At 35.2% G+C, this 72,089-nt stretch overlaps 2 protein-coding genes across 2 annotated transcripts; both read left to right on the forward strand.

Annotated features, from left to right (window-relative positions):
* The first annotated feature begins 22,214 nt into the window (after positions 1 to 22,214).
* Positions 22,215 to 24,320, forward strand: LOC124942610 (stemmadenine O-acetyltransferase-like). The gene is made up of 3 exons (XM_047483146.1): positions 22,215 to 22,412; positions 22,511 to 22,573; positions 23,844 to 24,320. The coding sequence occupies exons 1-3, from the start codon at positions 22,215 to 22,217 to the stop codon at positions 24,318 to 24,320; spliced, it is 738 nt and encodes a 245-aa protein (XP_047339102.1).
* Positions 24,321 to 29,807: 5,487 nt separating this feature from the next.
* On the forward strand, positions 29,808 to 47,251 carry LOC124942619 (calponin homology domain-containing protein DDB_G0272472-like). Its single transcript, XM_047483158.1, has 8 exons — positions 29,808 to 29,897; positions 30,391 to 30,450; positions 37,864 to 38,260; positions 41,070 to 41,335; positions 41,429 to 42,424; positions 42,482 to 42,648; positions 45,322 to 45,409; positions 46,928 to 47,251. The coding sequence occupies exons 1-8, from the start codon at positions 29,808 to 29,810 to the stop codon at positions 47,249 to 47,251; spliced, it is 2,388 nt and encodes a 795-aa protein (XP_047339114.1).
* Positions 47,252 to 72,089: the final 24,838 nt, after the last annotated feature.

Consider the following 72,089-nt stretch of genomic DNA (forward strand, 5'->3'; position numbering starts at 1 on the left):
CCGTTTATTGAGGGGAACCCTCTAAAGTAACTTAGTAGCTCTCAGCCCCTGTTTCCAAGAAGGCATCTGAAGCAGATGTTGATCAACTGTCTTCTTCTTCGTCCGAAGAGCAAGCGTCCAAGGTCGTTGTGCAGATCTCATCAGACGAGGAGACATCTGAAGAGAAGTCATCCTACAACAAGTCCAAACATTCCTCACCTTCATCATCCAAGAAGTCTCTTCCTGATAAAACCCTCAGCTCTAAAGATGTATCAGAATTTATCAAGGATTTGCGCGACGAAATCGAAGGGGCAGGCGGTGAATCTCGGGCAATGGTCAATGTGCATCGAGTCTCATATCTTGATAAAGAACTTGAGCGATCAAAATGGTCCCTAGAAATGTTGTAACGTCTAAAAATGGTCAACAACTTAAAGCGTTATTTTGACTTAATAGTTTTAGCCTCATAACTTACATTCTTATCGAATTTCGAATGGATGAGAAATGAAAATGATAGGATAAACTAGAGTCTAACTTAATGTCGATTTTATTCAATCTCGTGGATTACCTTTTTCTCGATCCTCGTAAAACGAAATGAGATTACGACTTTCTTAGAAGTCGTCTAGTATAAAATGAAGTGAGGAATCGAAATATGATTTAATGATATCAATTAGACTAGCTTTAACTTTTTAGAGTCGTCACACAATTTTTTCTTTAAGAAATTGGTAAAAGAAAATATTTGTGCATTCTCGAACGCGAATAACAGAGATTTTTATTAAGGTTTGGGCCTGGCTACACATGAGAAAGTACAACAACTATGTGTCTCTTATGCCCATCAAATAATGGTTTCTATTATAAACTCTTGGCCACTTTATACAAAATATTTCTTTTACACTTCGTTTATTTAATTCACTCTAGTACATACTTTTAAGGATGAATCAAAACATAATCATGCAACTAAAGAACTGTATCAATTTGTTCTTAGGAGATGCATCTAGGTTAGTGTCATGGAACAAGAAATAAATTGGTAATATCGATATGAATACTTGTAGATGAGGGCGTGATGTTAATGGTACCTGAATAATAAAATAAAAATCAAAGTTAGAAAATAAAATATAATTCAAACAAAACTTAGGGAAATCATTTTTTTATTTTTGTTGGAAGATATTTAATTAACTATTTTTTATTATTTGATTTTTTGATTTTTTTAAAATGTATTCATAGCCTTAAAACGGTTAAAAACAAGAAATTTACTAAACTGTTTGTTTAAAAACAAACGGGTTCTAACCTCATGGGCCAGGTTTAAAAATGGGTCAGATTAATGATGTAAGCAATTTTTATTGGAGCAATAAATCAATTCGAGGATGGAGCTGGACTTCTGATCAGACACATAGGAATTTCCCAACAAAGGTATGGTTCATAGACGGGTAACATCACCACTTATACAAGGATGAGGTCTCAATTATAATGTCCGGAGATTGGCTGCTTGTATTTTTTTTACTCAACTTATTTAAATAATAGTAACAACAGTAATATAACATACATCAAACATTATTATTTTTTATAACAAACTCACTAATTAAACCACCCAGATTTCAAATAACTGAACCAAGCTCTATAAACTTTTGATCAAAGGCTCTACACACTTATGGATCACATACAAATAAACTACATATTCTTAATAGTAATGTAGGTGACAACAAAAATGATTTTCTCTTTTCTGCTGCCGAATACAACCTCAAAAAACGTTTTTACCGAAACTTTAGCATGTTTTTAGAAATCACACAAGTATCATCGTACTTCATCACAAATGATTCTAACACATTCTAGACATCACAATGAACAATTATATATCAACATCTTCAAATATAATCATGAAACTCTCGATTTCAAAATTTGAATGTTTTAACCCAAATGGGCTTTTTTTTTATTCGTGGTGAAATAATTAGATTTGTTTCAACTAAAAGCTCCACAAACGTAGATAAAAAAATTCTCAATCCAAATATCAACACATTACATAAAAATTAAAGTCACATTTTCTCAATATCATAAAATAAATTTTTCATTCATAAATGAAGTTATGCAAAGAATGACAACATACCAACCATTAACTCACACCCTTATGATCCTTTGGAGCTAATGGAAGCAACCTTACCTTTTAAAACAACTCTACTCGATTCTCCTAAATTTCTTGAGAGCTTACAAAAGCTTAAATGATAAAATCTCATTTTCAGCCTACTCCAATCATTGGCGGAAAATTGGGCATCAACCCACCTCCTAAAGTAGATTTTGCAAAATTAAATTTTTTCAAATAATTCTGACCATTTTACCCTTACTTTTTTTTCCGTTTCTTTCTCTTTATCCCTCATTTTCTCATTTATTATTTTTTTCTTCTCTTCCGGGCGAACGTTGCTCTCCATTTCCCGCTTCCCTCCCCTCGCTCCCCCGGTTTCCTCCCTGAATCCCCTACTCCCCGACGATCGCCAAGCAACGCCGGAGGACATTTTTCCGCGAGCCCCAACTCCAGCAGTTTACCGGACCACGAGACCATGCATGCAACTACAGCAAGGCGGCTGTAGTAAGGCGACTGTAGCAGCTGATGAAAAAGATGTGTTACATAAGCCGTGTGGAGGACCATAGCGTTGAACATGTCACTTCACTTGACTTATTCTCATACTAGAAGGTAATGCAGCAGTTGAGGTAATTTCAGTTGAAGTGAACGGATTAATTTCAGGAAATGGGACAGAATCCCTGCTATAAAAGTCAGTTTGTGTCAGCGCAAGATGCGGTTTGCGTCGGCGGTTTGCGTTCGGCGCAACATTCCTGACATTGACAAGAAAATGATAGTTGTTTGCTTAGATTATTATCATTCTATTGTATAATGTTCTCAGATGAAATTGTGGCTCGATGGTTGAGTTTGTTCAAATCACGTGTTCAATACTTGGTATTATTCCATTTGAGCAAGTTTATTATTCGATTTGTATAGGTACTTGGTTCATGCAGATCTTAATGTTGATCAATTTGTGTATGTGGTGTGGAAGAGAATCAAATAGAGCCCTGAAAAGGCTATCTTCATTTTTGTCAAGAATATTCTGTCACCCACAAGTCAGTTATGAACTTGCGATTGATAACTACTATAATGAGTTCTATTGAATCTTTAAATAAGTTATTGTTGAATTATTGTATTGTGGTGCAGCTGTTATGATGTTTGCGGTTTTTGAGGAAAATAGTGACGAAGATGGATTTCTTTACATGACTTACAGTGGCGAGAACACCTTTGGGTTGTTTTAGAACTAAAATGAAGAAGAGATAAATTGTGAAAATATTATTACTCATTTGAAATGCTTTGTTTTCAGTCTATTTTAATTTGCTTCCTGTGAAGATGAGATTTGTTGATATGATATAGAGAAGAGTATTTATGAAACTTCTTCAATCTTGTTTTCTGACCAATGATATTCTTGACTAATGATTTTTTTACTTTCCTCTCTCATATCAATTACAAATTAAGGGTTTGTTTGATATTGGTTAATTAGATTAAATCTAAATAAAAAAATTTCCAAATAACTTGAATCTAATAGGAAAAAAGAATTTGGACATAAACTTTTTATTCATTGAATAAAATGCAAAAAATGGAAATTATATTGAATTCCAGTATCAATCAATATATGACTCGGTCAGTCTCACCAAACCAACCGATTCTCTTTTTATGGTCCTCTTTTATATGCACTTAGTTTAGCTAGTCACCCAACCCACTCTTCCATGTTCACTTAGAATTCTCGAAAAAATGTCTCCAGTCAAATAAATCTTTAAATCCGATGCAAGTAAAAAAAGGAATGTATTATTAAAAAACTATAAATCATGAAAAGATTACACCAACCATATCACATATCTACATTCTAAATTGTTTGACTATCATCTTAAGAGTAGACATTATCAAAGAAAACGAATATATTATCAAAGAACAATACATCCAGAGGGGAACATCCAATGTGGTTTGGCATTAGATTAAGAACCTTTTATAACCATATTCACTTTATAATCCCACAACAAAAGTGAAAACAAAGGAGAAACAAGCCTCTAAACTTACAACTTCCTGATGAATTGCCAAACTAAATTTTGATTCCAGTTATTCTCCCATCTCAAGAAATAATTAAGCTGCCATGTTACTTTTCTTCATGATGAAAGTCAACCTTACTAAAACATAATTGATAAGTTCAATTTTGATTTTATCTTGGAACAAGATAGTAGTTACATAATAAAGGCCTAATACTTATATAAGGAATTAATCAAATCAAATTTCAGCAGATCAATTCTGGATAAACTTCACTAAACCTCACGAAAATACAAGAGAAACAAACATCTGTGTTAAATCCTTAGTTAATAAACAGAAAAATCGACATGGAAAAAGATATACAAAATATAATAATCGCATTCACAACTTATGAGTAAACTATATCATACATGGACATAAACAATGAAAACTGAACAATAAATGTCATATTCATGCGAATAACAAGTTTTCTAGATGAAATAAACCATTAAAGACCTCAAAATTAAGAAGACTAATCCTAGTTCTACCAAATATAGCTACAGAATGTCAGAAATCGTCGAGATCAAGATAGAACATGAAGCAGTGGCCAAAGAATAAGAAATCATGACATGTATTTGTAAGCCTAAAACCATACTTTTACTATGTAGTACTTTTACTATGCAGTTTGCATCGGTGCAAACAATCTTTTCATTTCTCCTGATCCCAAAAGACCAGTCATACAAAAATTTAACACCTCCAACATTCATTAAGAATCAATTTTGTTCCTATACAAAACAAAATGCGAATAGTTACCTTTAGAGAGAATAGATGTTTGTCCACTCAGTTGCTCCAACACCTGTAGAGAATAAAAATGGAATCAATTATAAAATCGACTGACGAAAAAAGAGAAAAAGAAGTTGAATGGAGAATTAACACTTTGCGTCGGTGCAAACAACACTTATGCAAACTGTGCACTTTGTGTCGACGCAAAGTACAGTTTGCGAATGTAATATACATATTCAGTCACATTTAGAATGGACGCAATTAATTTTCGTCCCACGAAGAATGCAATTTGCGTGGGATGTAATATATAGAAAGATTATCACACATTCAGTCAGAATAATAACCTTTCATACTCATTCAAACCACATTCAAACAATTTAGAAAAACATTCACCTAAAACCCTAAAACCCTAAAACCTATCATACTCAGCATGCAAGAGGGAATAAATAAACACTTACCTGAATATGCAAGCGGTGAATGGTGAATGATGATGTGGGGAAGCGTCTGGCGTTGCTTGGCGATCGTCGGGGAATGATGGACGTTAGTAGCGGGGGAGAGAAGTAGGAGCGCAACGGTCGAGAAGAGGGAAAGAATAGAAGATAAAAAGAGGGGGAAAAGAAAAAGAAATGGAAATAAAAAAATATATATTAAGGGTAAAATAGTCAATTTTTTTGAAAAAATATTAGTTTTGCAAATTGTTTTGGAGCTAGGTTATTTTTTAAATAAGACCCCTTTTCAGGATATTTAATCAAATTTCCCGTATAAGAATATTTTAGAATTAATTTTGTTAGTTCGTGATTATTTAAAATTGTAAATTGGGAGGTTAAAATGAGTGTCTACGCGTATATCCATTTCACTATACACTATACTATGCATTTATTTCTTGGATTGGAGGCCTTGTTGTGGAGCACTATTGGCTTTAAATGGGTCACCTGAACATAAAACGGATGTGTTAATTAGATGAAACAAAGAAGAATAATGTTTAATTCCTTTAATCTTATGCTTAAAATAAACATATTTACTGAGATTCAAGAGGTCCTCTATTAAGTGCCCCTACAAAAAGAAAAATAAATTAAAATTAAAGAATTGCAACTTCTTTCTGCAATGAAAACAAAATAATACAAAAGTTTTGGTTTACAACTTAATGAGCTATTTAAAACAAAATATTTGACATTCTTTAACAAATTTATCAACAAAATTTATGCCGTTCTAAAAATTAATACATTTTAATCTTCCTAATAAGGTTACTAAAATTTGGAAATTAATTTATGTAAAACATTGAAAAACTATCATATTTTTTTCCTTTTACTAACTTTTGAACTCATTGATGTTTTTTTGTGTGTTTTTTTCATGGTTGTGTTCAAAAGATCATTTATCACATTTTTTGTGTAATAAATATAAGTGTGTATGTCGGGCTACACTTAAAAAGATTTGTTTTTTTTGGAAAACTATATTTAAAAATAACTTTTGAAAACAATACTTTGATTTTAACTCTCTCTTGATAAACACATAGTAAAACAAGAAAGCAGTTCTCTCAAAATAACAGTTTGAATATTCGCATATGATTCTCAATGTTCAGTAAATTATGAGTCAACGTTCTAGCGACAAGTCTAATAATCTCAGGTGAGCATACTTTCCAATCATACTAAGTATATCTAAAATGTGAAATCATACCAGGCATGGCTCAAAGCATTATGCGTGATTTAAACATGAACATAGTTAAATAAATATATAAAAATCAATACATAATGAAAAAAAATAGTTTTAGAATTTTTAGAACCCTAAAATACAAAAATACAAAAAAAAATGTGGCCAAACAAACCCTTATTAGAAACAAAAAAAATCTTTGTTTCATAAAAAATAAATCATTTTCTTAGTAGTTTAATTTTTAAGACATTTTAATTATTATTTAATCAGAAAAAAAAATGAAATAGAGAAAGATTCAAAAGAAGACAAACATTTTAGATCTTAGGCCTTTGGTCTAGGAATAGAGCTGGGGTGGTTTGAGCCCGTTTAGGACATGGGCCTGTAGACAAAAAAAAAATGGGCTGCTGATGAACTTGTCGGTCTTGGCTTAAAGAATGGGTCGTAGGCGAGTGGGTGCGGGTTGTAAGATCCTTCAAGTGAATAAATGGAAAGAATCCTTCAACGTATAGGGGTGTTCAATAGGGCTCAAAGCATTATGCGTGATTTAAAACATTAAGATAGTTAAATAAATATAGAAAAATCAATACATAATGAAAAAAAATAGTTTTAGAATTTTTAGAACCCTAAAATACAAAAATAAAAAATAAATATGGCCAAACAAACCCTTATCAGAAACAAAAAGAAAAAAACCAAATCTTTGTTTCATAAAAAAAATCATTTACTTAGTAGTTTCATTTTTAAGACATTTTAATTATTATTTAATCAGAAAAAAATAAAAAATGAAATAGAGATAGATTCAAAAGAAGACAAACATATGAGATCTTAGGCATTTGGGCTAGGAATAGAGTTTGGGTGGTTTGAGCCCGTTTAGGAGTTGGGGTGGTTTGAGCACGTTTAGGACCTGGGCCTGTACACAAAAAAATGGGCTGCAGATGAACATGTCGGTCTGGGCTTAAAGGTACGGGTCGTAGGCATTATCCGTAGGCGAGTGGGTGCGGGTTGTAGGATCCTTCGAGTGAATAAATAGAAAGAATCTTTCGACGTACAGGGGTGTTCAATATTTGTTCTGAACCGAATATCCGACCGAATTCTAATAAACGAATTTTTTTTTCCTTTTTTGAATTGAATTTTAAACCCAATCAAATTCAAATACGTTTTTTAATTTGGTTTTCGAGTTTGAGTTATAACTCAAAACTAAACAGAAAAGCGAATTCATTTTATATTTTTTATTTTAATTATATCATTTATAATTTATTATATATAATTATATAATTATATATTAAATTAACATGGGTCTCCTAATATATCCATAATATTCTTATCTAACCCAATAAAACTATAATCCCTTATTCCCTTTCCCCTACCTCTAGTCGTCCACCTTCTAGTCGTCCACATTCTTGTCTACTTAATTTTCCAGTCGTCTATCTCTTCTCTAACTCTAAGATTCTGTAAAACTCTTCGCCTATCAAACTATCTCACCAGTAATATATATTAATAGTCGTCGACAATTGTTTTACTTTTATCGTTCAACTGCCAAACTTTGAAGATCGGTAAGTCGCTAAAAATAGTTTGAGTAATTTAGAATTTGATTTGAATTCGAATTCAAATTTGATTTGGTAATATAATATAAAAAATAAGATTATTTCTGTTCAAATTAATCGATTTATTCGAATTTAAATTCGGTTCGGTTTTCGAATTGGCTTAAAAAATAAAAAAAATACGTACAACCCGAATCGGGAAACTCAAACAACCCGAAAACTGAATCGATAAACACCTCTACCTCAACGTGAGAATAATTTATGAAACTGTTAAGAGCCAGGAAATATAAAAAAAAAAATATTTGAACAAAAAAAGTTAATTATTTTGATTAATTTTATTAAAAAAACATAAAGTATAATTAATTTGTTAGTTTGATTGATCATTTGAAAGTTCTAAGTTGATTTTCTTCTCCAAATTACTTAAATTTGTTTTGTTTCATGCAGTAGACTTATTTTGTTTTATAAAATTCAAAACAGTTGAAATTATTTTTGGTTGTCAATTTTTTTTTGGCTAATTCTATTATTATTGCAATGCTAGGCATTTGAAAATATATATTAACCAAGAAAGAAGATTAATATATATAAAAAAATATATGTTTAGTTATTATTTTAGAATGTTTAACTTATAAATCATTATTAATGTATAATCTATATATATATATATAATGATGCTTAATTTTTAATGTGTCCGGATTGCCGGGTTGAGAGCTGTGGTTAATTTGAATATATGTGAGAGTAAATGGATATTTGGGTCGGATTGTGGGTTGACCCGCCCATAAACTTAAAACGGTTAAAAATAAAATTAACAATAGCTATAGGTATGGTTCGAACTTGCAACCTAACAAAATAAATACAACTTTTTAACCAATTAGGCTAATAACACTTTATATTTTAAACTCAACCCAAAATTTGATAAACGCGTGACATTTTAACAATAAAAGTTCAACTTTTTAATTAATTAATATATATATATATTGATGCTTAATTTTTAAAGTGTTCGGATTGCCGGGTCGAAAGCTGTGATTAATTTGGATATATGTTAGAGTAAATGGAAACTTGTGTCGGATTGTGGGTTGACCCGCCCATAAACTTAAAACGGTTAAAAATTAAATTAAAAATATTAGAGGTATGGTTCGAACTTGCAATCTAACAAAAAAAGTACAACTTAAAAAAAAAAAAAGTACAACCTTTTAACCAACTAGGCTAATAACACTTTATATTTTAAATTCAACCCAAAATTTGATAAACGCGTGATATTTTAACAATATAAGTTCAATTTTTTAACTAACTAATCTATATATATAATGATGCTTAATTTTTAAAGTGTCCGGATTGCTGGGTCGAGAGTTATGGTTAATTTTGATATATGTGAGAGTAAATGAATACTTGTGTCGGATTGTGGGTTGACCCGACCATAAATTTAAAATGGTTAAAAATAAAATTAAAAATGCTTTAGGTATGGTTCGAACTTGCAACCTAACAAAACATGTACAACCTTTTAACCAACTAAACTAATAACACTTTATTTTTTAAATTCAACCTAAAATTTGATAAACGCGTGACATTTTAACAATATAAGTTCAATTTTTTAACTAACTAATCTATATATATATAATGATGCTTAATTTTTAAAGTGTCCGGATTGTCGGGTCGAGAGCTGTTGTTAATTTGAATATATGTGACAGTAAATGGATACTTTGGTTGAATTGTGGATTGACCCGCTCATAAATTTTGTACCATAATATTTTTTTCACGGTTTTCATATTATTACTCGTACAAATGCACGGATACATACTAGTTCATATAATAATACATTTTGAGGCATGAATTGGGTCAGGTGGTATCAATGGAGATAATCCCTAGGTGTTGCTCCTTTAGTTAGTTCACACTCCACACAAACCCAATTAGAACCTATTGTCTTCAAATGTTCGGATGAATGGACAACGGACAAACAATCAAATTGCTTGATTGAAAGGATGAATGGTTATTCCGTACTATATTTCATAATCTTTTCAAGAGAGTTATTTTTCTATGCATTCTCTATATTCTGTTATGTTTATGTTCCATTAACCGTCTTACAAAAGATTTTGATACATCTATCATATAAATAGGTAGTAGAATAATTAAGTATAGATGATCCAAAAATCCTAAATCTTTTCTTAATAAATCTTTTAATTATATATTATTTTATTTCATAAATAAATAATATATTCTTGAAAATCTTAATTCCGTAATTAAAAATTTTAATTTATATTATTATTCCATATATAAATAATATTATATAAAATTTTAATTATATAATTTAATCCCTTTAATTATATATTATTTTATTTTATAAACATATAATATTATTTTCTTATTAATAATAATATTTAATATATATTAATATTAAATCATATTTTCTTTTGAACTAATCATCTTATCGTCAACTTTTATGGTGTGACTTCGTTTATACGATCCAATTATAACATTTATATGTTTTACTTTATTTTTCGTATTTGACCAACACTACAACTCTTAAAATAAGGATTAAATTATCTCTATTAATATCCTTATTCAAATTTAGTCTTTGCAAATTAATTATTTTATTTATAAAGAATAATTTCATATTAATTTAAAATATGAATTATTGTAAGCTCGGAAAATCCCTTTGATTCCGTGGAAGCTCAATGTTTGAGAATTTAAACATCGATTTGCGTGTCAGTAATGTTTTTTAAAAAAATATTTTAAAATATTTTAAATAATTTCTGAAAGCTTTTGAAATTAATTATAAAAATAATTAATTTGGGTTTAAATTAATAATATTTGGATTTGCGGTAATTAAATTATAATTAGATTTTCTAGAAATTTTTTGTTTAAATTAATATAAAATAATTAATTTAAAAGAATATTTATTTCAAATAGAGTCGGAAATTAATTTTCAAAAATAATTAAAAAGGCTTATGTACAAACGTATTTTAGCTAGTGTTCTGTTTTAGTTCAAGTTTGGTGATACTCGGAAAATAATTTCGCGCTTCATCCTCCGATCTCGTTTAAAACGGTCTATCATTATAAATTTGGCTTTTGAAAATCAGTTATACAACGTTTTATTATAACTCATTATTCTTACGGTCCTAGACATGTGTAGGTTTTTACTTATTTAAAAAATTGTAAAAATAATTATTTAAATGCTGACACCTGTTGATGATGATGACTAAGGAGAAAAATACATGAAGAACATTAGTTTAAAAGACTTTAGGGTTTAAAAATAAATCCTAAACAAGCCTTTGTCAAAATATTTTTTAAAAATATCCCAAAAATATTTTGAAATAATTTTCTAATTTTTCGTGATTTTTAAAAAATGATTTAAAAATTGAAAAATTACGAAAATAATTTTGGAAGTTAGAAAGAGTGTCCAAATAGGCCTTAGGACCGGTTTCCTAGGTTCTGGGTTCATTTTATAGGTCGGGGGACTAAAAAGCCCACGATCTTAGTCGGAGATCCCTCTGTCTGGGTTTAGGGTCCTTGGTCGCGGTGCAAAAATCCCTTAGTCGTGGTGTTAAGGCCTCTTGGTCTTTGGCTAGAATTCTCGATCGAATGCCATAATTCTCAGTCTGACGCCTCGATTCTGGGTGGAAGTCATCAGTTATGGGTTCAGGAGTTCTTGGTCGGGTGTGAGACTCCTCGTTCCTAGGTCTGATTTCTCGGTCCAAGGTGGAAGTCATCGGTCATGGGTTCTGGAGTTTGGGAGTTCTCGGTTGGGTGCGAGACTCCTCAGTCATAGATTCGACTTCTCAATTGGATGTAAAAATTATTGGTCAGACCACTCGGTCCTCTATGAAGAACATCGGTCGGATGTATCGGTCTTCAAGAACATCAAAATTACAGATTTTCCAATTTTGATGGACGCTTGGATTCTTTAATCCTAGGGCCTGGATAGCTTCACAAATATTCAGAGAATATTTAGAACATCATTCTAAGGTATCAATCGACATGTGAGATCATCAATTCATTCAAAATAGTTTATGGCCAAAAATCAGGTTTTTGGTTTTAAAGTTGTTTCGAAGTGTAAGGAGATTGTCAATAGTTCCTTATACTTCATATACTTGATTATTACAAAAACATGAATACTAGTTGTTCATTTGGACTAATTAAATAACTCAAAATTTTCAATCATTTAGAAAATTTTGAGTTTTATTAAATATGGTCGTGATAGATCAAACACGATTCAAATAGTGTTCAACCTTATTAGAAATATGTTGGGTATCTTTTTAAGCTGATGTTCTTGAGGATTAACCCAAGAATATCAAACCCGGTTTTAGATTTTTAAAATTGAAATTTGGGTTTTTCTGTTTAAGGTTGATTAATTGATTCTAACTTATAAAGAAAGCTTGAAAATGATCATAGGATCGATTTTCAATCCCAAATCAAACAACCATACAATATACAAACTTGTGAAAATTGAAATATAGAAATTTTAAATTCATACTAGAAGTATGAATTAAAGATCCATTGAAAGCAAACCAAGGATTGGAGAACAAGCTTTAAAGCATTATACATTATTTCGAAAAATTCAGCAAACTTCAGCTTTAATGGCGGATTTTTTATTTCAATTGATTTGAAGCTGGAGATTGGATCGCTTGGTTTCAGAATTGTTAAGTTTGTTGATGGATTCAAGTGGACTAAATTAGCCAAAATTAATTTATGATATTTTGGTTGTTCTCCATCCAACTTACCGGAATAAGCATGATTCATGCCTATAGATATAGGGGAAATGTTCATAGTGGTAATGTGATCATTTAACCTTTCCAATCAGCCGTAATTGTGGACTAACGGTGGAGTTTCATCATTGAAAAATAAAAAATGGATGTTGTCCTTATCTGCACAGTGTTTGCAATGAAGAAAACGATCGTAGACGAAATGACGTTGTTTTGGGCACTATTTGTGAACGCAGAGCGTTTCATCAAGGCACAGACATTTCGTCCGCGTTGGAGGAGACGTCATTGGAGCAGTCGTTTGATGACCCGCTGCTTCGTGAGCGCATCTTCTTCTGTTGTAGTGGGTGATGCGGACAACTTATGGGATTTGGATGACAATCCAATGTCCATCCGATGGTCGCGGCTTCCAATGTAACCATTCTTCCTAATTTCGGCAACACCGATTGCAAATTTAATTTTTATTTTAAAACCTTAAGGATTTGTTTGAAATTAATTTTTCTTTCACCCTTTTGGCATAATTTTGATCTTTTTAAAATACACAAAATACTAAAATAAATATGACAAATTTTTTGTCAATTTATTTTTTTATATATTTTTTTGTTAAATAAATATTTTTTGGGGATGAAATGGTAACTGATTTCATCATGAATTATTTATTTTAATTCATTGATTTTTTTAAAATTATATTAGGATAAAATGAGTTCAATATTTAGCCCAAATAATTTTATTTTTTTGCTTTTGGTTATTTTTTTATTAATTAATTATATTTAATTATCACAATAATTAATTTAATTAATTATTTTAATTAGTTTATGGCCTTAAAGTTAATTATTTTGATTTTATTTAATTGAAAATAAATCATAATAATTATTTTAATTTTATAAATTGAGTATATAGATTTTGTTGGGAAAAAGTAAAAACAAAGTAAGGAAAAGAGTTAATTAAGTGAGAAGTAATTAACTTAAAATAAACAAAACCTATGAAATATTAAACAACGAAATACTGATGATGTTTAATATTGAATAAAGCTAAGTTGTCTATTGGTTTTGTGCAAGTGCATTAGACTATGCTAACTTAGACGTGGTCTAAGAAGGCTAATTAGACGAAGTTAGACGTGGTAGTCTAACTCCATTAGACTTGGTCTAATGGAATGCGAAGTTAGACGTGGTAGTCTAACTCCATTAGACTTGGTCTAATGGAATGCAAAGTTAGACGTGGTAGTCTAACTCCATTAGACTTGGTCTAATGGGATGCGAAGTTAGACGGGATAGTCTAACTCCATTAGACTTGGTCTAATAGGATGCATAGTTAGACGAGGTAGTTTAACTCTATTAGACTTGGTCTAATGGGATGCATAGTTAGACGAGGACGTCTAACTCCATTAGTCTTGGTCTAATGGGATGCGTAGTTAGACGAGGACGTCTAACTTCATTAGACTTGGTCTAATGGGATGCGTAGTTAGACGAGGACGTTTAACTCCATTAGACTTGGTCTAATGAGATGCGTAGTTAGACGAGGACGTCTAACTCTACTAGACTTGGTCTAATGGGATGCGCAGTTAGACGAAGACGTCTAACTCCATTAGACTTGGTCTAATGGGACGTGCAGTTAGACGAGGACGTCTCACTCCCTTAGAATTGATCTAATGGAGCACGTCTAATGCCTTGCTTCAGCAGCCATCTGAAGAAAGCATACGTCTAACCACGATTACCTAGCTGTCTTCTACTCCTTCTCCACTCAGTTCTGTGCAGTTCAATAAGCTAGCTAATTATATCAAATGAATGAACGCCATATACGCAAATGTCCTTCCAACGGTTTGTCTAGTACAAGACAATTTCAGAAGGATATTCGATGCACTACCAGTTCAGTATGGCCACGATCCATTTGCTTAGAGTCTGTTGATTTATGATATTATGGGAGGCCTTCCAACGGACACTTACCACGTGTCCATGCAGAAGATTCGACCGTTAGTGTCCTTCTACTACTAATAGATGCTCAAGGACAACAGACGAATCCTCTTACTAGATTTTCTTGCTCACTTGCTTACAACCTTGTTAGTTCACTAAATTCATAAGCTTGCTCTTGCTCTTGCTGATTTCTTACATTCTTCAAGTTCAAGAGAGAAAGAATCAATTACTGTCTATCTGTGAGAATATTTAAGTTGAACAGAGGTTGTTTTGTTCAATAGAGAGTTAGCTAGTTCTATAAATTGTATTTGTTTCACAGTATTTAGTGGATATCCTTCTGGTTGTGGAAGAAGGGGTGACGTAGGAGAGTTTTCTCCTAACATCCATAAACAACTCCCTGTGTTCTTTATTTTATGTCATTCAACTTCCGTTGGTTCAAAGCTTCAAAACCGATGAACACTTCCGCTCTTAAAACCGTTTCAAGAGTTCGAAGGATTTGTGAATAATTGAAACAGATATTAATTCCTCACAGAATTATTATCGAATTGTTTATCGTAAGCTGTTAACAATAGTCAAACCCTAGTCTCTATTGTTAACACCGATTCTATCAAATTTTTAGTGATTACAGTTACATATGAGAAATTAATTATTAATAAAAAAAGATAACGTACGATAATGCATTTATTGAGAATTCCTACGAATTATCTCCATTAATTGTCTTATTCAAATTTAGTCATTGCAAATTAATATTTTTTTATAAAGAATAAATTCTTATTACATTAAAATATGAGTTACATATGAAAAATGAATTATTAATAATATAAGATAAGTCTACAACATCAAAATCAATAATGGATAATGTAGATATCAAATTGCATAAACAATTTACAAAAATAAAACTATTAATATAAAAGATATAACGATAATGTGATTTGTTGAGGATTCCTCCAAAGACGAATTCATTTGAGTTCTTGAATGGTGACTATTGAAGTAGAGAAAGTTAGATGAATCAATGAAACAGTGTTAGCAAAATCTCTACCAAAGATTTTAAGTGATAAATAAAATTATCCTTATCCGATGGTTGGTAAATAACGCCGAAAATGGTTCAATCAAGTAAAAATAAACCATCTACATATAAGGCCAAAATAGTGATAAATTCATTCAAATTATGGAGGATGCTAGTAAGAAGTTCTTCATATGAAAGATGAAATTGAGTTACTTAAAAAAATAACTCCAGTCCGATTATTTCGTCTCATTTTCTGTTAAGAAGGGGACGAACACGGACTCGAACAAGGATTACCAACACAATCGGAGAGTACGAGTAACAAATAACCTACCAACGGTTAAAAATATTATTCGGACTATAAAAATATTATTTCGAATCTTAATGATAAAAAGAAAAAAAAGGCACCCTCCGATGCGAGGTATTTTTTTTAAAGAGGGAAAAAGAGTAATATTATTAATCTATATATAATAATAATAATAATGCTTAATTTGAAATTTTTTGTTTATATGGAAAAAGAGTAATATTATTAATCTATATATAATAATAGTAATAATGCTTTGGTTAATTTATATATATATATATATGAGAGATAGTAAATAGATACTTGGATCGGATCGTGGGTTGACCAACACATAAATTTGAAACGGTAAAAAATAAAATTAAAAATGTTATATATATATATATATAATAATGTTTAATTTAAATTTGAAAAAAAAAACTCATTTAGACGTTTGTACTTATACAACTAGTTAGTTAAAGGAACTAGTTAGTTAAAGGTATAAACTAATAAAAAAGTTCATTTAAATGTACCTACTATCAAAAATGGGCTCATCTAGTCTCTTTTAACTAACCGAGTTAATTTATTTTAAAAAAATTAATATTTATTAATTAAATATTTATTTTCCTCCCTTTTTTTTATTGATTGATATAAAAAAATAAAATAAATAATTTTTTATTTAATCTTTAATTCAGGATTTAAAACTTAAATATTTATTAATTAAATATCCATTTTTTCCATCTTTTATTAATTAAATATTTATTTTATCACTTTATTTGTTCTTTTTTTTATATTTTTTTAATGTAAATAAAAATAAAATTAATAGTCTTTTTTATTTAATCTTTAATTCAGAATTCAGAATTCAGAATTTAAAATTTTAATATTTATTAATTAAATATTAATTTTCTTTCTCTTTATTTTTTTTTATTAATTAAATACTCATTTTATCAATTTCTTTGTTCTTCCTTTCTTTTTTGTTTATTTTAATATAAACAAAAATTAAAATAATAGTCTATCTACTAAATTTTTGATTCATGATCTATAATTTTTAATAGAACTAAACATTATACAATAAAATCTCGATAAAATAATATTTGATAAAATTATAACCTCAATAATGTAATAATTTAGAGTGACTTAGTGAAATGTTAGTCCACTGTTGTCTACTTTGTATGAAAATTTATATCCATTTGAATCTCATCCCTCACTTTTTTCAAAACATTTTGAAGTCGTGGAGTGCTTCTATCATACTATAGGAGAATATCACTAAGTTTTATTACTGTTCTAATTTCTTCTTTGCGAGAAACAGGATCCAAAATACGACTATCATCCTCACTGTATTCATCTTGATTATTTCTGTAAGACCCTCAATGATTTCTTCATCAATTAAAATCTCGGTAGTGACGTTTTCACCTGGATAATCCAAGATTTGATCCACATTAATTGCGTTACGATAGTGTAACTCCTTTATTGTTGACCATAATTCCCTAATGCCTTCTTCTTCTAAAAGTTGTGAAATCATATTTTCTACCGAACGAAATTTATAATGTTGAAAGCAATTTTCAATTGTGGTCTTATTAACATCGTTCATCCAAGCTGAGATAACAATTTTGATTACATCTAGAACATTGATCTTCTATGAATTTGTTTCTCTAGCCTTAAAACCCCTAAAATAGAATGACAAAATATGCAACGATAATGCATCTTAAATGCTCTTATAATTCATGCATCACATGGATGAATTTTTGAAGTTTTATTGGGTGGTAAGAAGAACAATTCAACATTTTTGTAACCCTTGAATTACCTTTGGATGGGCTTGACAATGGTCAATAACCAATAAAACCTTTCGTCTATCCATCTTTTTGTCGAACGATCACATATATTCTTCAAACAATACTCCAGTCAACCACGCTCGTCTATTGGCACGATATTGACAATTTGAACTTTATAAATTAACATTTTTGAAGCAACATGGTATTGTACACTTACGGATGATCCATAATGGCATTTTCTCTTACACATCTTCATTGAAACAAATGGCTATTGTCATTCTTTATTTGTCCTTTTTTCTTCCCTCAAGTTGTTTTTGTAGAAAATGAATGATCAACTAGAAATTTATAAAACACCCCATTTTCATCCATGTTGAAAACATCTTTTATGATAAACAACCATAATTTCTCTCTTATTGTTGGCAAGTTGTTATCCTCATCTCCCATATTGACAGACCCTCTTTCGCCAAAACGCCTAAAGGACTTGATACAATGTCGTGATTTAAACCTCTCCACCCAACCAAGAGAGTAATCAAACTCTAGACCATTATCACCATACAATATTTTCATAAAATTTGTTTCCTTCTCTTGAATTAACTCCCTCCATATATTTACCTGCTCTTGATGCTTAAGAACCATTCATACAAAGCATTTTCTAGATTTGGAAACTTGGCGGATTTGTGTCGTATGTCATTAGGTTTCGTCAAATAAGTCGAGAGATATTTTGATGACCGCTTAATTGTATTCTATATTGTCGCTTGACTAATCTGGATGTTAAATTTTTCGAAAACCCATTTTTGTCGCTCTTTTTGAGATGAAGTTGGATTCTCGCTTTTATACTCGCGCAATGCTTTACGCATTTCACATTTCATGGTTGTATGCTTCACCCCTTTGAGATGGGAAGCTATTATAGATTAATACAACAAGAAAGAAGAGAGTAATATAAGATTAATTAGTGAAGAAAGAAGATATAAAAGTAGTAGAATATTGTATATTGAATGTATGTACTCGAAGATGAATATTTTGAGATGAAAATCATCTTACAACATAGGATATTACACCATTTACAGTACATATCAAATGACTTTGAGAATAGAAAAAGTTTAATAATTGATTATACTTTAACAACTTATACAATAAATGAACCCTACTATATAGAATTTGAATTTTAAAATTCAACAACATTCAATGAAATTATATTTTATTATTATACATGTAAAATAATAAATTATTAACTTTATCGATTAAATAATATTTTGATAATATAATATTGTTTAGATGGTCCAACGTTATTACTTTATAGAGAGTCTACTGTAGTAAACATTGAACTACTCCAGCCATTATAATAAATCACTATAATATTTAAGTATTAATCCCTAAAAAAATTAAATTTTTGTAAAATAATCTATGTTGATATATAAATAAATTAAAATAGTAAAAGGAAAAAATATTAAAATAGTCAAATATCATATTGCCGTACATAAGAATAGACGAATAAGAAATAGATAAAAGGAGATAAATAAATTAATTAATTAATATAAAAAAAGAGAGAAAGAAATAATGAATATTTAATTAATAATTTTTTTTAAAATTAACCATATGTTTAAGCAACTTTTATTAGTTAATACGTTTAATTGTGCTAGTTATACAAGTACATAGATTCAAATGAACTTTTTTCCTTTGAATTTACTTGGTTTGTCGGGTCTAAAGATACGTGGTTAACTTGGATATATATGTGAGAGTAAATGGATAATTGAGTCGGATTGTGGGTTGACCCACCCATAAACTTAAAACAACTAAAAAAAATTAAAAATGTTATATGTATGTTTTGAACTTTATAAAGAGACATATGAAAAAGTGTGAGTCACAAGATGTCAACTAATTAACTAATGGGTAATATATGTTAAATACAAAATATATATACATACATAATATTATAAAATTATTTCAACAGTTTCAAGTGGTCTAGTGGTTAACGTATTCATATTTTACGTTTAAGAATAGAGTTCAAATCCTAAAAACTGTAAATTTAAAAGTTAGTATTATAAATATTTTAGAGATCAATGATAAAGAATACATTTTTGAGTATAATATATGGTGGCACAACTTTTAAACAAGGGATAAGAGGAATGTGAAAGTGTGAGGTCATATTTCTTGGTTGGTTTGACGAGCATTTTAAAATGTGAGGTCACGAGATGGAGGTCGGGTGGTGGGTAATTTATTAGCCGAGAAGATAAAGAGGCATATGAAAAAGTGTGAGTCACAAGATAATGTATAATTGGGGGTTAGTGATTGGTTTGATGAGGTATAAGAGACATGTAATCAATTGGTATTGGTTGTTGATTTGTTGAAGTGGGGGTAAAAGATGTAGTCTAAGATTGGTGAGTTGTTTGTATAGTGGATAAAGAGATAAATGAAAAAGTGTAAGTCGCAAGATAAGGGTCATTGGGGGATTAATGGTTGGTTTGAAGAGGGATAAGAGGTCTGTGATCGTTTGGAATTGGTTGTTGGTTTGTTGAAGTGAGGGTAATGAGGTTGACTAAGATTGGTGGGTGGTTTGCCGATGGTTAAGAAATAAAAATATATTTAAGAAAAATAAAAGATTATATATATAATGAGACATAAAATATAAAAAGTAATATATTTTTATTATTATTATATATATTGTAGGAGAGAGAAAATAAAGAATTAATTAGGAAAGAGAAAGAATAATTATTTCAAGAGAAAATAATTATTATTTTAGGAAAAAGAATGGATGATTGTTGATGGAGCGTGTAGTAAACCTCCAAAATCTTAAATTAAGTGTTATTAGAATATATAGAGGATAAAGAGCAAATAAAAAAGTGTGAGTCACACGACGTCGACTAAGATTTCGTTGGTGGTTTCCTTAGTGGATAAAAAGGCGTATGAAAAAGTTTGAGTCACAATAGATCGACTAAGATTACTGAGTGGTTTGCCGAGAGGATAAAATTGTGATTGATGGTTGGTTTGCCGAAGTGAGGGTAAAGTAAATATAAGAAGTTTTCTTAACAAATAATATATTTGTGGTTAAAAATATATGAATGAGATGTTGATTGACTAAAGTGGTCGATTGGGGATTGGTTGTTGATTTGTTGAAGTAGGTGGTAAAAGAAGTCATGATAAGAGTAAATATGATAAAAATGTGAGATGGGGATTTGTGGTTTATTTGTTAGGGATAAGAAGTCGATAATACAAGGAGATATCGATGGTTAAAAATATATAAATGAGATATTGATTAACTGGAGTATAAGAGGTCGAAATTAGGATTGGTGGGATAAAGAGACATATAAATCAATTGTGGAGATTGATGTTTAGTTTAACAAGGGATAAGAGTTATGTGAAAGTGTGTAAGGTCATAAGATGTGATGAGATTAGATGTCGATTGAAAACTTGGTAATTAGTTTGCCAAAAATGCGGAATAATTTAAGAACTCGGTAACAAAGGAGATATTAGTGGTTAAAAATATAAGAATGAGATGTTGATTGACCGAAATATAAAAAGTGTCTGAGGTCACGAGATTAGAAGTCGATTGTGGTTGGTGAGTTATTTGTCGATGGACAAAGAAACATATGAATAAGTTTGAGTCACAAGATGAGAGATCGATTGAGGGATTGTTGTTAGTTTGACGAGGATAAGAGGTGTGTAAGAGTGTGTGAGGTCACGAGATGAGATATTGATTGAGATTTTGTGGTTGGTTTACCAAAGTGGGGTAAAAAAGAGGTTGCTGTAATATAAAAGAGGATGGTAATAAATGAGATATTAGTGGTTAAATTATTTGAATGAGACGTTGATTAATTGAATTGTAAGAGTATGTGAGGTCCAAGATTTAAGGTTGATTGAGATTTGTGGTTAATTTTCCGAGTGGATTAAGAGGAATATGAAAATATCTAAGTCACAAGATAAAAGGTCGATTGGTGGTAAAAGAGGCCACAATAAGGGTAAAAATTATGAGATGAGAGGCGGGATTGATGGGTATAAGAGATCGACAATAAAGGAGATATCGGAAGTTAAAAATAATATGAATAAAATTTTGATTGACCGAAATGTATAAAATGGGATAGCTCACGATACTAGAGGTCAATTATTATTGGTGGTTGATTTGTCGAGTGTGATGAAATGCATGTTAAAAATATGAGGTCATGATATGAGACGTCAATTGAGAATGGTGGTTGATTTGACGGAAAATAATAAGTGTATGAAAGTGTGTGGTCATAATATGAGATGTGAATTGTGTGATTGCTTGTTTGTCAAAATGGTGGTAAAAAAGGTCACGTTAATAGATAGATAAGATGTGGATAATAGTGTAAAGCACGTCTAACATTACTTTAAATAAGAGGAAAATGTATGCTAACACTTTAAGTAAATCTCTTGATCGATATTGGTCTCAGTTATGGTGGTGATAGTCAGTGTCTAGTATCTGGTTACTCAGATTCTGACTATGCTGGAGATGTAGACAGTAGAAGATCGATGACCGGTTATGTATTCACACTTGGTGGTTCTGTTGTGAGTTAGAAGGCTACACTATAGCCGACAATAACCTTGTCTACTACAGAGGCAGAATATATGGCCTTGACAAAAGCTGCTAAGGAGGGAATCTGGTTGAAAGGATTGGTTATTGAGTTGGGTCTACATCACGATCAGGCTTCAGTGTACTGCGACAGTTTGAGTGCAATATTCTTAACCAAGGATCAAGTTCACCATGAAAGAACAAAACACATTGATGTGAGGTACCATTTTCTGAGAAGTGAGAAGAGGATCAAGGTAAACAAAGTGGGGACTACAGACAATCCAGCTGATATGTTTACCAAGCCGGTTCCGCAGAGCAAGTTTCAACACTGTTTGAACTTGCTCAATGTTAGAAGCTGTTGATTGCCCTTGAAGGGGCAAGGCCTGAGGCAGAGCAGGTCACATCTGGGCATTCAGTGCAATGCATCTATTTTGTTTATCTGGGCATTCAGTGTAATGCATCTGTTTTGTTTATCTGGGCATTTAGTGTAATGCATCTGTTTTGTTTATCTGGGCATTTAGTGTAATGCATCTGTTTTGTTTATCTGGGAATTTAGTGTAATGCATCTGTTTTGTTTATCTGGGCATTCAGTGTAATGCATCTGTTTTATTTATCTGGGCATTCAGTGTAATGCATCTGGCACATCTGGTATTTAAAGTACATCTGGTGTATCTGGCTCATCTCGTATTTAAAGTAAATCTGGTGCATCTGGCTATCTGGGAAAATATATCTGGGCATTCAGTGTAATGCATCTGGAACATCTGGTATTTAAAGTAAATCTGGTGCATTTGGCTATCTGGGAAAATATTCAAGTCAAGGTGGAGATTTGTTGGGTTTCTTTGCCTAGAATATTCTTTTTGTATGATTGTCCCACATCGGAAGATGATGGGAGTTGGGGAAGTTTCTTAGTGTATAAAAGAAACTCTCCCCTCTTTGATTCATTGCACCCAATATTTGTTAGTTCTCTTTTGAACTATTCTGAGTATTTGTTAACTGCGGAGGTATCGCAATTGGCACCTATGTCCCACATAAGATTGCAGACGGGGTCTAATTTTTCTCATTCATGATATCGTGGGCTACCATATGTCGCCAACAAGATAACATGATTAATATCCTTAAGCCGAGCTTTCCCTCATCATCCCTCTTCCGGCCAAAGGAGAAACACCACTACAATCCTCAATCCGAAGACTGTAAAGAGACCCTTGTTACTAGGAGGTTTGTTTTTGACGCAAGTAAGATAAGTTCAATGAGAGCAAAGGCGAAAATTGATCATGATCATCCTGTTGGGTTTCTTTGCCTAGAATATTCTTTTTGTATGATTGTCCCACATCGGAAGATGATGGGAGTTGGGGAAGTTTCTTAGTGTATAAAAGAAACTCTCCCCTCTTTGATTCATTGCACCCAATATTTGTTAGTTCTCTTTTGAACTATTCTGAGTATCTGTAATCCGTGTTAACGATTATAGTGAAATATTTTTCAGTGGCTCTGCCCGTGGATTAGTCAGCAATTTTGCTGGATACCACGTTAAATCGGGTGTCGTTTTCATTCTATCTTTTACTATTATTATCATTGTTCTTGCATCCGTTATTACACATCCCATTCCAACCCGAGTGGAAGTAGTATCGACTTTCATATGGAAGTACGCTACGGTCGATAAGCCTGTCAAACAATACATCGCATTTCAGGCGGTGAACCTAAGGAGCCGAATGGTGCCTCCATTGTCGGAGCATGCAATTGGGAATCTCCTCGTGTTGGCATATGCATATTGCAGCTACGAAGACTCCAATGATTTAACAGTGATGGGAAGGAAGGTGAGGGAAGGGATCCAGAGAATTGACGACGAGTACATAAGGCCTATTCAAGGGGATGAAGGGTATGCAGTGATGATGAAAAATTGGATGAAGATAGAGGAGCTGTCAACAAGAGAGGATGCCAATATCTTTAGATTTAGCAGTTGGTGCAGGTTTCCTGTTTATAATGTTGATTTTGGTATGGGGAAGCCTGTTTGGGCGAGCATAGGCAGATTTAACAACAAGAACTGCGCTATTCTGCTGGATTCAAAATGCGGAGACGGAATAGAAGCGTGGGTTACTATGAATGAACAAGACATGGCTCTTTTTCAGCTTGCTTTTGTTAGAGCTAATACATCAACATCAACTTAAATTAACTTGCATCAACTAGACATCATTCCATTTAATCTTTCAGCTTTGAAATATAAATTTGTTGTTATGTATTTGCATAATTAGTTAATTTAAATATATCAACTATAATATATATATATATGAAATAGAAAATAAATTATAAAATATTAATATATTCTATGTAAAATTTATTAGAATTATATATAATATACTAAATTTCTATGGGTAAGTACCTATTTTTTCATCCAAAATTTAAAATAAATTTGTCCGGTCTAATATGATAATTATACTTGATTATTAGATTGAGAGAACAAAAATCAAAAACACTTTTCATGAATGATTTTATATGACCCTTTAAAAACAACATCCAATTAAAGAATATGACTGTTTTATTACGATGATATAGAAATAGCACTAAAAATATTACGTGACAATAATCCATAATGTTTTTACTTTAAGAATAATATGAGTTCGACTGAGTTGAATTATTTGAAAAATTAAGAATTCAATATGTTTAGTTATCTATTGTGCGTATTTGGAAGAACTCACAAATTACGAATTTATTCTCTAAATATTTGCTACATGGGTTTTTCATGAAAATATTGTTCCACTACAAAATAATGGTCAAATCGCAACATATAGCTGCAACATTTATTTTTTTAATGCAAGTTTTGAAGAACAACAATCCGCAGTGCAATAAAAGTTTGAAATATTGCAAAATTTTCAAATATATTTTCAACCAAAACGATTTTTTACGGAAAATATAATCTGAAAAATATTTAATTCAAAATATATCACTATAAATAGAAAAATCTAATATTTTTTCTAAATCTATATTAATATAGCTTTATAAATAAACTAGTAATTAAGTAGCAATAGAATAATGTTTATAATATCACTAACATATATTCACGTCAATATTTATAAAATGTTTTGCAATAAAATTTATTTTCATTAATTATTATAACAAATATTATATAAATAAGTTTGTGATTATTGCAAATTAAAATATCAAGTTATTGGGATAATATTGATAAATAAATTTGTAATTAACATTGCATTAACACAAATAAATAATATATTCACAACTGGTACTGCAATTCTATTACAATTTCTTACTGCAAATTATATCACAATTTTATATAATAATTTTGAAAATATTTTTCGAAATATTTGTAATATAATAGCTTTAAGTTATGCATTAATTACTATATATAATTTCTTCACAACTAGTTCTACAATGGTATGAAATGTTATTATTGCAAACTACATTGCATTTATATTTATTAGTTATGAAAATTTCATTTGACATATTTGTTATATACCAATAATAAGTTTAGGAATAATAATCATATATATTTTTTTCGCAAAAAGTTCTGAATTGTATGATATCATATTATTGCAAAGTACATTACAATAATATTTAATAATTTTGAAAACATTTATTAATAATTTATTAGTAGTAGGTTTCCCATTAACATTTATAAATAATCTCTTATCATTATAATGTGCATTAAACTATATGAATTTTTACATAAAATATATTTTTTAACATATTAATAAATATTAAATGCAAGAGTAGTTGCGAGTCTTATTAAATTAAGTCTCATTGGTTCCCGTTTCACTATCAATTCGGCCAACCATAAACGTCTTTTCCACTTCCACACACCATCATTAAACTCTTTTCACCATTTCATTTTTTCATGATTTCAAAAGATCTTCCAATTTCTTTAACATATTTCCATTTCTTCATCAAATTGTTTCTCCAACATATTTCTCTCTATACACTCTTTCTTTTCATCTTTTCATCATGGTTTTAACACGATCTACTCGCAAACAACTGCTTTCAAGGACACCAAACTCATCCACTCCTTTCTACGACCTAAGCTCCGAAGATGAGAACGAAACGACACTAGAGATAGCATCTACTGAGCTCCAAACCGTCAAGACGGAGCTTGCAACCTCTATTTCAAAAATAGCAAGCTTGGAAGCTAATAAAGGCTACGAATGATGGAATATATATTGTCTTTGTTGATATACGCAAAATAAATAATATAACTGTCAAGGTTGTCAATGACACGACCAAGAAGGTATGTCATATTTTGTAGATACTTTGATTTTTATTAAAATGTTACCTTTTTCGAGTAGAATAAGTATTTTTAATGACCAATATTTACCACGGCGAATGTTCGCTGTGGTTAATAATATGTATTAGTGTCGGCGATCACTTCGTCGTGGTTAATAACACTTATTAGTGTTGGCCATGTACTGCTGTCATTAATAAATATTATTAACAACGACTTTCATTGTATTCGCCGTGGCTAATATTTTTGGCTTTCCCGCCACACTCACGCCGTTATTATTAGCCACAGTTCTGTGATTAACGCCGTGACTAAAAGTCATATTTCCCTATGCTTTCAATGTCTTTTTTAGATTCTCATAGACTACCAATTTCCTTCAAATCAATATGCAATCCATGTTCATTTGAGATATTCTTCAATTTGTTAAGAGGAAATTGAAGATATCTAAGAACGAACACGATTGCATATTAGTTAGAAGCTCATTGGTTGAAGATCACAAGGAGAAACCAATTTCTCTAGTCACTTAACACGTTCCTTACAGAATTTTCTCAATGATCATCAATCTTTTCATCGAAATTTTCATCATCTTAATTAGTTAGAATGATTAATTAAAGATGTAGATTTCCAAGAAGAGTCTGATTGTCTATTGATGAAATCACTTTTCCTAAACTATTGATATTCTTCAAACCAACATGCTATTCGGGTTCATTTGAGATATTCTTGTTAGATAAAATTAGACCGGTTAATAGAACTTAACACAAATAAACCTACTATGCAGGAACAGACAAAGAACCGGACTGGTCAAATCAATGAACCGGTTAAGAAGATCAACCGGTCAAGTTATCAAACCGACCAGAAACATGACCGCACAAAGAAGGCAAGATCGGTCAAAACCATAGGCCGCAAACACCAAGATAGTCGGTCATTAACCGACCAGAAGCCAAAGCAATAACCGGAAGCCATCCAGTTTAGACAAATAACCGACCAGTATAAGAAGATACTTCGAGTATCTGTTGAGAATGATACCAAAGGAACAGACTGAACATTTCCATATTCATACAAGTTTGAGGACAGTCTGCAGGCTGCAGAAGACCGTCCTACAAGATCTTTCCACTTCAGGATAAATCAGAAAGGAAATCTTCCAAGTACAGATAACTGTCTAACCGACAGTCACCATATTGAGTAAAAGACAAACCTAGCAGGTTTGTCTTACATACTGGAAGATCAGATCGTCAGGTCTGAAAAGTTGACCGCCAGGTCTGAATCACTGAACCTCTGCTCAACCAATCAAATTCAAGGAAATGAAATGTGACCGTTGGCACATTTCACCTATAAAAGGAGCAGCTGAAGAAGAGTAAATGCGGGACACAGTGGACAATTAATTTGCAAGTGATAAGTGTGTGTTCTATCTCTAGAAAGCTTATGTGCTAAGTTGAAGTGTAATTCTACAATTTCGGTTAAAATTGTACGAGTGTTATCGAGCAGGAAATAAGTCTCGATCGGATTGTATTTGTATTCCTTAGTGAATATCCTTCTCGCGGTTTCGAGAGGAAGGGGTGACATAGGAGTTTTATCTCCGAACATCCATAAAAACCCGTCTTGTTATTTACTTTCTGTCGGCTCTATATTCTAACCGATCTGTACTAACCCATTTACACCGCTATAACCGATTCAACACTACCTAAACCGAATCACTAAGATCCAAAACCGACCCAGCAACTTCCAAACCTGTCTTATCCAAAAACCGGTTCTGCCTATCTCGTGAGTGTGCTACTTCAACCTGAAACAAACCTCTTCCGCGCTTGAACCTGGTTCAAGGGTTTGTGATAGTTTGTGTAGTATTGAAACCCCGGTGTTGATCTCTAACCGGATTAATCACCACCCTTTGAGTGAGACGCGCTAACCGGCCCAACCCCGGTCCTCCAGCCGCGACCTAGATCCTAACAATTTTTCATTTTGTTAAAATAATTTAAAGATATCTAAAAAGGACCCCATATCATGTTGGTTAGAACCTCATTGGTGGAAGATCATAACGAGAAACCAATTCATGCAGTCACTTATCACGTCCCTTACAAAATTTTCTCAATGATCATTAATCCATTCTTTGAAATTTCAAAGAAGAGTCTAATTGTCTATTGATGAAACCACTTATCCTAAATTACTAATTTCCTTCAAAAAAAATAAATTTCAATCCGGGTTCATTTGAGATAATCTTCAATTTTTTATAAGGAGATTGAAGATATCTAAAAAGAACCCGATTGAATATTGGTTAGAAGTTAATTGGTTGAAGATCACAAAGAGAAACCAATTCCTACAGTCACTTAGCATGTTCCTTACAGATTGATTTTTTGAGAGAATGTGATGTTACACGTTTGGAGATTGATTTTTTTTTGAAAAATACATAATTAACAAGATAATAAAAATCATATGATATGGTGAAGGATTCAATGATTCTTTTGTTGATTCATAAGATGTAAACATTTACAAATAATAAAAATGATATGATGTCACAATTTTTTCAATATTTATCAAATTTCTATAGTTAGAATGAATTGAATTTTCATTAAATTATCATCAGAGTTTGTATGATGAAAATATTTCTTTAATCAAACATTATTAACCACGACATTAGGTAATGACGTGGTTAATATGTACACTTTAACCACGGTATTATGTAATATCGTGGTTAATATGTATTCACCAAAAAACATTAACCACGGTATTAAGTAAAGCCTTGGTTAATGTATTTATTTATTAACCACGGTTTTACCTTAACACCATGGTTAATAATGTTAACCTGTTGACAAATAAAACATTTTATTAGTTAACACACATTAACCACGACGGTAGGGTAAAATCGTGGTTATTGTGTTTATTTATTAACCACGGTTCTACCATAACGTCGTGGTTAATAATGTGAACCTACTTGAAAACAAAATGTTTTCTTGGTTAACACACATTAACGTTGGCGTTAGATAATACCATGGTTATTGTGATAAGTTATTAACCATGGTTTTACCTAACGTCGTGGTTAATAATGTGAACATCCTAGAAAATGAAATATTTTCTTGGTTAACACACATTAACGGCGACGTTAGGTAAAGCCATGGCTAATGTGTTTATTTATTAACCATGGTTTACTTAACATTGTGGTTAATAATGTGAACCTACTGGAAAACGAAAATTGTGGTTAATGTGTTTATTTATAAAACCATGGTTTTCCTCCTAAAGGCGCTGTTAATAATCATTAAATGATTATTAATATCGGCACATAATAACGACGACATTAATTATTTTAAATATAAAACTGTGACTTCTTCTTTTTCCCTTCTTCTTTCCATCTTCCCCGATTCTGTCGTTCCCTTCTTCTTTCCCTCTTTGATGAATCTGTCACCGCTGTTACCTTCTTATGTCCCTACCTTTGATAATGCCACCACCGTTAAAGTCGTCCGTCGTCGATAATATCTACGCCGAAAGCCGTCCTTCATCCCTGCCGATCCGCCTCCCCCACCGCCAGGTAATACGAATAGTTTAGATATGTGATTTAGGTTTAGTTTGGTAAGTTAGAAATGTTTATATTAGTGATTTAAGTTTAGTTTGGTAAGTTAGATATGTTTAGATTAGTTATGTAGGTTGATAAGTTAGATATGTTGATTTATTGATAGATTTAGGTTTCTTGATTTAGGTTGGTTTGATTTATTGATAGATTTAGGTTTTTTTATTTAGTTTGTTTGATTTAGATTTTTATATTTAGGTTTTTATTATTGAATGATTTTGGTTAACTTACGTGGTTAGTTCTTGGACGAAATATGGGGATACAGTCAGACAAATGGTTAGTCAACAACGGTATGCCGGATGCAAATCCGGTTTAGGATTTGATAATGACAACCTAGACAAGTCCAATAAAAAGTTGAACCCAGTAAAATACGAGCTTAAGGCCATAAACTTTGTCAAGGGAGATTTTACTGATATTGGAACTAATCATGTCTGTGATAACTTGACTTTAAAAGATTGGATCAAATATGTTAATCAAGCTTGAAGCTGGATTAAGCCAAAGAAGAGGGGAGCCAGTAAGTCTGGCAAGAAAAAACTTGATAGAAAGTCAAGAAGATATTCTCAAAACTCATCTACTAAATCTAAGGGATCAACAACAAGCAGAAAGAAATCTGCCAAACCAAAATCTTTTGCTTTATTAACTATACAAAATGGGAGATCCATCAAGACAACCCAAATATGGATCCCCAAGGGACTGATCAACCACAGACCCAAGTGAATATAGGTACCAATTCTGTAAATATTTTATTTGTAGGTAAATTAGGTTAGCTTCTTGGAGGAATCTATTTGGTACATGGACAGTGGATGCTCTAGACACATGACAGGTGACAGACAACTGTTGGCCGACATAACCAAAAGCTTAGGACCTAAGATCACTTTTGGTGATAACAACAAAGGTAAAACCGTGGGTAATGGTAAGATTATCCATGGTAACTGTTAGATAAAATCAGACCGGTTCAAATAAACCTAACTTAATAAACCTTCCATGCAGGCATAAGGAACCGGACCGGATAAACAAAAGAACCGGCTAAGAAAACTAGCCGGTCAAGCTACTAAACCGATCAAAAATACTCGGAACATGACCGCACAAAGAAAGGATCGGCCAAAGCTTAAAACCGGAATCATCAAACAGCCTATCAGCCACAAGGCAGAGAAATAACCGGAAGAAGTCCGGTTACATCACTCATACCAAAAGCCATTCGGCTAAGTCAAGCGGCCGACCAGTACAAGAAGACAATTCGGGTTTCTACTGAGAATGATACCAAAGGAACAGACTGAACACTTCCATATCCATGCAAGTCCGAGGAAAGACTATAGGCTACAGAAGACAGTACTACCGGATCTTTCCACTTCGGGATAAGTCAGAAAGAAGATCTTCCAAGTACAGACAACTGTCCAACAGACAGTGCCTACATCAAGTAAAAGACAAACCCGGCAGGTTTGTCTTACATACCGGAAGAACAGACCGCCAGGTCTGAGATAGAATGCCAGGTCTGAGGTTGACCATCAAGTCTGAGGAAACGACCGCAGGTCTGAATCTCTGAAACACTGAATCACTGCACCTCTGCTCAGCCAATCAGATTCAAGGCAGTGAAATATGACCGTTGGCATATTTCACCTATAAAAGGGGCAGTTGAAGAAGAGTAAATGCGGGACACACAGTGGAATAAGTGAAACGCTGAGAGCATTTACTACAAGTGATAAAATTGTGTTATTCTAAGAAAGCCTAAGTGCTAAAGTTAAAGTGTGTATTACAATTTCGGTGTAAATTGTAAGAGTGTTATCGAGCAAGAAATAAGTCTCGATCGGATTGTACTTGTATTCCTTAGTGAATATCCTTCTCGCGGTTTCGAGAGGAAGGGGTGACGTAGGAGTTTTATCTCCGAACATCCATAAAATCTGTCTTGTTATTTCCTTTTTTCCGGCTCCATTGTCTAACCAACTAACTCAATTACACCGCTCTAAACCGACTCTATACTATCCATACCAAATTTCCAGATTACCGAAACTGACCCACCATTTTCAAATCTCCATCATCCGAAACCGGCCTTGTCCATCAAACAAGTGTGCTGCTTCAACCTGAAAGCAAACCTCTTCCGCGCTTGAACCTAGTTCAAGGGTTTATGACAGATTGTGTAGTATTGAAACCCCGGTGTTAATCTCTAACCGGATTAACCACCACCCTTCGAGTGAGAACCGCTAACCGGTCCAACCCCCAGTCTTCCAGCGGCTACCTAGATCCTAACAATTGGTATCAGAGCAGTTAGTTTCAATACTCAAGCAAGTATGTATCAGGATAGGCCTCTAATGCTAGAGGGTGATGACTTTGCCAACTGAAAGGCACGCATGCACCTGCATTTAGTCACGTTGGATGATGAAATGGAGTCCATTCTGACCGAAGGACCAATATTCATTGATAAAGATATAAAAGAATGGACGGCTGAAGATAGGAGAAGAAACAACCTGGATAATCATGCTAGAAACCGGATCTCCAACAGTGTGGACATAAACACATACTACAAGATCAGAGACTGCCAAACCGCGAAGGAGACATGGAACACGGTTATCCAGATCTTTGAGGGAAATGAAAGAACAAAGGAGAACAAGATAATGGTGGCCACACAGAAGTTTGAGAGCATCAAGATGAAACCAGGAGAAACTATGAAGGAATACAGTGACCGGTTCACTGGTGTGTTAGATGAGTTAGCAACTCTGGGCAAGAAGTATGACAACAAAGAGGTAATGAGGGAATCACTGGCTTATGAGTTCACTAGCTTTGAGATCTCTTCCAAGTGCTTGGGACATAAAAACAATGATAATGAGGGAATCAAAGAGCCTACGTAAGATGAAACTATACGATGTATTCGAAGATCTTAAGGCATATGAGTTCGAAATGAGATCCAGGACTGAAAAAGAAGTCTCGGCCTCAACATCAACCAGAGCACTAATCACATCTACAGAACCAGTTGCACCGGCACCGGTTCCTGCACCCGTACCGATCAGAACCGCCGAACAGTTCACTGAGGATGCCATGGCAATGCTTGCACAGAAGTTTGGGAGGTTCATGAAAAGAAGCCAACCGACAAACAACTACTATGGTGACAAATCCAATGTAAGATGCTATAACTGTAACTGTTTGGGACATTTCAAGTGGGAATGCAGGAAACCAAGAAGGGATACCCAGAAACCGGATTATCAAAATGACCGAAACAATTATCAACAAACCGGTGAAGGAAGTGAGGAACCGAAAGCACTGATAGCCGACGATGGAGGGAGTCTATGGGCTCACAGTGACAGTGATGATGAACTCACGTGTCTCATGGAAAATGAGGAACAGGTATTTGACTCTCTTTGTGAAGAATTCACTAAAGATGAATTATACAATGCATTGAATGACATGGTATAAGAATATAAGAACCTACTAACCATGCTACCTAAGCACCTCAACATTAGAACCGATCCCATAGTACCCATTCCGACAAAACCAGAGGTACTCATTATAACCGAACCGGAGGTCGTACAACCTGATGATACCCATACTTTAGAAACCGAATTAGATCCTAAGACCGAACAATCTAGTGAACCGGCTAGAGAATTAACCGAGGAAGAAAATGTCCGACTTCAATATAAGATGGCCGCCTATAAGAGATCTAGCGATATAGTAAAGAACATGAATAGACACTACAGGCATCCTCGTTGAAAGTTTGGCCTAGGATACACGGAGAATAGCTCCAAAGACCGAAAACCTAGAAAGAAAGCAAGGCTCACAAGAGGAAATCTTCCCTTTATAAAATTTCTTAAAAGCTCCTGGACCGCTGAAGAAGAGGAGACCACATACTATAGGGAAGAAAAGCTAAAATACGACTATGTTGGTCCAACCGAATCATGGCTTGACCCCGTGAAAAGAAAAGCCGAAATTCTCAAACATATGAAAGCCTTTCCTGAACCGCGTATGTCAAACTACAGATCACCGAACCAAAGACCATCACCATTTAAGACCTTTGTAGGAAAACCGAGATACACGAGACCGAGTGCCAAAAGGACAGTTAAAACCCTAGCAAAGAAAACCGTCCGGTTTATTAAGGTTTGGGTACCTAAGGGACTAATCGCATGTGGACCCAAGTAAATGTGGGTACCAAATAGTTGTAAATATGCACATTTTGCAGGACCCAAAGAAACGGCTAGGAAGCTCTGAATGGTTCTTGGACAGTGGCTGCTCCAGGCACATGACCGGAAACAGCAATATGCTAACTAACATCAGAGTAGCAACCGGTGCTTTAATCACTTTTGGTGACAACTCAAAAGGTAAAACTGTGAGCAAGGGTAAGATTGTCCATGGTAACCTAACCATTGATAATGTACTTTTAGTTGAAAACCTACGTTTTAACCTACTTAGCATTAGTCAGATGTGTGATGCTGGATACACGGTAGAATTTCTTAAACATGCATGCTTAGTTAAGAACTCTCAAGGTATTGTACTGCTAACCGGAAATAGGATAGGTAACATTTACAAGGTAGATTGGAAAACTAGAGTAGAATATCCTATATGCATGATAGCTAAGACTGATCAAACCTGGCTGTGGCACAAAAGACTAAACCATTTAAACATGAAAACTTTAAACTACATTCGTGGTAAAAAGCTAGTTGAGGGCATTCCTGATATAGTATTTAACCAGGATAAGGTTTGCTCAGCATGTCAAATGGGTAAATAGACTAGGTCATCTTTTAAGAGTAAAGGAAATATTCAATCTAGCCGATGTTCAGATCTTCTTCACATGGATTTATTTGGACCAATTCAGGTTGTTAGCCTAGGAGGTATGCTCTACACCATGGTAGTTATTAATGATTACTCTAGATTTACATGGGTAATATTCTTACCATCTAAACGTGAAACCGTATCAAACATGATTACACTTCTTAAGCGCCTGCAAAATGAAAAATCAACTCGTATTAATAGCATTCGAAGTGATCGAGGTACCGAATTTACCAACAGTACATTAACTGCATATCTTGATGAATCCGGCATTAGACACGAGTTGTCTAGTGCTAGGACTCCTCAACAAAATGGCCTGGCCGAGAGAAGAAACCGGACTCTCAAGGAAGCCGCACGGTCCATGATAGCCGATTCCGGCATTGCTCAGAAATTTTGGGCTGAGGCTATCAACACTGCATGTTATACACAAAACCGGTCTTTAATAAACAAATTTCACAACAAAACACCGTATGAAGTTTATTTTAACAGGGTTCCCAAACTCAATTACCTCAGGATTTTTGGGTGTAAGTGTTATATACACATAAATGGTAAAACCCAACTCACTGCGTTTGATGCAAAAACCGATACCGGGATCATGCTAGGATATTCAGCAGTAAGTAAAGCATATATAGTATATAATAATAGAACTACAACCATGGAGGAAACAATTCACGTTGTTTTCGATGAATCGGTTGAAAGCAATACTGCTTCATGCTTTGATCTACACAACAGATTGGAAAACAACGATATTCATTCTAACAGTGAAGATGAGACTCCGGTCTTCAGGCGGTTTGTCCATGACCAAATGGGTAACATTGAAACCCAGCCGGATCAAGCTGTTCCACAACAGGAAGCTAAAACTTCGGTCCAATCCGAGGAAGTCGGTCGGTCTGACAATCTCGTTCAGCCTACCGACATGTCTAGCCTTGATCAAGTAAACGGTAATTTGGTAGACACTCCTGAACTGAATCTCAGAAGAAACAGTAAACATCCTCCTGAGCAAATTATAGGTGACCCTTCAGAACCTGTTCGAACTATGGGTCAACTTCTGGAAGGATATTTTAATTCCGCTTTTATATCCCAGATTGAACCGAAAAGAATAGATGAAGCATTGTCAGATCCGGATTGGATCTTGGGAATGCAAGAAGAGCTAAACCAGTTCGAGAGTAGTAAAGTCTGGTACCTAGTCCCTAGACCGAAAGATCAATCGGTCATAGGAACAGGATGGGTATTTAGAAACAAACTCAATGAGGACGGTTTAGTCACGAGGAACAAAGCCAGATTAGTGGCTCAAGGCTACAAACAGGAAGAAGGCATTGATTTTGAAGAGTCATTTGTCCCTGTAGCTAGAATTGAAGCCATTAGGATTTTTCTAGCCTTTGCTGCTTTCAAAAACTTTAAGGTTTTTCAAATGGATGTTAAAAGTGCATTTCTGAACGGTGATCTACGTGAGGAAGTGTATGTTGGACAACCACCCGGTTTCAAAAGCGCCGCATTTCCAAACCATGTATACCGGCTAAATAAACCTTTATACGGTCTAAAGCAAGCACCTAGAGCCTGGTATGATACACTAACCGCATTTCTATTACAACATGATTTCACCATCGGTTCGGTGGATAAAACATTGTTTAAATTTCAAAAGAAGGAACATATCCTACTTGTTCAAATCTATGTAGATGATATTATTTTTGGCTCAACCGATCCTAAGTTATGTGATAAGTTTTCAAAAATGATGACTGACAAGTTTGAAATGAGTATGATGGGAGAATTAAGTTTCTTCCTAGGTCTTCATGTTAAACAACTCAAAGAAGGAACATTCATTAGCCAACCTAAATACACCAAGGAGCTACTAAAGAAGTTCGGGATGGACACCTGCTCCTCGGCATCTACTCCAATGAGCTCATCGATTAAATTAGACAGGGACGATGAGGGCCAATCGGTAGACCAGATTGCATACCGAGGGATGATCGGCTCTCTACTGTACCTGACAGCGAGTAGACCGGACATCCTATTTGCAGTTGGTGTTTGTGGGAGATTCCAAGCAAACCCAAAACAATCTCACTACACAGCCGCAAAAAGGATACTGAAGTATCTAAAGGGAACACCTGATGTCGGCCTGTGGTACCCAAAGGACTCATCCTTTAATCTAACAAGTTACTCAGACGCAGACTACGCAGGGTGTAAGATTGACAGAAAGAGCACCAGCGGAACATGCCAATTCCTAGGTGACCGACTGGTGTCATGGCATAGCAAGAAACAGACATCGGTGGCCACATCAACCGCGGAAGCTGAATACTTGGCGGCCGGAAGTTGCTGCTCTCAACTCCTCTGGATTCAACAACAACTGAAGGATTTCGGTATCATTGCCGAAGAGTCCCCGATCTTCTGTGACAATACAAGTGCCATTGCGATCACCTACAACCCGGTTCTCCACTCCAGAACCAAGCATATCGACATACGGCACCACTTCATCCGGGAACATGTCACGTTGAAGCATATCCGGCTGGAATACGTATCGACCGATCAACAAGTAGCCGATATCTTCACTAAGCCTCTATAAGAAGCTAAGTTCTCTCAATTCAGACTTACTCTCGTCTTAACCGACATTAGCCAGATCCTTCCTAAGGATGCTTAAAGGGAAACCAGTTCGGACAGACAAAACCGGTAGTTCCTCCTAAACTGTTGGACTTCAAATTTTCGAGCTACCTATGGAAGAACCGCCCAGTTCATCAGATAGAGTAAACCGACCGGCTACTTGGTGCATGCATCAAATAACCGCATCGGGATGAACAACTGATGACTGACCGGTTCGGAAGCAGGTCATCTTAGATTATTTGAAATTCAAACAGAAGTGGAATAATTATCAGTGTTTATAGATGTCTGTTCTGAAACATTGTCTTTTCAAAATAAAATGGTCGCGCCTAAAAAGACGTGAAGATCTTTTGATATCTTTCACAGTCCAGGCCTATGACCAACATCCTAGACTGCAAATATACCTATTTCATGCAATATCTCTTATCCTGCAGTTAATAGATATCATCTCATTTAATGCCTGGACAATAGGATAATCCCTAAATTAGTATTTAAGTGAAGTAACCATTCACCACAACACTCACAAGACAAAAGATTATCCTCTCACTAAAAAAAAATGTCTCAGTTTCCCAACATCCTTCAGGTTGATTTTCAATCCTGTTCAAACACAGAGCACTATGAGATTTACAAGATAATCAAATCTCTGGAGGAAACCGGTCTTCAGAACTTCCTAGACGACAAACATACCATCTATCCTGAATCTATTCTGGAGTTCTTCTATCACGCCAGGGTGTTTAGAGGCTCCCCCCACTTTGAAACTCACATTCAATCTAAAGTGGGAGGTATTGTCTTTGATTTCACCGAAAGGGACTTTGCGCGGTGCTTTAGCCTGCCAAAGCACGGGATAACGGACCTAGAAGTTTCAGCCGACATAAAAGCCGAGATATCCATCGCCTTCGCACGATCTGACGAACCGGTTGAAGATCATGGTACAAAATCACGCCTAAGGGCTGAATATCAGCTCCTCAATGATGTGATTGGTAAGAGCATCTTCGGAAAGGATGTCACAAATACCTACTGTACCTCGAACTTCAACATGATGGCGGCTATAATCACCGGCACACCGGTGAACTGGTCTAGGGTGCTGTTTGACATCCTTATCTGGATGGTTGGCATTCGATCAGTCGGTTTCATCCCCCAACTAAGCTGTCTTCTTGTGGAGCTTGGTGTTCCAACCTGTCCCGGAGAAGGTTTGAACCAAGCCCAGGTGCTGACTAAAGAAGTAACCGACTCCTTTTATGAGCGGTTCGAGAGAGCTTGGAGGAGGAGAAACCGCCGCAATGGTGTCGTCAACTCTTATGCACACTAAGTCACTCCTTCTTGCACCCGGTCGTTTTGCTTCATACACCGGGTGTATCTTTATCCAACCTATGATTGATCGTTTCGGTCTGATCTACATCCTCTTCGGTTTCACTTATGTTTCTTTTGATCTCATGTTTTCTTCACTATTATCCATGCATGTTCGGCACTATACTATGTTATTTTCGGTTTCAACTAATTAATCTCGGTTATGATTAGTGCATTCAATGAAAAAGGAATCCCTAATTAATGAGTTAACTCCCAACCACTTGAACATTTAATATCCAACTAACCTGGTTACTTCTCAACTAACACCTACCTCGGGCTCCGCAATCTGCCTCTTCTCCATGCACCTTGGAAACATAAAGATTCTTTTGCTTAATAAAACAAAACTAACAATCAAAGCTTATGTTTTCCCTCCAAAACCGACCCTATATAAGGTGTCATCCTCTAATCAACTTACCTCATACGAAAGCATAAGAACACTTCTAAGATACTTTGAATCCTCTCTCTCTCAATACCGAAATCATGCCGAGCCGAACTTTAGGTAACTTCTTAAGCATTGACTTCAACTCTTGCATAGACGAGATGGACGGTAATCCTGAACAGAAGTTAATGTTCCACTCTCTCACTGAAACCGGTCTTCAACCTTTTCTTGAAGAGGCCGGTCCAATTCTCCTAGAAGATGTCAAGGCCTTCTTTCGAAGCGCCTGCATCAGGGGAAAGTATATCGTCTCTACCGTCAGAGACCACACATTCTGGATCGATGAGGTTGAATTTGCCTCACTATTCGATCTACCTACTAAAGGATTCTCAACCATAGAGGACCTAGCGGGATTTGAACTCGCCCAATACCTATCGGCCACCCCCTCTCCGGTGGAACACTATGGGCCAAAAACCCAGCTTGCTAGTCACGGTCAACTACTTCTCGAAATCGTGACCCGTTCGATCCTGTGTCAATCGCCGAATCAACGGTATTCTAGAAATACCTACAACATCATGACCCACATCCTTTGCGAATCGGCCATCAACTGGTCAACGGTCATTTTCGAAAACCTCAAGAATATGGTGCTGACCAAGAGAGGTCTCGGTTATGCACCGCATATCAGTAAGCTGATTCTTGGGTACCGGCCAGAGTTTGGACCAGAGACACCGGCCTCCTCCTCGACCATCCTCGACAAGGATTCGACAATAGACCGAATTTCTAGAATGTCTTTTTCATAGGCTGTACTTTCCATTATTTATGAATGCCTATACCGAATTTTCTGTCGGTTTTCTTTATGCAATATTTCTTGAACTCAATCTCATTTCGGTTTAAATGAGCGTGTCCTCTTAATTCCTTGAACATTTATCTAAGTAACCGGTTAAAATCTTCAAACTATAACCGCGTTCTTATCCGGTCACATAAAATTACTTAAAATAAATTGCAAACACTCTGATTCCTTAAAATAATCGGTTAGACTTAGAAACTGCACCATCAATCTCGGTTTCAAAAAGGAAAGTGCGTCATTAATGAAGGCTTTGGAGGGAAACCTCCCGCCCAAAACTGCCGCCCCTTGGTTTGGCGCCCATTCTCTCCCGCCCATGGTTTGCCGCTTCTTTCAATTTGGAGGGAAAATTCCCGCCTAATATTGATGGGACGGTTGGGCTTCCAAACCGCATCTATAAAAGGGACTCTCGGTCATTTTATTTCATTCTCACGCGAATCTACTTTCTCTCTCTAAGCTATCTAACTCTCTAAAGCGGTTATCTCTCAAACTCTTTCAAATTCTAAGATGGGGCATGGTTCGGCTTTGTTTAGACACCTATCTCGGGTGGATTTCGAGGAAATCCGGTTGAAAGGCACGTCCGAGGCAAAGGAGGTTCTTGACCGGATAGTCAAAACCGGTCTGGAATATTTCCTTGGCGGTCCTCATGTTATATACAAAGATGCGGTCGAAGAATTCTTCAAAACCGCAACCATCACCAACGACAAAATCACCGCGACTATATGCGGTTCTGAAATAGAGCTCACCGAGGCATCGGTGGCAGAGAGCCTGCGCCTTCCGACAACCGGCCAGGATGCAACGGCAGACATAGAGCAGAAAACCTTTGAGGCGGCTTGCCAGATCCTATCGGCAACTAAAGAGCCGATCAAAGTATCCGGCAGCAAACAAATGTTGAAGCCGGAGTATATCCCAATATGTGACATCTTCGTAAGGGCGATTCTGGCGAGGGGAGGAAACTACAGCAACCTCACAAAGGACAAAATCAGGATGCTGATCGGCCTGATAGAGGGAAGAAAGGTCAACTGGGCAAAAGCGGTGTTCAGCAACCTAATGGATATGGTGAAACCGGATTCAAACCGGTCGTGGGGATACGTCGTTCCTCTCGGTAAGATCTTCCTTCACCACAATATCGACATCGGTCCCGGCTTCGTGGTCGCAAATCGATGCCTCATCAGATCGAAGCAATTCTTAGAAAGGAAACAGCCGGCCCCCGGTTCCACAGGTGGCCGAAAGAAGAAAGCCGACAAGAAAGCGGCCCCAGCCAAAGCAAAGGCTGAAAGTAAAAGAAAGGAGACAGTAACTTTCTCGGAACCGCCGCAGCAAACCGAGGATGAGGAGTCGGCTTCCTTCTCTGAGAGAACCGACACGGAGAAGACCGAGGATGATAGATCGGTCAATGAAGACGACCATTCGGCCCACAGCCCCAATGATGTCGGACCTAACACCAACCCTGAGACCACCGAGGGTGGAAAAGAGGGTGGAGAAGAGGTTGATAAAGAAGCCGATGATGAAGGCGGCGACAAAGAGAAGGAGGAGGCCGAAGAAGCAGAGGCCGATAGGATATCTCTGAAACTCCTTCAGGGCGTCAAAAAGCGAGCCGAGACAATTGAAGAATTATACCTGGAATGGCACGACCACCGGTACGGCACACCGTATAGAGAAATCCTACCGGGCCACACAGACGTGGAGTGCATCCAAAGATTGGAGGAGGTGGAAGACTTGATCATGAACCTTACAAACTCCAACACACTTCAAAAGGTACAACACCGAACCTGCCTCTTAAAACCGAAGGTCCAACTACGGAAGCTAACAACACGCATCCGGAAAATTACGGAGGAGCTCAAAACGGTCGGACCGGAAGACACCTTAGCACCGCGGGTGTTAGAAAGGCTTGAAAAAGCCAAAGGGGAACTTACTCAAGAAATCGAACGGCTAGAGGCAATATGCAGCCGAATGAAAATACCGGTTTATACTGCTCCCCGGATCGATACGTCTCCGGATCACTGTCCAACACCTCCAAGGGAGAATGCGGCATCCAAAGATTCCGATGAAAGAGCCGATCCCAATCTCACTGGGCAATCACCTCCTCCACAACCGGAAGTCTCCGCATCAGACTTCACAAAGGAGTGGGTTGAGGGCCATCTCCAAAGGCTTGAAGACTCAACCGCAAAACGGATTGATAACCGCATTCAAGAGTTTGAAGACTCTGCGGTTCAGCCATTCAAGGATAGAGTCCAAAGAATCACTGGCTCGGCACTCAAGTTCGCCGACACCACATGGTTTCTCTTGAATTCCAATCGGGACCGAATCTCAGAAGTCGACGAAGATCTGCAGGAAGAGGCGGCTCTGCGCGGTAAATATGTCAAGCGAACCGAAATTTTGGAGGATTTGACCTCCGAGTTAAAGGGAGACTTCGACCGGCTTGAAAGAGAGACCGATCAACGGTTGACATCGATGAGTGATGACCTGGTGGGCACAACACTCGATCGAGTCTCCGAACTCGAGAAGAAAAATGTGGATCTCGTGGCCGAACTGAAGGCGCTTTCCGAACAAGTTGCCGAAATGCTAAGGGTAAAGGTGAACGCGGACGCCGCGGCTGTAGCGGCTGATGCTCAAGTGGCTAAGAGGGTCCAGGATGCGCTGGACGCCGAAATAAGTAAAGAGAAGGAGGCACCGCGTTCTTCTCAACTTACCGAGAAGGAAGCGGAAGCCGAAAGGATTAAAAGGGCAGAGGCCATTTTCCCAGGACTTACTAAGAAAGCAGCCGCTCAAGCAGCGGAGGATGCTGAGCGGTTGGAAAGGCAAACACGGAGGCTGGAAGACTTCGCAGCCGAAAACAAGAAGAAAAAGGCGGCCGCCTCCGCTTCAGCGCCGAAAAAGCGAAAGAGGGAGGCCCCTAAGAAAGTTCAAATAGCTGACCTGCTCAACGAGGTCACTGAAACGGTCATCACGAGTACATCGCAGCAGGCCGACCAAGTCGAAGAGGAAGTCGAAGAACAATTGTAGTCCCGGTCTACAAGACAACGACCTTCCGAACCGACCAGTCGACAGCAACCGAAGAAGAAAAAGAGCATATATGACTTCTCGGACTCGGAATAGGGGCTCTCTTTCCTTTACTTATCTTAGTGTTTTATATATTATGTTATTTTCGGTTATCTATACTATATATAAAGCTATTTTTGAAACCGGCCATCTCTTGCATCTCTACTTAGTTTTGATAATTTTAAATAAAATAATCAAAAAGGGAGAAATTGATAAGATAAAAGATAAAGACTCTTCCAAAATTTTTCTCAAATTTTTTTTCGAAAAATTCTCCTAAGTCAGTTTCAAAAATCCGGACAAACAAAACAACCGGCCTACGGTTGCAAACTTACATGATTTTGATAATTTTAAATAAAATAATCAAAAAGGGAGAAATTGTTAGATAAAATCAGACCGGTTCAAATAAACCTAACTTAATAAACCTTCCATGCAGGAACAAGAAACCGGACCGGATAAACAAAAGAACCGGCTAAGAAAACTAGCCGGTCAAGCTACTAAACCGATCAAGAATACTCGGAACATGACCGCACAAAGAAAGGATCGGCCAAAGCTTAAAACCGGAATCATCAAACAGCCGATCAGCCACAAGGTAGAGAAATAACCGGAAGAAGTCCGGTTACATCACTCATACCAAAAGCCATTCGGCTAAGTCAAGCGGCCGACCAGTACAAGAAGACAATTCGGGTATCTACTGAGAATGATACCAAATGAACAGACTGAACACTTCCATATCCATGCAAGTCTGAGGAAAGACTGTAGGCTGCAGAAGACAGTACTACCGGATCTTTCCACTTCGGAATAAGTCAGAAAGAAGATCTTCCAAGTACAGACAACTGTCCAACAGACAGTGCCTACATCAAGTAAAAGACAAACCTGGCAGGTTTGTCTTACATACCGGAAGAACAGACCGCCAGGTCTGAGACAGAATGCCAGGTCTGAGGTTGACCATCAGGTCTGAGGAAACGACCGCAGGTCTGAATCTCTGAAACACTGAATCACTGCACCTCTGCTCAGCCAATCAGATTCAAGGCAGTGAAATATGACCGTTGGCATATTTCACCTATAAAAGGGGCAGTTGAAGAAGAGTAAATGCGGGACACACAATGGAATAAGTGAAACGCTAAGAGCATTTACTACAAGTGATAAGATTGTGTTATTCTAAGAAAGCCTAAGTGCTAAAGTTAATGTGTGTATTACAATTTCGGTGTAAATTGTAAGAGTGTTATCGAGCAGGAAATAAGTCTCGATCGGATTGTACTTGTATTCCTTAGTGAATATCCTTCTCGCGGTTTCGAGAGGAAGGGGTGACGTAGGAGTTTTATCTCCGAACATCCATAAAATCTGTCTTGTTATTTCCTTTCTGCCGGCTCCATTGTCTAACCAACTAACTCAATTACACCGCTCTAAACCGACTCTATACTATCCATACCGAATTTCCAAATTACCGAAACCGACCCACCATTTTCAAATCTCCATCATCCGAAACCGGCCTTGTCCATCAAACAAGTGTGCTGCTTCAACCTGAAAGCAAACCTCTTCCGCGCTTGAACCTAGTTCAAGGGTTTGTGACAGGTTGTGTAGTATTGAAACCCCGGTGTTAATCTCTAACCGGATTAACCACCACCCTTCGAGTGAGAACCGCTAACCGGTCCAACCCCCGGTCCTCCAGCGGCTACCTAGATCCTAACAGTAACCTCACTATCAAAGATGTGCTGCTAGTAGAAAACTTATGCTATAACCTGATCAATATTAGCCAAATGTGTGAAAATGGATATACTATTGATTTTCAAAAACATGCATGCTTAATTAAAGATCATCAAGGTAACACTCTTCTAATAGGAAACGACGTAGGAAATTCTTACAAAATGAACTGAAAAAATAATACGTCTGATCATTTAAGCATGATAGCCAAAAATGATCAAAACCGACTATGGAATAAAAGATTAAACCATCTGAATTTTAAAACCATTAACAACCTTTGTTCAAAAGATTTAGTTTCTAGAATACCTAAACTTAAGTTTTCAAAAGATAAGATATGTCCTGCTTGTCATATGGGCAAACATGTCAGATCAACTTTCAAAAACAAAGGGAATATCCAATCCGACAGGTGTCTAGAGTTATTGCACATGGATATGTTTGGTCCAATCTCAATCACCAGTTTATGGGGAATGAGATAAACCATTTTCATTATTGATTATTATTCTATATTTATTTAAGTTATATTTTTGAAATTTAAGAATTAGACTGCTGAAAATCTAATAAAGATCCTTAGAAGACTTCAAAATGAAAAAATCTTTAAGCATCATAAAGATAATAAGTGATAGAGGTACCGAGTTCACCAACAAAACTTTGTTTTCCTTCCTTGAGGAGTTTGGTATTAGACACGACTTGTCTATTGCTAGAACTCCATAATAAAATGGTGTTGTTGAAAGGAGGAACAAGACACTGAAGGAAGTAGCGAGATTTATGCTAGCTGACTCAGGTGTCTCTCAAAGACTTTGGGCAGAAGCTATAAACACAGTATGCTATACATAAAATAGGTCAATGATCAATAAACGTATTAATAAAACACCTTACGAAATTTTTTATGGAAAAACTCCTAAAATTTCATATTTTAGGATATTTGGATGTAAGTGTTTTATTCATAAAAATAAGAAAAATCATTTGACTTTTTTGACGCTAAAGAAGATGCTGGAATTATGTTAGGCTATTCTTCAGTTAGTAAAGCTTATAGAGTGTATAATAAAAAAACTCTAACTATTGAAGAACCTTTCCATATTGTCTTTGATGAATCTGTTGAAAGCAATTCTAACGAAATCATTCAAGTTGCTAACATGATGGAGGCTGCTACTCTTTAATCTACTCTTTAATCTGAGAGTGGTGATGAAGTTCCAGTAAACAGAAATAGCACTTCTGAACACATGGCTAATCCGGTTGATATTCAACCAGACGACCAAACTATAAGTCAATAGGTTGCTAACAGTCCAGACGTTGTAGAGCCATCTGACCAAACGTCTAACCTTTTAGGACTGAAATTCAAATGGAATATAAAATATCCATTTGAACAAATAATAGGTAATCCTAATGCACCTTTTAGGACAAGAAAACAATTAATAGATGATTTTGAAAACTCTACTTTTATCACTCAAATTGAGCCTGAGAAAATCGATGAAGCCTTTCTTGATCCAGATTAGATCAATGTTATGCAAGAGGAGCTAAATCAATTTGAAAGAAACAAAGTGTGACATCTTACTCCAAGACTGAATGATCAATCAGTTATTGGAACAAGATGGGTTTTTAGAAACAAGCTAAGTGAATATGGATTAGTTATAAGAAAAAAAGCCCGATTAGTAGCTCAAGGATATCGGCAAGAGGAAGGAATTTACTTTGAGGAGTCATTCACCCCTGTGGTTAGAATTGAAGTATCAGAATCTTCATAGCTTATGCAACATTTAAAATGTTGAAAGTTTATCAAATGGATGTTAAAAGTATTTTTCTTAATGGTCTATTAAATGAAGATGTGTATGTTGAACAACCTCCTAGTTTTCAAAATTATTCTTTTTTCCTCATCATGTCTTTAAATTGGATAAAGCTTTATATGGTATTAAGCAAGCTCCTAGAGCTTGGTATGAAACTTTGACTTACTTTTTGTTTGAGCGTGATTTTATCATTGGAATAGTAGATAAAACACTCTTCAGATTTACTAAAGATTCGCATATATTGTTTGTTCAAATCTATGTGGATCACATCATATTTGGGTCAACTAACCCCAAACTATGTGAGAAATTCTCGGTGTTTGAAGAGTAAGCAGCTCTCGGTGGTTGAAGAGTAGGCAGCTCTTCACATCATCGAGCAACAATAGATGTCCGTTGAAGAAAGATAGGTATTAGCTCTCCACTCTACGGAGAAGCTGCCTCCGTTTTGCTAGAAGGAACCATATGAAGTTGCTCCCCCAGCATCTGAGCAGAAGAATACCCCGTTTATTAAGGGGAACCCTCTAAAGAAGCTGAGTAGCTCTCAACCCCTGTTTCCAAGAAGGCATCTGAAGCAGATAATGATCAACTGTCTTCTTCTTCGACCGAAGAGCAGGCGTCCATGGTCGTTGTGAAGATCTCATCAGACGAGGAGACATCTGAAGAGAAGTCATCCTCCCACAAGTCCAAACATTCCTCTTCTTCATCATACAAGAAGTCTCTTCCTAATAAAACCCTCAACTCTATAGATATATCAGAATTTATCAAGGATTTGTGCGACGAAATCGAAGGAACAGGCGGTGAATCTCGGGAAATGGTCAATGTACCTCGAGTCTCATCTCCTGATAAAGAACTTGAGCGATCAAAATGGTCCCTAGAAATGTTGTAACGTCTAAAAATGGTCAACAACTTAAAGCGTAATTTTGACTCAATAGTTTTAGCCTCAAAACTTACATTCTTATCGAATTTCGAAAGGATGAGAAATAAAAATGATAGGATAAACTAGAGTCTAACTTAATATCGATTTCATTAAATCTCGTGAATTACCTTCCTCTCGATCCTAGTAAAACGAAATGAGATTACGATTTCCTTAGAAGTCGTCTAGTATAAAATGAGGTGAGGAATCGAAATATGATTTAATGATATCAATTAGACTAGATTTGACTTTTTAGAGTCGTCACACAATTTTCTCTTTAAGAAATTGGTAAAATAAAATATTTGTGCATTCTCGAACGCGAATAACAGAGATTTTTATCAAGGTTTGGGCTTGGCTACACATGAGAAAGTACAACAACTTTGTGTCTCTTATGCCCATTAAATGATGGTTTCTATTATAAACTCTTGGCCACATTATACAAAATATTTCTTTTACACTTCGTTTATTTAATTCAATTTAGTACATACTTTTAAGGATGAATCCAAACATAATCATGCAACTAAAGGTTTGTATCAATCTTTTCTTAGGACATGCATATAGGTTAGTGATAAAATAAAATATAATTCAAACAAAACTTAGGGAAATCATTTTTTTTATTTTTGTTGGAAGATATTTAATTAACTATTTTTTAGTATTTGTTTTTTTGATTTTTTTTTTCAAATGTATTCATGGCCTTAAAATGGTTAAAAAGAAGGAATTTACTAAACTGTTTAAAAACAAACGAGTTCTAACCTCATGGGCCAGGTTTAAACCATGGGTCAGATTAATGATGTAAGCAAATTTTATTGGAGCAATAAAGCAATTCGAGGATGGAGCTGGACTTCTGATCTGACACATAGGAATTTCCCATCAAAGGGATGGTCCATAGACGGGCAACATCATCACTTATACAAGGATGAGGTCTCAATTACAATGTCCGGAGATTGGCTGCTTGTATTTTTTTTACTCAACATATTTAAATAATAGCAACAACAGTAATATAACATGCAACATCAAACATTATTATTCTTTATAACAAACTCAATAACTAAACCACCTAGATTTCAAATGGCTGAACCAAGCTCTATAAACTTTTGATTAAAGGCTCTACACACTTATGGATCACATACAAATCAACTACATATTCTTAATAGTTATGTAGGTGACAACAAACAAGATTTTCTTTTTTTTGCTGCCGAATAAAACCTCAAAAAACGTTTTTACCGAAACTTTAGCATGTTTTTAGAAATCACACAAGTATCATCGTACTTCATCACAAATCATTCTAACACATTTTAGACATCACAATGAACAATTATATATCAACATCTTCAAATATAAGCATGGAACTCTCGATTTCAAATTTTGAATGTTTCAACCCAAATAGGCTTTTTTTTTATTCGTGGTGAAATAATTAGATTTGTTTCAACTAAAAGCTCCACAAACGCAGATAAAAAAATTTCTCAATCCAAATATCAACACATTACATAAAAATTAAAGTCACATTTTCTCAATATCATAAAATAAAATTTTCATTCATAAATGAAGTTATGCAAAGAATGACAACATACCAATCATTAACTCACACTCTTATGATTCTTTGGAGCTAATGGAAGCAACCATACCTTTTAAAACAACTCTACCCGATTCTCCTAAATTTCTTGAGAGCTTTCAAAAGCTTAAATGACAAAATCTCATCTTTAGCCTACTCCAATCATTGGGGGCAAATTGGGCATCAACCCACCTCCTAAAGTAAACTTTGCAAAAATAATTTTTTTCAAATAATTCTGACCATTTCACCCTTACTTTTTTTTCCGTTTCTTTCTCTTTACCCCTCATTTTCTCATTTCTTCTTTCTCTCTTCTCCTCCGGGCGAATGTTGCTCTCCATTTCCCGCTTCCCTCCCCTCGCTTCCCCGATTTCCTCCCTGAATCCCCTACTCCCGATGATCGCCAAACAACGTCGGAGGACGCTTTTCCGCGAGCCCTGACTCCAGAAGCTTACCGGACCACGAGATCACGCATGCAACTATAGCAAGGCGACTGTAGTAAGGCGACTGTAGTAGCTGATACAAAAGATGTGTTACATAAGCTGTTTAGAGGACCATGGTGTCGAACATGTCACTTCACTAGACTTATTCTCATACTAGAAGGTAATGCAGCAGTTGAAGTAATTTCAACTGATGTGATCGGATTAACATCAGGAAATGAGACAGAATCCCTGCTATAAAAGTCAGTTTGTGTCGGTGTAAGATGCGGTTTGCGTTCGGCGCAACATTCCTGACATTGACAAGAAAACGTTAGTTGTTTGCTTAGCTTATTATCATTCTATTGTATAATGTTGTTGTGGATCATAATAAAGATGAAATTGTGGCTCGATGGTTGAGTTTATTCAAATCACGTGTTCAATTCTTGGTATTATTCAATTTGAGCAAGTTTATTATTCGATTTGCATAGGTACTTGGTTCCTATAGATCTTAATGTTGATCAATTTGTGTATGTGGTGAGGAAGAGAATCAAATTGAGCCCTGAAAAGGCTATCTTCATTTTTGTCAAGAATATTCTGTCACCCACATGTTAGTTACAAACTTGCGATTGATAACTACTATAATGAGTTCTATTGAATCTCTAAATAGGTTATTGTTGAATTATTGTATTGTGGTGCAGCTGTTATGATGTTTGCGATTTATGAGGAAAATAGTGACGAAGATGGCTTTCTTTACATGACTTACAGTGGCGAGAACACCTTTGGGTTGTTTTAGAACTAAAAGGAAGAAGAGATGAATTGTGAATATATCATTACTCATTTTAAATGTTTTGTTTTTAATCTATTTTAATTTGCTTCCTGTGAAGATGAGATTTGTTTATATGATATAGAGGAGAGTATTTATAAAACTTTTTTCAATCTTGTTTTCTGACCAGTTAGTGATGTGATTAAAGTTAATTTGACAATGATATTCTTGATTAATGATTCTTTTACTTTCCTCTTTCATATCAATTACAAATTAAGGGTTTGTTTGATGTTGGTTAATTAGATTAAATCTAACTAAAAAAATTCCAAATAACTTGAATCTAATAGGAAAAATGAATTTGGACATAAACTTTGTATTCATTGAATAAAATGCAAAAAATGGAAATTATATTGAATTCCAGTATCAATCAATATAAGGCTCAGTCAGTCTCACCAAACCAATCGATTCTACTTTTTATGGTCCTCTTTTATATGCACTTAGTTTAGCCAGTCACCCAACCAACTCTTCCATGTTCACTGAGAATTCTCGAGAAAATGTCTCCAGTCAAATAGATCTTTAAATCCGATGCAAGTAAAAAAAGGAATGTATTATTAAGAAACTAAAAATCATGAAAAGATTACACCAACCATATCACATATCTACATTCTAAATTGTTTGGTTATCATCTTTGGAGTAGACATTATCAAAGAAAACGAATATATTATCAAAGAATAATACAAGGGGAACATCCAATGTGGTTTGACATTAGATTAAGAACCTTTTATAACCATATTCACTTTATAATCCCACAACAAAAGTGAAAACAAAGGAGAAATAAGCCTCTAAACTTACAACTTCCTGATGAGTTGCCAAATTAAATTTGATTCCAGTTATTCTCCCATCTCAAGAAATAATTAAACTGCCATGTTACTTTTCTTCATGATGAAAGTCATCCTTACTAAAACATAATTGATAAGTTCAATTTTGATTTTATCTTGGAACAAGATAATAGTTACATAATAAAGGCCTAATACTTATATAAGGAATTAATCAAACCAAATTTCAGCAGATCAATTCTGGATAAACTGCACGAAAATAAAAGAGAAACAGACATCTGTTTTAAATCCTTAGTTAAAAAACAGACAAATCGACATGGAAAAGATATACAACATATACTAATCGCATTCACAACTTATGAGTAAACTATCTCATATATGGACATAAACAATGAAAACTAAACAATAAATGTCATATTCATGCGAATAACAAGTTTTTTAGATGAAATCAACTATCAAAGACCTCAAAATGAAGAAGACTAATCCTAGTTCTACCAAATATAGCTATAGAATGTCAGAAATCGTCGAGATCAAGACAGAACATGAAGCGTTGGCCAAAGAATAAGAAAGCATGACATGTATTTGTAACCCTAAAACCTTACTTTTACTATGTAGTACTTTTACTATGCACTTTGCGTCGGTGCAAACAATCTTTTAATTTCTCCTGATCCCAAAAGGCCAATCATACAAAAATTTAACATCTCCAACATTCATTAAGAATCAATTTTGTTCCTATACAAAACAAAATTCGAAAAATTACCTTTGGAGAGAATAGATGTTTGGCCACTCAGTTGCTCCAACACCTATAGAGAGTAAAAATGGAATCAAATATGAAATCGACCGACGAAAAAAGAGAAAAAGAAGTTGAATGGAGAATTAACATTTTGCGTCAGCGCAAATAACACTTATGCCAACTGTGCACTTTGCGTCGATGCAAAGTACAGTTTGCGAATGTAATATACATATTCAGTCACATTTAGAATGGACGCAATTAATTTTCGTCCCACGAAGAATGCAATTTGCGTGGGTTGTAATATATATAAAGATTCTCACACATTCAGTCAGAATAATAACCTTTCATACTCATTCAAACCACATTCAAACCATTCAGAAAAATATTCACCTAAAACCCTAAAAACCTAAAACCCTAAAACCTATCATACTCAGCATGCAAGAGGGGAAAAATAAAAACTCACCTAAATATGCAAGCGGTGAAAGGTGAATGCTGATGCGGGGAAGCGTCTGGCGTTGTTTGGCGATCGTCGGGGAATGATGGACGTTAGTAGCGAGGGAGAGAAACAGGAGCGCAACGGTCGCCCAGGGGAGAAGAGGGAAAGAATAGAAGAGAAAATGAGGGGGGAAAAGAAAAAGAAATGGAAATAAAAAAATATATATTAAGGGTAAAATAGTCAATTTTTTTGAAAAAATATTAGTTTTGCAAATTGTTTTGGAGCTAGGTTATTTTTTAAATAAGACCCCTTTGCAGGATCATTTGATCAAATTTTCCCATATAAGAATATTTTAGAATTAATTTTGTTAGTTCGTGATTATTTAAAATTATAAATTGGGAGGTTAAAATGAGTGTCTACACGTATATCCATTTCACTATATACTATACTATTGCATTTATTTCTTGGATTGGAGGCCTTGTTGCGGAGCTCTATTGGCTTTAAATGGGTCACCTGGCCATAAAACGGATGTGTTAATTAGATTAAACAAAGAAGAAGAATGTTTAATTCCTTTAATTTTATGCTTAAAATAAACATATTTACTAAGATTCAAGAGGTCCTCTATTAAGTGCCCTAAAAAAAAGAAAAAGAAATTAAAATTAAAAAATTGCAACTTATTTTTGCAATTAAAACAAAATAATACAAAAGTTTTGGTGTACAACAAAATATTTGACATTCTGTAACAAATTTATCAACAAAATTTATGCCGTTCGAAAAATTAATACATTTTAATCTTGCTAATAAGGTTACTAAAATTTAGAAATTAATTTATGTAAAACTTTAAAAAACTATCATATTTTTTCCCTTTTTATTAACTTTTGAACTCATTGATGTTTTTTTGGTGTGTTTTTTTTATTAATAAGTGAATTATTTTGATTATTTTTATTAAAAAACATAAAGTATAATTAATTTGTTAGTTTGATTGATAATTTTAAAGTTCTAAGTTGATTTGCTTCTCCAAATTACTTAAATTTGTTTTGTTTCATGCAGTAGACTTATTTTGTTTTATAAAATTTAAACAGTTTAAATTATTTTTGGTTGTCATTTTTTTTTACTAATTCTATTATTATTGCAATGATAGGCATTTAAAAATATATATTAGCCAAGAAAGAAGATTAATATATATAAAAAAAATATATGTTTAGTTATTATTTTAGAATGTTTAACTTATAAATCATTATTAATGTATATTTCATATAATAATACATTTTGAGGCATGAAATGGAGATAAGCCTTAGGTGTTGCTCCTCTAGTTAGTCCACACTCCACACGAACCCAATTAGAACATATTATCTTCAAATGTTAGGATGAATGGACAACGGACAAACAATCAAATTGCTTGATTGATTGAAAAGATGAATGGTCATCCCGTACTATATTTCATAATCTTTTCAAGTAAAGTATTGTGTTCACTCTCTGAATAACTTTCAATAGAGTTACTTTTCTATGTATTTTCTATATTCTGTCTATGTTTATGTTCCGTTCACCGTCCCACAAAAGATTTTGATACATCTATCATATAAATATAAATAGGTTTTAGAATATTTAAGTATAGATGATCCACAAATCCTAAATCTTTTCTTAATAAATCTTTTAATTATATATTATTTTATTTCATAAATAAATAATATATTCTTTAAAATCTTAACTCCATAATTAAAATTTTTAATTTATATTATTTATTTCATATATAAATAATATTATATAAAATTTTAATTATATAATTAAATTCGTTTAATTATATATTATTTTATTTTATAAACATATAATATTATTTTCTTATTAATAATAATATTTAATATATATTAATATTCAATCATATTTTCTTTTAAACTAATCATCGTCAACTTTTATGGTGTGACTTCGTATGACCCAATTATAACATTTATATGTTTTACTTTATTTTTCGTATTTGACAAACACTACAACTCTTAAAATAAGGATTAAATTATCTTTATTAATTGCCTTATTCAAATTTAGTCTCTGCAAATTAATTATTTTGTTTATAAAGAATAAATTCATATTAATTTCAAATATGAGTTATTGTAACCTCAGAAAATCCCTTTGATTCCGCGGAAGTTCAATGTTCGAGAATTTAAACATCGATTTGCGTATCAGTAATATTTTTAAAAAAATTATTTTAAAATATTTTAAATTATTTTTGACAGCTTTTGAAATTAAGTATGAAAATAATTAATTTGGGTTTAAATTAATAATATTTGGATTTGCGGTAATTAAATTATAATTAGATTTTTTTAGAAATTTTTTGTTTAAATTAATTTAAAGCAATTAATTTAAAAGAATATTTATTTCAAATAGAGTCTACATTTAATTTTCAAAAATAATTAAAAAGGCTTATGTACAAACGTATTATAGCTAGAGTTCCGTTTTAGTTCAAGTTTGGTGATACTCAGGAAAATGATTTCGCGCTTCATCTTCCGATCTCGTTTAAAACGGTCTCTCGTTATAAATTTGGTTTTTAAAAATCGATTGTACAATGTTTTATTATAACTCATTATTCTTCTGGTCCTAGACATGTCTAAGTTTCTACGTATTTAAATAATTGTAAAAATAATTATTTAAATACTGGCACCTGTTGATGATGATGACTAAGGAGAAAAATACATGAAGAAAATTAGTTTAAAAGACATTAGGGTTTAAAAATAAATCCTAAACAAGCCTTTGTCAAAATATTTTTTAGAAATATCTGAAAAATATTTTGAAATAATTTTCTAATTTTTCGGTATTTTTAGAAAATGGTTTGATGTTCCAAAATTACGAAAATAATTTTTGAATTTAGAAAGAGGATCCAAATAGGCCATAGGACCGGTTTCCTAGGTTCTAGGCTGGTTTAATAGGTTGGGGACTAAAAAGCCCATGATCTTAGTCGGAGATCTCTCAGTCTGGGTTTAAGGTCCTCGATCGCGGTGCGGAAATCCCTTAGTCGTGGTGCTAAGGCCTCTTAGTCTTTGGCTAGAACTCTCGATCGGATTCCATAATTCTCGGTCGGACGCGTCGGTTCTGGGTGGAAGTCATCGGTTATGGGTTCAGGAGTTCTTGGTCGGGTGTGAGACTCCTCGGTCCTAGGTCTGATTTCTCGGTCCAAGGTGGAAGTCATCGGTCATGGGTTCTGGAGTTTGGGAGTTCTCGGTTGGGTGCGAGACTCCTCAGTCATATGTTCGACTTCTCAATCGGATGTAAAAACTATCGGTCGGACCACTCGGTCCTCTATGAAGAACATCGGTCAGATGTATCGGTCCTCAAGAACATCAAAATTACAGGTTTTGCAATTTTGATGGACACTTAGATTCTTTAGTTCGAGGGCCTAGATAGCTTCACAAAGATTCCGAGAATATTTAGAACATCATTCTAAGGTATCAATCGACATGTGAGATCATGAATTCATTCAAAACAGTTTATGGGCAAAATCGGGTTTTTAGTTTTAAAGTTGTTTCGAAGTGTAAGGAGCTTGTCAATACTTCCTTATACTTCATATACTTGATTAGTACCAAAACATGAATACTATTTGTTCATTTGGACTAATTAAATAACTCAAAATTTTCAATTACTTTGAAAAATTTTATTTTTATTAAACATGGTCGTGATAGATTAAACATGATTCAAATAGTGTTCAACCTCATTAGAAATATGTTGGAAATCTTTTTAAGCTGATGTTCTTGAGGATTAAACCAAGAATATCAAACCCAATTTTTTTATTTTCAAAATTCAAATTTAGGTTTTCTGTTTAAGGTTGATTGATTGATTCTAACTTATAAAGAAAGCTTGAAAATGATCATAGGATCGATTTTCAATCCTAAATCAAACAACCATACAATATACAAACTTGTGAAAATTGAAATATAAAAATTTTGAATTCAAACTAGAAGTATGAATTAAAGAGTGATTGAAAGAAAACCAAGGATTGAAGAACAAGTTTTAAAGCCTTATACATAATTTCGAAAAATTCAGCAAGCTTCAGCTTTAATGGCGGATTTTTTTATTTTTTTTATTTGAAGCTGGAGATTGGATCGCTTGGTTTCGGAAATGTTAAGTTTGTTGATGGCTTCAAGTGGACTAAATAATCCAAAATTAATTTATGATATTTTGGTTGTTCTCCATCCAACTTACCGGAATAAGCATGATTCATGCCTATAGATATAGGGGAAATGTTCATAGTGGCAATATGATCATTTAAACTTTCTAATCAGCCGAAATGGTGGACTAACGGCGGAGTTCCATCATTGAAAAATATAAAATGGATGTTGTCCTTATCTGTCTGGCGTTTGCGATGAAGAAGACGACCGTAGACGAAATGACATTGTTTTGGGCACTATTTGTGAACGTAGATTGTTTCATCAAGGCACGAATGTTCCGTCCGCGTTGGAGGAGACGTCATTGGAGCGGTCGTTTGATGACCCGCTGCTTCGTGAGTGCGTTTTCTTCTGTTGCAGTAGGCGACGCAGACAACTTATGGGCTTTGGATGACAATCCAATGTCCATCCGATGGTCGCGACTTCCAATGTAACCATTCTTCCAAATTTCGGCAACACCGATTGCAAATTTAATATTTATTTTAAAACCTTAAGGATTTGTTTGAAATTTATTTTTCTTTCACCCTTTTGGCTTAATTTTGATCTTTTTAAAATACAAAATATTAAAATAAATATGACAATTTTTTTGTCAATTTATTTTTTTTATATATTTTTGGGTTAAATAAATATTTTTTGGGGATGAAATAGGTAACTGATTTTATCATGAATTATTTATTTTAATTCATTGATTTTTTAAAATTATTTTATGATAAAATGAGTACAATATTTAACCTAAATTATTTTATTTTTTTGCTTTGATTATTTTTTTTTAATTAATTAGATTTAATTATCACAATAATTAATTGTTTTAATTAGTTTTTGGCCTTGAGGTTAATTATTTTGATTTTATTTAATGGAAAATAAATCATAATAATTATTTTAATTTTATAAATTGGGTATATAGATTTTGTTGGGAAAAAGTAAAAACAAAGTAAAGAAAATAGTTAATTAAGTGAGAAGTAATTAACTTAGAAATAAACAAAAGCTATGAAACATTAAACAACGGAATTCTGATGATGTTTAGAACGAAATTTTGATGATGTTTAATTGTGAATAAAGCTAAGTTGTCTATTGGTTTTGTGCACGTGCATTAGACTATGTTAACTTAGACGTGGTCTAAGCAGGCTAATTAAACGAAGTTAGATGTTGTAGTCTAACTCCATTAGACTTGGTCTAATGGAATGCAAAGTTAGACGGGGTAGTCAGACTCCATTAGACTTGGTCTAATGGAATGCGAAGTTAGAGATTGTAGTCTAACTCCATTAGACTTGGTCTAATGGGATGCGAAGTTAGACGGTGTAGTCTAACTCCATTAGACTTGGTCTAATAGGATGCGTAGTTAGACGGGGTAGTCTAACTCCATTAGACTTGGTATAATGGGATGCGTAGTTAGACGAGGACGTCTAACTCCATTAGAGTTGGTCTAATGGGATGCGTAGTTAGACGAGGACGTCTAACTCCAATAGACTTGGCCTAATGGGATGCGTAGTTAGACGAGGACATCTAACTCCATTAGAATTGGTCTAATAGAATGTGTAGTTAGACGAGGACGTCTAACTCCACTAGACTTAGTCTAATGGGACGCGCAGTTAGACGAGGACGTCTATCTCCATTACACTTGGTCTAATGGGATGCGCAGTTAGACAAGGACGTCTAATTCCCTTAGATTTGATCTAATGGAGCACGTCTAATGCCTTGCTTCAGTATCCATCTGAAGAAAGCATACGTCTAACCACGACTAACTAGTTGTCTACTACTCTTGCTCCACCCAGTTCTGTGCAGTCCGAAAAGCCAACTAATTATATCAAATGAACAAACGCCATGTACACAAATGTCCTTCCAACGGTTTGTCCAGTACAAGACAATTTCAGAAGGATATTCGACGCACTACCAGTTCAGTATGGCGATCCATTTGGTCAGAGTCTGCTGATTTCTGATATTATGGGAGGCCTTCCAACGGACTCTTGCCACGTGTCCATGCAGAAGATTAGACCGTTGGTGTCCTTCTACTAGAAATAGATGCTCAAGGACAATGGATGAATCACCTTACTGGATTTTATTGCTCACTTGCTTACAACCTTGCTAGTTCACTAAATTTATAAGATTACTGATTTCTTACATTCTTAAAGTTCAAGAGAGAAATAATCAATTAGTGTCTATTTGTGAGAATATTGTAAGATGAATAGAGGTTGTTTTGTTCAATAGAGAGTTAACTAGTTTAGTAAATTGTATTTCATTCAAAGTATTTAGTGGATATCCTCCCGGTTGTAGAAGAAGGGGTGACGTAAGAGGGTTTTCTCCAAACATCCATAAACAACTCCATGTGTTCTTTACTTTCTATTATTCATCTACTGTTGGTTCAAAGCTTTAAAACCGACGAACAATTCCGCATTTGAAACCGTTTCAAGAGTTCAAAAGATTTGTGAAGAATAGAAACAGATATTAATCCCTCACAGGATTATTATCGAATTGTTTATCGTAAGCTATTCACAATAGTCAAACCCTAGTCTCTATTCTTATCACCGATTCTATCAAATTTTTAGTTATTACAGTTACATATGAGAAATTAATTGTTAATAACAAAATATAACATACGATAATGCAAAAATTGAGAATTCCTACGAATTATCTCCATTAATTGTCTTATTCAAATTTAGTCATTGCAAATTAATATTTTTTATAAAGAATAAATTCTTATTAAATTCAAATATGAGTTACATATGAAAAATTAATTATTAATAATATAAGATAAGTCTACAACATCAAAATCAATAATTGATAATGTAAATATCAAATTGCATAAATAATTTACAAAAATAAAACTATAAATATAAAAGATATAACGATAATGTGATTTGTTGTGGATTCCTCCAAAGACGAATTCATTTAAGTTCTCGAATGGTGACTATTGAAGTAGAGAAAGTTGGACGAATCAATGAAACAGTGTTAGCAAAATCTCTACCAAAGATTTTAAGTGATAATTAAAGTTATCCTTAACCGAGGGTTGGTAAATAACGCCGAAAATGGTCCAATCAAGTAAAAATAAACCATCTACATATATGACCGAAATAGTGAGAAATTCATTCAAATTATGGAGGATACTGGTAAGAAGTCCTTCATATGAAAGATCAAATTGAGTTACTTAAAAAAAATAACTCCAGATCCGATTATTTCGTCTCATTTTCTGTTAAGAAGGGGACGAACATGGACTCGAACAAGGATTACCAACACAATCGGAGAGTATGTGTAACAAATAACCCACCAACGATTAAAAATATTATTCGGACTATAAAAATTTTATTTCGAATCTTAATGATAAAATAAAAAAGGGACCCTTCGATGCGAGCTAAGAAAATTTGAACTTACAAGTTCTCCTTAGTTTATTTTTTTAAAGAGAGAAAAAGAGTAATATTACAAATCTATATATAATAATAATAATAATGCCTTATTTGAATTTTTTTGGTTATACGGATTCGAGAGCTTGGTTAATTTGGATATATATATATATATGTGTGGGATAATAAATGTGATAGAAAAATTAAGTAGATTAATTTTTGGAACCGGCCAGACAAACTAAACAGAAGTTAAATTTCATGTGCAGGTACTTAACAAACCGGAACCGGTTGCTACCACTTCAAAGAAACCGGCTTCAAGTGATCAAGTTAAAGGATCACAGGAACCGGCTTCACCTTCTCAAAGCGACCGGTTAACGAAGAACAAAAGATTACACTCCAACCAGATCATAATGCACAAGACACAGAAACCGGAAAGTACAGATCAAAAGTCAGAAGATTCAAATCTCAAGAGTGACGTACCATGACGGAAGAAGTCTTGAAAGAATAAAAGAAGATCGGATCCGATCAGAAGCATGGGAGGAAAGCAATGATGCATTGTTTATCCGATGCTGACGACCGGAAGCGGATGTTCAACACGTGTATCAATCTGAAAACCGGCTATGTCATCATTTGTTCAGAGTCACCTGCATGAATGCCAGGTGTTGAGGAAGTTGAAGCGTGCAAGCAACCTTTCTGCAAACAGGCGTGATGACGATCAACCAATCCAGAAGAGAGAGAAGAAAGTAGACGTTAGCTATTTTCAGCTATAAAAGGAAGATGGATCGTCTTCATTCAATGCACAAGCAGTTCGAAGAAGTTCAGAAATAGTTAATGAGTTGTAAAAGTATTAAATTCTAGAGAGATAAAGTTCTGTATTCTAAAACCGGTGTGCCTAAAACCGGAAGTCCTCTGTGTGTGTTTGTATTGAGTAATTGTATTACATCAAAGGGTGAGTTTGGTGTAACCGGCGAGTAGCGAAGTTGGGCTTGACCGGAAGTGTAATTGTAACTCTAAAGAGTTAGTGGAGATCCTTCTCATAACCTGAGAAGAAGGGGTGACGTAGGAGGGTTTGCTCCGAACATCCATAAACAAATTTCCTTGTCTCGTGTTCTTTCATTCGCTTTCATTTCCCGCTGTCTTACCGTAAACCGCAAACCAATCATACTTCCAAAACCGGTCACTCACCTTCGTTAAATAGCCTCCTTGTTAAAACATCATCTAAAGTCGCAAACGTTGCTTCAACCTGAAACAGACATTTCCGCCCTTGAACCCGGTTCAAGAGTCTGTGACAGGTTGTGCAGTGCTGAGAACGGTTTTAGTCTCTAACCGGACTATCACCAAGTTGTGTGTTGTGTAAGCGGCCACCCCTTACCGAAACCGGAAAACACCCCGGTCCTCCAAGGGCGTCCCCGATCCTAACAAGTGGTATCAGAGCGAGGTTCTTAGCACTCAAGCAACCAAAGATGGTGGGAAGCATGACTCACAGCGACAAGCCGCCAATGCTAAACAGCGAAGCATTTAGCAGTTGGAAGAAATAGATGTACTTACATCTGATAACGTTAGATGATGAGATGATCCGAGTCCTGAAAGAAGGACCGATCAAGATCAACAAGGAGGAAAGCCAGTGGACGAGTGAAGATCGGAGAGGAAGCAACCTGGACAACCATTGCATGAGGCACATCTATAAAGGCATAGATAACAACACTTTGAACAAAATATCAGAGTGCGAAAATGCAAAGGAAGCCTGGGAAACGATCATCCAGATCCACGAGGGAAACGAAAGAACCAAGGAGAATAAAATCTTGGTGGCTACGCAGAAGTATGAAAACATAAGGATGAAACCGGGAGAAAATATGAAAGAATTTAGTAACCGGTTCACCAGCGTAGTAAGCGAGCTTCAGACACTCGGAAAGAAGTATGACAACCGAGAAGTGATCATCAAAGCTCTAAGATCACTGCCAAGCACGTGGGATATCAAGACCATGGTAATGAGGGAGTCCAGCACCCTTGGGCAGATGAAATTGCATGATGTGTTTGAGGATTTGAAAGCCTACGAATTCGAGATCAAGTCTCGGATTGAAGATGAAACATCTACATCAACCGCAACAAGAGCCTTAGTCACATCGGTGGAACCGGCGGGTCCAGTATCAACCGCACCGGCTCCAGTCAAAAACACTGATCAAATAACCGACGATGTGATGGCGATGCTAGCCCAGAAATTCGGAAAATTCATGAAGAAGAGCCAACCACCATCTAATAATGATTTTAATTATAACTATGTAGATAAATCAAACAAAAGATGCTATAACTGTGATGGTTTTGGACATTTCAGGTCAGAGTGTAGAAAACCAAGAAGAGACGATAGAAAACCGGAAGGAAATTATCAAGGAAATTATCAAAGGAATAATTATCAAGGCAACCGGTATCAGGGAAATAATTATCAAGGAAAAAATTATCGGGGAAACAACAATAACCAACGAAACGACTACCGAAGAAATGATGATCAACATGCTGATGAAGGAAAGGAAATCCAAAAAGCTCTCATTGCATCAGACGGTGGAAGCGAATGGGCATATTCCGACAATGAAGATGGTGAAGAGAAAGTAACATGCTTCATGGCAAACGACGAAGAGGTATTTGATTTCTCTTCTGATGAGTTTACTAAAGAAGATCTAGTATCTGCACTCAACCAAATGGTTGCTGAGTTCAGAAATATATCTGCATATATACCAACACCTGTAGAACCTAAAACCGAACAAATAAATGATGAAAACTATAAAATACATGAGATCAAAACACATGAACCGGATGAACTATTCTCGGATGATGAGGAGACAGTTCAACCGGGAATAGAAACCGATGAACGAGCAATGTACGTCACGGCTGCGTGGGAGAGATCACGCCAAGCAGTGAAACAAATGTGTAACTATAAACGACATCCGAAATGCAGATATGGTATCGGTTATGATCCAAGTAAACAAAATGAAACAAAACAATCTAACGGGATGAAACTAACGAAAAACAATCTTCCATTTATAAAATTTGTCAAAAGCTCACAAACCGAAAATGACCTAAAACCGGAAGAAACGTTTAAGTATGTAGGTCCTAACGAAACTGAAAAATGGCTTCATCCTGAGAGAAGGAAAGCCAACCGGAAACCAAATAAAAATAATAAAAACCGACATCAAAGAAGCCCATCACCACATAAGGCATTCTTGAGCAACGGCCAAGAAGTTAAGCCAAATATCATCAAAACAACAACCGGGAAAGTGATCCGACTAATTCAAGTCTGGATCCCAAAGGGACTAATCAACCATGGACCCAACTAAATGTGGGTACCAAAAAGGTGTAAATAATTGTTTGTTGCAGGTTAGGAGGAGCAATCGGTTGAAGAATTCTGAATGGTACTTGGACAGCGGATGCTCAAGGCACATGACCGGAAACAAGGAGCTACTGACCGACATCAAGTACGAAACCGGAGCATTCATCACATTCGGGGACAATTCAAAAGGTAAAACCGTGGGCAAGGGTAAGATTGTCCATGGTGAATTATCCATAAATAATGTGTTATTAGTAGAAAAACTAAGCTTTAATTTACTAAGCATAAGCCAAATGTGTGATGTGGGCTACAAAGTTGAATTTCATAAAAACTCATGTTTAGTCAAAAATCAAAATGATGACACTCTGTTAACCGGTAACCGGATAGGAAACATTTACAAAGTGAACTGGAAAACTGATTTCGAAAAACCTGTGTGTATGATAGCCGGAAATGATCCAAATTGGCTTTGACGGTTAAATCACTTGAATTTCAAAACGATTAACTTTATCTGTTCCAAGGAACTGGTTCACGGTTTTCCAAATGTTAAATTTTCAAAAGATAAAGTATGTGCTGCATGTCAAATGGGAAAACAAGTGAAATCATCTTTTAAAAGTAAAGGAAATTATCAATCTGAAAGATGCTTAGAACTGTTGCATATGGACTTGTTCGGTCCGGTTAAAGTAACGAGTTTAGGAGGCATGCATTATACTATGGTAGTTATTGATGATTACTCCAAATTTACTTGGGTTACTTTCCTAGCTTTTAAGAATCAAGCAACTTCAAACTTGATTAAACTGATTTTAATAATACAAAATGAAAAATCTATTCGAGTAAACAAAATTAGAAGTGATAGAGGAACTGAGTTTATTAACAGTAATTTAACTACTTTTCTTGATGATTCCGGTATTAGGCACGAGTTGTCTAGTGCCAGAACTCCTCAACAAAACGGCCTGGCTGAGAGAAGAAACCGAACTCTCAAGGAAGCCGCAAGGTCAATGATAGCCGATTTGGGTATCGCTCAAAAGTTTTGGGCTGAAGCTATCAACACCGCTTGCTACACACAAAATCGATCTCTAGTGACTAAACGGTTTTCGAAAACTCCTTTTGAAATTTATTTTGATAAAATTCCAAGTGTACGGTATATTCGAATTTTTGGTAGTAAATGCTTTGTTCACAATAACGGCAAGAAGTACTTGACCGCTTTTGATGCTAAATCCGATGAGGGAATAATGTTGGGATATTCAGCTGTGAGTAAAGCCTACAGAGTATACAATACTAGGACTTTAACAGTTGAAGAAACCGCACACGTTGTTTTCGATGAATCGGTTGAGCGAAACACTGCATTACCCTTCGACCTTCACAACAGAATGGAAAATTTCAATATTTATTCTGATGATGAAGACGAGGTTCCGGTTTTTAGACGCTTTGTCAAGGACCAAGCGGTTGATGTTGAAATTCAACCTGATCAAGCTGATTTACCGCAGAAAGTTGACGCTTCAGTTTCTACTGAAGAAATCGGTCGGTCTGACTCTGTTCAACCTACCGATCAGTCTAACCTTGATCAGCCAGCCGAAAGCTTGGTAGACACGTCTCGGATTAACCTCAGAAGGAACAAAAATCATCCTCTTGAACTAGTAATAGGTAACATATCCTCACCTGTCCGAACTAGGCAACAAAATTTGGATCACTATGGAAACTCTGCTTTCATATCACAAATTGAGCCGAAAAAGGTGGATGAAGCACTGTCAGATCCAGATTGGATCTTGGCAATGCAAGAGGAATTAAACGAGTTTGAGAGAAATACAGTCTGGTACCTAGTTCCTAGACCGAAAAACAAACCGGTTATAGGCACACGATGGGTATTCAGAAATAAACTCAATGAAGACGGTTTAGTTACGAGGAACAAAGCCCGGTTAGTGGCTCAAGGCTATAAGCAGGAAGAAGGCATTGATTTTGAAGAATCGTTCGCCCCTGTAGCTAGACTTGAGGCCATCAGAATATTTTTAGCATATGCAGCTTTCAAAAAGTTCAAAGTTTATCAAATGGATGTAAAAAGTGCCTTTCTAAACGGTAAAGTAAATGAAGAGGTGTATGTTAATCAACCTCCAGGTTTTAAAAATCCAGAACATGAAAATCACGTTTACCGGCTGAATAAAGCCCTTTACGGTTTGAAACAAGCTCCAAGAGCTTGGTATGACACGTTGACTCAATTCTTATTTGATCACAAATTTACAATCGGTTCAGTAGACAAAACCCTCTTTAAATTTGAAAGAAAGGATCAAATTTTACTGGTTCAAATTTATGTTGATGACATCATATTCGGGTCAACCGATCCAAAGTTATGTGACAAATTTTCGAAAATGATGACTGATAGATTTCAAATGAGTATGATGGGGGAAATGAGCTTCTTTCTAGGACTTCAAGTTAAGCAGATGGAAGCCGGAATCTTTATAAGCCAACCGAAGTATACAGCCGAATTGCTGAAGAGATTTGGGATGGATACTTGTGCCGAAGCGGCTACGCCAATGAGCTCTTCCGTGAAGCTGGACAAAGATGAAGATGGTCAAGCCGTTGACATCATAGTATATCGAGGAATGATCGGATCGTTGTTGTATCTCACAGCAAGCCGACCTGATATTCTGTTTGCGGTTGGAGTGTGCGGAAGGTTCCAAGCAAATCCAAAGCAATCTCATTACACGGCGGCTAAAAGAATCTTGAAATATCTGAAGGGAACTCAAGAAGTGGGACTCTGGTATCCAAAAGACTCGAGCTTCAATCTAATAAGCTACTCAGATGCTGATTACGCGGGATGCAAAATCGACAGAAAGAGTACAAGTGGAACCTGTCAATTTCTGGGTGACCGGTTAGTTACCTGGAGCAGCAAGAAACAAACGTCCGTTGCAACGTCAACCGCAGAGGCGGAGTACTTAGCGGCTGGAAGCTGCTGTGCACAACTCCTCTGGATTCAACAGCAACTCAGGGACTTCGGAATAGAAGCAAAGGAGTCTCCAATATTCTGTGACAACACCAGCGCCATAGCGATCACATACAATCCGGTGTTGCACTCAAGAACAAAGCATATCGACATTCGACACCATTTCATCCGGGAGCATGTTCAGGAGAAACACATCCGGCTGGAATATGTGTCGACCGAGCAACAAGTAGCGGATATCTTCACGAAACCGCTACAGGAAGCTAAGTTTTCACATTTTCGAAATATCTTGGGTCTTACTAATCTAAATCAATTGATATAATCAAAATGCATGCATGTATATACAAAACCGGGATATGTGTTCAGGGAGAAGCTAAAGCTTCTCAAACCATATTCAAATAGGCCATTAATAAATCAAATATGCTAACCGGGAGGAAGTCTCCAGTTATGCCCGATTATCTCATTATTTCAAATCAAATGTATGTTTACTAAACGGTTGAAATAACCAGGCTGAAGTGGATAAAACAAGTCCAAAGTTGAACAACTGTTGACATTAATCAACTTTTCTTCATAAATGGAAATATCTTACTAAAACCGTTCATGGAAAACCGCTCAGTACATATGCACTCTGGTCTGATGAAATGAATTTTTCCGGTTAACATGAGATGACTAATCGAGTTTTCGTGCATATTTTGAAAAATGAAGCATGTAATTAATTAAAACAAGTCTACCACAATCGAGATGACGACATGTGTCCATCATCAAGAGAGGGAGACTTACATCTTGTCAATAGATATTTTTCATCATTGCTATCTTAGTAATTATTAGATTTACCTTGGAAATAACCATTAGTTACTTCAACAAGTTAAGTCTATTAAATAGCTGATGACATCATCAGGCATGCTTAACTTCATTAAATATCAAGCCGAATCACCGGGCTATATAAACCATCCTTAATCCTTTTTCAAAACATCACAAACTCACTATTCACAAGTATCATTCTTGAGATAAAATCCTTTTTCTCTCTCAAAAACAAACATGAACTCCAACCCTCTAGCCAAGAAAATCCTATTGGCAGATTTCGAATCAATCTACCAATATGAGGATTATGAAGTCAAGGAAATGTTCTTAGCCATAGAAAGGAGTGGGCTAAGGAGCTTTCTTGAAAACAGGTTCATCATCGACTACCTTGTAGTCGAAGAACTGTTTGAAACCGTGAAAGAGGTGCATCGAGATATACTCGTTGCACAGGTTTATGGTCAAAAATTCCTTTTCAGCGAGACGGATTTCGCTGTCTACTGCGGCTTACCCAATGAAGGGGTAACCGACCTAACCTATTCTCCGGTGACAATGGAAGAAATGTGTCGCCGGTTCTCTGGATCTGACATCCCGGTTAAACCCTGGGGTGCTAAGAGTCAACTTTCTCACAAGTACCAGATTCTTTGCGAGATTCTGGGAAAATCTGTCTTGTGCAGAGAGAAAAGTTACTATTACACCCAAAGGGTATTCGAGATGATGATCGCTGTAACGGTTGGGACACCGGTTAACTGGTCCTGGATCATCTTCAGCAACCTGAAGAAGATGATTCTCTCCAACAAAACCGGCTACGCTCCTCAGCTGAGCGGTTTCTGCGCAAGTCTGGAGATCCACACCGGAGCCTTCGTCACTCTTCACCCAAGGCACGTGCTCACCAAAGAACGAGTACAAGAGATGATCGACCGGTGGGAAGCGGTTAAAGCCAGAAGAATTCAAGCGGCTGAGGCTTCAAATGCTCAAGCGGCTGAGTCATCAAATGTCTAAACCTGTCTTTCCTCTTTTCTTTTATCTTCTCCTTACAAAACCGGTACTTTTGCTGTAATACCGGTTTTTGTACTTCAATTAATGAAACAGATTTCCTTCCTTTCCAAGTCAAAATCTACAACATTCAATGCGTCGTATCAAAAATAAATCATTCTACTCTTGGAAACATAAATTCTCATTATCAAAGAGCATGCCTGACTTGATTTGACAAGACTTGCTTTTATTCTCTTTGAAAATCACAAAATCATTAATGACTAAGCATAAACGGCTAGATTTTCAAATCCTCTCATTAAATGCTCTCATTCATTCCAGGCTATAAAAAGGGGTTCAACTTCCATTTTTCAAATCACGCCTTCAAGCATTCTTCTCTCTAAAAATTCAAAAGCTCAAGAACTCTCCTATGCCTTATTCACTATTCATCATCATGTCTGCTGAGATAAGAAACACCCTGATCATTGATTTTGAAGACATCAAGCATAGCTACGACTATGAATGCATTTATCAGCATGTCATAGAGTCTGGCCTGAAAGGTTTTCTCAAGGGTTCGGACCTCATCCTCGTGGAGGAGGTATGCGAATTCTTCAACAACGGCCATGTTTTGGATGATGGCAGCATTCGCACCATCATCGACGGACAATTCCTCCAGTTTACTGAGGAGGAATTCGCCACCTTCTTTCACCTTCCGACCGAAGGTTTCTCTGATTTTCCAACGCCGTTTTTACCGGCTAAGGAAACCTTTTTCAAGATCTTCTCTTCCTCATACACTCCTGTTAAGGACTTTGGGAAGAAAGAAGATCTCGCTCCTCACTACCAAGTCTTTCACGATTTGGTTCAAAGGTCTATCATAGGCCGAATGCCTAACCAGAACTACAGCCGGGAGGCATTCGATATTATGATAGCCATCATCCGCGAAACTGCCATCAACTGGGCGTCCTATCTTTTCAATAAGCTGAAGCAGCTTATGACCGGTAAAAGAGGAAGGATCAGTTATGCTCCTCAAATCACCCGGTTTCTCATGTCCAAGCGTCGCAACCTTGGAAAAGGTGTTCCGGTTGGATCCTTCAACACCATCACTATAGATATGGTCTATAAATGGGTGTCAAGGATTGAGGAACGGTCTCCTCAAAACACCATGGAGAAGTGGTATGAAAGGAGGTTGGAAGGAGGATGGTTCACTGAATAAATCTCTTTCCTTTATTTTCTTTCCGGTTTCTGGTCATTTTGTTGTACGACCAGAATCGCTCATATGTTAATCATTTCCTTCTATTAATGAAATATTTCAATTCTTAAAGAGTCTCCGGTCTCTCACTCACCGTATTCCTTTCCGGTTTTCAAACTAAACTTAAAAGTTAACCTAACAATCTCCGGTTAACAAAACTTCAAGAAGAAATCGGAACTTCGAGCAAGAATAAAAATTTGAAAAATGTAACCGCCCATGGTTTTACCTCTCAAAATTTACCGCCCATCGAATTTCCGCTTTTACCGCCGAAAGTTACGGCAGTAACTTTTTGGAGGGAAAGTTGGCGCCAAAAACATTAAGTTGACGGTTCATCTTCAAAACCGCTTGAAACCGCCAGCTATATAAACTCAAATCAGCCCATTCAACACACGTGCTTTCTCTCTCTAAAATTTCCAGAACTTCAAAGATCTCTTCTCTCCGATCATCATCAATCTTCATCTTCTTCTCTCAAAAGCTATCATGGATCTAGGCAAAGCCCCTTTTCAATGGATGTTGCAGGTAGACTTCGCAGACATTGACGAGCACGCTGACGACAAGAACAAGGCTGTTCTTCAACTTCTTCGAGAATCTGGGTTGGAGAAGTTCCTTTCTGGTCCGTTCACCATCTATCCGGCGGCGGTGACGGAGTTCTTAGCGACGGCGACACTGTTGAAGAGAAAGATCTCGGCTACTTTCAACGGGAAGGCCGTCCTTATCACTGAAGAGATATTTGCGGAAGCCCTTGGTCTGCCCAACACAGGTTCAGACCTAAAGTTCGACTTAACCGAAGCAGAATCAAATGCTGCCCGGTTGGTTGTATCCTTTTCAGGTCAGGATCTGGTGATCCACAGCAGCCGGAAGATCAAGCTAAAACCGGAATACAGATGGTTAGTGACCGTCATCGCCAAATCGCTTCAAGGAAAGGGAGGTAACTTCGATAACCTCACAAAGCTTAAGCTCAGAATGCTGTTAGCCATTGTTCGCAGCGACAAGGTGGACTGGGGATACGTTTTATACGAAGAGTTCTGTCAAATGGTGATTAAGAAAGATGGCCGGGTGCAGGCCTATGCTATGCAAATCGTTAAGATTCTTGAGTTCCTTAATGTGGAACTAGGTGAAGGCATACCGCTTCCGATCTCCAACATTCTTGACTCTGAGTCAGTGGCAGAAAAACCGGAGAAGACGATAAAGCCAAAAACCTCAAAGACAAAATCATCTAAGGGAGCCAGTTCATCGGTTCCAGTTGAAGAAGAAACAAGACAAAGGAAACCGTCAAGAAAAGCAGTTGAGGCAGAAGCTCCACCAGAACCGAAAAGGAGGAAGAAGGTAGCTGCGAAGAAGAGTGCAAAGAAACCGGCGGACTCCGAGAAAACGCTTTCCTCGGACAATCCACCAGAAAGAACCGCAGATGTATTTCAGCCCATCCCCATCAACACCGTTGTTCCAACTCCCATCCCATCCGATTCTCCAAAGCAAACCGAATCTTCTGGGAGCGAGGAGAACAAGTCAAGCTCAAAGGAGGAGGCAGAGGGAAATATTCACTCTGCAACCTCCAAGTCACCAAGTAAGCAAGCCGAAGAGGTATTAGCCGATGTGGGCTTGAATACTTTAGAAGCAATTCAGAATGTGGTCCAGGAGATCACAAGAGAAACCGAAGAGGACGACGTCTCTAGTCGTCGGAAGCCAGATAATCAGGTTGAAATACCTGATCAAACAGAAGTTCAACCGGTCGATGAGACGACCAAATCAACAGAAACTGCACCTCCGGCTCAAGAAGAAAATATTGAAGAACAGGAACCTTCCGGTTCCGCAGGAGGCAAGACAGCTCCAGAAGGTCCCACTCAGGTAGACAAAGGCAAAGGGATTCTTCTTGAAGAAACAACTGAAACCGGAACGGGCACATTACAAATCGACCCTCAGACTGAAGCCACAACCGGAGACGAATATCAATACACCTTAGAGCAAGAAAATGAGCTATTTGATGAATTTATTCAAGACATGAACAAAGGTGCAAGTGACGCACTAGCTCCATACATCCGGTGGGTGAAGCTCCGATGCGAGACCAAATTATCCAACATGCTTCCAGGTTTTAGTGGAAACAGGCAGTGGGACGCACTCGTCAAGCTAGAAGAAATGGAACTTGAGCTAGCTAACACCCAACTAATTCAACCGGCGTTTAACAAAGCTCCGGTAATCCTTGAAAATGTTCGGTTGCAGGCAGTTGAGAATGCCTTTCAAGAAATCCAAGGAAAGACTCTAGAACCAATTGAAATGAAGATGGCAGAAAGATTTCTTGGGGTACGAGAAAAGCTTGTGGAAAGTTTCGATCGTCTTGACAAGCAATGGTGGAAAAGTTGCCAACAAAATGGATACTTGAATCGGATCGTGAGTTGATCCACACATAAATTTGAAACTGTAAAAAGTAAAATTTAAAATACTATATATATATAATAATAATGCTTAATTTAAATTTGGAAAAAACTCATTTAAACTTTTGTACTTAGACAATTAGATAGTTAAAGATAATCTAATAAAAGTTCATTTAAATGTACATCCTGTCAAAAATGGGTTTATCTAGTCTCTTTTAACTAACAGCGTTAATTTATTTTTAAAAAATTAATATTTATTAATTAAATATTTATTTTCCTCCCTCTTTTTTATTGATTGAATACTCATTTTACTACTTTCTTTGTTCTTATTTTATTTTATTTTTTAATTTTGATACAAAAAAATAAAATTAATAATTTTTTATTTAATCTTTAATTCAGGAATTAAAAATTAAATATTTATTAATTAAATATTCATTTTTTTCCATCTTTCTTTTTTTATTAATTAAATATTTATTTTATCGCTTTCTTTGTTCTTTTTTTTTATAAATTTTTTAATATAAATAAAAATAAAATTAATAGTCATTTTATTTATTCTTTAATTCTGAATCAAAATTTAAAATTTAATATTTATTAATTAAATATTAATTTTCTTTTTCTTTATTTTTTTTTAATTAAATACTCATTTTATCTATTTAATCTTTGATTCATGATCTATAATTGTTAATAGAACTAAACATTATACAATAGAAAATCTCGATAAAATAATATTTGATAAAATTATAACCTCAATAATGTAATAAGTTCTTACAATCCTGACTCGGGCCGAATAGCTATAGCAATAAATTTGATAGATTTATTAAATAATATAATTTTTTGGCGCATATAAGTCACAACCGATATATAAAATTATAGTATACTTATTTTTTTAATAATTCAGAGTGACTTACTGAAATATGAGTCCATCGTTGTCTGCTTTGTATGAAAATTTA

This window comes from Impatiens glandulifera, chromosome 1 (assembly GCF_907164915.1).
Source record: "Impatiens glandulifera chromosome 1, dImpGla2.1, whole genome shotgun sequence".
Lineage (NCBI taxonomy): Eukaryota > Viridiplantae > Streptophyta > Magnoliopsida > Ericales > Balsaminaceae > Impatiens > Impatiens glandulifera.

What these genes read in the sequence shown, in the direction of transcription:
- LOC124942610 (XM_047483146.1), top strand. Translation starts at nt 22,215, where the DNA reads ATGGCCTTGACAAAAGCTGCTAAGGAGGGAATCTGGTTGAAAGGATTG. An exon ending in GAAGTGAGAAGAGGATCAAG is followed by an intron (nt 22,413 to 22,510) that starts GTAAACAAAGTG and finishes GCTCAATGTTAG; the next exon opens with AAGCTGTTGATTGCCCTTGA. An exon ending in AGGTCACATCTGGGCATTCA is followed by an intron (nt 22,574 to 23,843) that starts GTGCAATGCATC and finishes ATCGCATTTCAG; the next exon opens with GCGGTGAACCTAAGGAGCCG.
- LOC124942619 (XM_047483158.1), top strand. Translation starts at nt 29,808, where the DNA reads ATGCCACCACCGTTAAAGTCGTCCGTCGTCGATAATATCTACGCCGAA. An exon ending in GCCAAAGAAGAGGGGAGCCA is followed by an intron (nt 30,451 to 37,863) that starts GTAAGTCTGGCA and finishes AACATCCTTCAG; the next exon opens with GTTGATTTTCAATCCTGTTC. An exon ending in GGGCAGAAGCTATAAACACA is followed by an intron (nt 45,410 to 46,927) that starts GTATGCTATACA and finishes GTTTCCAAGAAG; the next exon opens with GCATCTGAAGCAGATAATGA.